Source organism: Triticum dicoccoides, chromosome 2A, assembly GCF_002162155.2.
Source record: "Triticum dicoccoides isolate Atlit2015 ecotype Zavitan chromosome 2A, WEW_v2.0, whole genome shotgun sequence".
In the NCBI taxonomy this organism is placed as follows: Eukaryota; Viridiplantae; Streptophyta; class Magnoliopsida; order Poales; family Poaceae; genus Triticum; species Triticum dicoccoides.
The window spans coordinates 146,367,757-146,426,163 of record NC_041382.1 but is presented as its reverse complement, the minus strand read 5'-3'; the positions used below and the strand labels follow the sequence as shown (position 1 = coordinate 146,426,163).

The window sequence follows — 58,407 nt, the reverse complement described above, 5'->3', positions numbered from 1 at the left end:
TACCTCTCCCGAGCCCGTCGCCATGGCGGAACGCTTCCCCGGAGACGAGGCGGCGGCCAACGGCTTCGGCCGCCGTTCGCTCCGCGAACAGGAGTCCTGGCTCCTGTTCCAGGTGAACATTCCGGCGCCGCCGGACATGCGCGTCGGGCCGACGGGGTGGAGACTCAGCGTCGGGGGAGTGCCCATTCCCCCGTTGCCCGACGCCGTGGCGAAGCCGAAGTACTTCGCCGAGGAAGTCGAGGTCGTGCGCGCCTCCCTCACCGACACCCAAAGATGGAGCCGGGGCTCGCGCCGGTGAAGAAGGAGCCGGCCGCGCCGGTGACGACGAAGCTCGACGACGACGACGCGGCCCTGGAATGGGCGCGCAGGGACTCCATAGCGATGGAGAAGGAGCGCCTGGAGAAGGCGAAGGAGCGCCAGTGCGCCGCCCTGCTTCGCTTCGCGGAGCGTCGACGCGGCCGCGACGAAGGCGGAGTCGTCGTCATCTACGACAACGACGACGACGACGACGATGCGCCGCCACCAGTCCGCCATGGCGACGCCGGGCAGGGGTCCAGCAGGGGCGTCCGCGTCATGGAGGAGAAGGCCGACGACGACGATAGCGGCGACGGCGGCGACTTCAGCCAGTTTTTCCTTTAGATTAGTTTATGTATATGTGCTATGTAATGAAAATCCACGAACTTCGCCGAAATGTGCCGAAATTTATCGTGTTTGGCCAAAATTTATCGTGTTTAAGCCGAACTTCACCGAATTTTTTTTTTATTTTAAAACGTGCCTGAAGGCGGCTCTGGGGCCGGCGGCTGGGGACCAACTCGTCCTATACCCAATTTTTACGCCGGCTCACCCTCAGGCGACGATTTTAGGCGCCCTCTGAAAGGCCAACGGCTGGAGATGCCCTAAGCACGAGCGAACCGTGCCCATGGAGTCAGCCGGCAGAGTTGGTGCTACACTGGATCGTATGATTGTGCTGCCAATGTGGCGATGAATGATCGGGCGCATGGACCATTTGCGCCGGTGTGGGCTGTACGGTGGCGCATCTCACTTGGGGTGTTCCGTGCAGGCGCACATGGCGGCTCGCGGCGAGCGGCATGGCATGATTCATCGGCGTGCGCAGGCCAGGCCAGGTCTGGCCGAGTTAAGGTGGTGGGGTAGTGAAGGCTCGCAGAATCAGGCGAGCGTGCAATGAATCGACTGTGCGCGGCAGCGGGAGCGGCGGCAGGGGTGCGAATCATGGCGTGGCGCGCGTTGCGGGCTACCTGGTACAGTGCCAGTAGGCAGTAGTGCCTCTGCTCCGCCTGCGGCGTGTGCGCGGAATAGTATAGTAGAGGTCTCTCCCTACAAGAAAACCACCAACGGAGACCCTTAAACAATTTTTCTCAATGAAGGTAGCTTCTACGCTTTAATAGGCCCTTCTAAAGAGGATCAGTTGAGAATCCTCAAATTTGGCATGTGTAGAGTCACTGGAACAGGTTTTGTGTTGCAATTTGATGAATGGAAAAAAAAGGAGCCTCAGGGTATGCCGTTGACTCAGATTTGGGTCCGTTTCTCGGGGGCGTCATCTGAACCACTGGATAATTTTTTGGTCACATGGAGCCTGGGATCCCTGCTTGGCAAGACGGAACAGGTGGATATGCCCTTCACACGCACTCATGGGGTGGCACGTTTGCTTGTTAGTGTGGCTAACATTGAGTTCTTGCCGGATATGGTAAGATGGACTCATGAGGGTATGGTGTACTTGTTGGATGTTGAGTATGAGGATCCAAACTTGTTTCAGGACTTTGAGAAGGTACAACATATGGATACTTCTGAGGGTGGAGGTGACTCCGGGAACCAGGAGGATAATGCACAGAACAATGGTGACAAGGCTAGAGGGCCTTCCACTTCGTCTAAAGCAGGAGAGCCGGTTAATGAGAAGTCTCCGGTTTCTGCTCCGACCAACATGTTGCAGCTTGGATCCTTGGGGGCGTTCTCCGCGCCTCCTCGTCTTTGGAGTGATCGAGTTGATTTGGACGACCCGGCGGAACATCTTCCGCCGGTGGTTGTGGGGTGTGAGTCTTTGTTTGTGCTGGATGGACATGCTGGAGTCGGTAGACAGGAGGCCGCCATTGCCTCCTCTTCACCGTTGTGTACGCTGGAGGTGGCGGCTGCTTTGGACGCCGTGGCGGGAGGTGGCGGGCAAATGGCCCGGCCCTCTTCTTCGCCTTCTTCATCTCCGCCGAAGGGGCCCAAGGAAGGATCGGTGGCCATGGGTTCCCGTGGGGGACCGGAGGACCTCGGAGGGGCATGCGGGCAGGAGGCCTGCGCACCCCTTTCTACCCCTCAGGCGATGGCCCCGCTGATGCCTCCGGTGGCGCCATCACCGGTGACGGCAACCCTGGTGGGAGGGTCGCCTGGGGCTGGCAGCCAGGGGCCCCGCTCGCCCTTCATTTCAGGTGCTACGGTCGCGCCCGTGGCTGGTGGGGCTCCCGTGGCGTCCCCGGGATCCGGGCATCGGCCGATGCCGTGGGAGGCTTCGGGGCCTCTTGGTGACTCTTCGGTTGTTCCAGTTCAGTTGAGCTCGGTTGGGGGTCGGGAAGGAGGCCTTACCCCAAACATGGCTACACGGGAGGAGGTCATTGTTTATGGAGGGATACCGGATCTTGTTTCTGAGGGGCGGCGGATGAGTAGTCATCTCCAGGAGCAGCCGGATGTGGATGACATGCAGCTAAGGTGCGCTATGCGGACGACCAAGCTTCATGACATTGAGGTCACTACTAGTATGTCAGTCAATACATCAAATTCCATTCTTCATTTTTCCAATGATGAGATTTCACAATGCAAATCAATTAGGGGTTTCACTAGGTAATAATGATAGTGAAATCACTAAATCAGTTAATGATATTCTTGATCTCGAAGCGGAGCGCGCTTTGGAAATGATTTGCAACATAGCAGTTGTTAAACCCATGAATGATGCTGAGATAGATGCGTTGGGTGTCAGAGCTGTTGATAGTTTTTGTGCGGATCTTGCCCCTTCACTTCCTGAGACAGAGGAAGTAGAGGGAGTCGGGTCCCCTAAGGCCTCGAGCCATGTTGATATTCCGGAGGTTACTTCCCTAGAGCGCGGTTCTGAGGACCGACTGGAGGATCAGAATAAGCCTAAGCGGAAATGGAAACAGAAGGTTTATCCAGTTTCGGCTGTGCGTTGAAGTGCTAGGATCCATACCTCTAAAAAAATTCATGATGAAATATGAGAGAATTTTTTTGGAATAGCAGAGGTCTTAAAGACTTGGCTAAAAGAAGGTTTCTAGCGGAAGCATCTATTGAATATTAGTTGGATTTTATTGCCCTGTCCGAGACTGGAAGGGATAATTTCACCCCCCCCCCCAATTTCTTAGCATGTTATTGGGGGGTATCGACTTCGACTGGCACTGCCTACCTCCGAGAGGAAGGTCAGGAGGGGTCCTACTCGGGGTTAAGTGTGACTCGTTGGAAGTTCGGAGTGTGGTCATGGGAGAGTTTGCGGTTAAGTTTCGGGTCAGATCAAAGGCCGATGGATTTAATTGGGCATTGGTGGCGGTATATGGTGCCGCACAGCCAGAACTCAAGCCAGATTTTTTGGCCGATCTTGTCCGCATCTGTGGTAGCGAACATCTCCCTAACCTCTTTGGGTGCGATTTCAACATTATTCAAAGGAAGGAGGAAAAGAAGAATGAGAATTTTGACGGTAGATGGCCGTTTATGTTCAATACTATAATCAAAAGCTTGGATCTTAGAGAGATCGAGCAATCTGGTAGGAAATTCACTTGGGGCAATTCGCTACCTAATCCGACTTTTGAGAAGCTGGACCGTGTCCTTGCTAGCGTCGAATGGAAACAGATGTTCCCCCTTGTAACAGTCCATGAAGGAAATATGCCCTAGAGGCAATAATAAAGTTATTATTTATTTCCTTATATCATGATAAATGTTTATTATTCATGCTAGAATTGTATTAACCGGAAACATAATACATGTGTGAATACATAGACAAACGGAGTGTCACTAGTATGCCTCTACTTGACTAGCTCATTGATCAAAGATGGTTATGTTTCCTAACCATAGACATGAGTTGTTATTTGATTAACGGGATCACATCATTAGGAGAATGATGTGATTGACTTGACCCATTCCGTTAGCTTAGCACTTGATCGTTTAGTTTGTTGCTATTGCTTTCTTCATGACTTATACATGTTCCTATGACTATGAGATTATGCAACTCCCGTTTACCGGAGGAACACTTTGTGTGCCACCAAACATCACAAGGTAACTGGGTGATTATAAAGGTGCTCTACAGGTGTCTCCGAAGGTACTTGTTGGGTTGGCGTATTTCGAGATTAGGATTTGTCACTCTGATTGTCGGAGAGGTATCTCTGGGCCCACTCGGTAATGCACATCACTATAAGCCTTGCAAGCATTGCAGCTAATGAGTTAGTTGCGGGTTTATGTATTACAGAACGAGTAAAGTGTTGGGGAACGTAGCAGAAATTCAAAATTTTCCTACGTGTCACCAAGATCTATCTATGGAGAGACTAGCAACGAGGGGAAGGAGAGTGCATCTACATACCATTGTAGATCGCTAAGCAGAAGCGTTCAAGTGAACGGGGTTGATGGAGTCGTACTCGTCGTGATTCAGATCACCGATGATCCTAGTGCCGAACGGACGGCACCTCCGCGTTCAACACACGTACAGCTCGACGATGTCTCCCACGCCTTGATCCAGCAAGGAGAGAGGGAGAGGTTGAGGAAGACTCCATCCAGCAGCAGCACAACGGCATGGTGGTGATGGAGGAGCGTGGCAATCCTGCAGGGCTTCGCCAAGCACCTACGGGAGAGGAGGAGGTGTCACGGGAGGGAGGGAGGTGCCAAGGGCTCAGGTATGGATGCCCTCCCTCCCCTCCACTATATATAGGGGCAGGGGAGAGGGGGGAGGCGCAGCCTTGCCCCTTCCTCCAAGGAAGGGGTGCGGCTAAGAGGGGGGGAGGAGTCCATCCTTCCCAAGGCACCTCGGAGGTGCCTTCCCCTTTTAGGACTCTCCCCTTTTTAGTATATCTTGGCGCATGGGCCTCTAGGGGCTGGTGCCCTTGGACAATGTAGGCCAAGGCGCACCCCCTACAGCTCATGTGGCCCCCCGGGGCAGGTGGCCCCACCCGGTGGGCCCCCGGGACCCTTCCGGTGGTCCCGGTACAATACCGATGACCCCGAAACTTGTCCCGATGGCCGAAACAGGACTTCCTATATATAAATCTTTACCTCCGGACCATTCCAGAACTCCTCGTGACGTCCGGGATCTCATCCGGGACTCCAAAAACATTCGGTAACCACATACAAACTTCCTTTATAACCCTAGCGTCGTCGAACCTTAAGTGTGTAGACCCTACGGGTTCGGGAGACATGCAGACATGCCGAGATGTTCTCCGGTCAATAACCAACAGCGGGATCTGGATACCCATGTTGTCTCCCACATGTTCCACGATGATCTCATCGGATGAACCACGATGTCAAGGACTCAATCGATCCCGTATACAATTCCCTTTGTCTAGCGGTATGGTACTTGCCCGAGATTCGATCGTCGGTATACCGATACCTTGTTCAATCTCGTTACCGGTAAGTCTCTTTACTCGTTCCGTAACACATCATCCCGTGATCAACCCCTTGGTCACATTGTGCACATTATGATGATGTCCTACCGAGTGGGCCCAGAGATACCTCTCCGTTTACACGGAGTGACAAATCCCAATCTCAATTCGTGCCAACCCAACAGACACTTTCAGAGATACCCGTAGTGTACCTTTATAGCCACCCAGTTACGTTGTGACGTTTGGCACACCCAAAGCACTCCTACGGTATCCGGGAGTTGCACAATCTCATGGTCTAAGGAAATGATACTTGACATTAGAAAAGCTTTAGCATACGAACTACATGATCTTGTGCTAGGCTTAGGATTGGGTCTTGTCCATCACATCATTCTCCTAATGATGTGATCCCGTTATCAACGACATCCAATGTCCATGGTCAGGAAACCGTAACCATCTATTGATTAATGAGCTAGTCAACTAGAGGCTTACTAGGGACATGGTGTTGTCTATGTATCCACACATGTATCTGAGTTTCCTATCAATACAATTCTAGCATGGATAATAAACGATTATCATGAACAAGGAAATATAATAATAATCAATTTATTATTGCCTCTAGGGCATATTTCCAACAGTCTCCCACTTGCACTAGAGTCAATAATCTAGTTCACATTGATATGTGATTAACACTCAAGGTCACATCCCCATGTGACTAACACCCAAAGAGTTTACTAGAGTCAATAATCTAGTTCACATTTACCATGTGATTAACACTCAATGAGTTCTGGGTTTGATCATGTTATGCTTGTGAGAGAGGTTATAGTCAACGGGTCTGAACCTTTCAGATCCGTGTGTGCTTTACAAATCTCTATGTCATCTCCTAGATGCAGCTACCACGTTCTATTTGGAGCTATTCCAAATAACTGTTCTACTTGGAGCTATTCTAAATTGTTGCTCCATTATACGTATCCGGTATCTCTACTCAGAGCTATCCGGATAGGTGTTAAGCTTGCATCGTCGTAACTCTTTACGTCGAACTCTTTATCACCTCCATAACCGAGAAAATTCCTTAGTCCACTAGTTACTAAGGATAACTTTGACCGCTGTCCTATGATCCATTCATGGATCACTCTTGTACCCCTTGACTGACTCATGGCAAGGCACACTTTCGGTGCGGTACACAGCATAGCATACTGTAGAGCCTACGTCTAAAGCATAGGGGACGACCTTCGTCCTTTCTCTCTTTTCTGCCATGGTCGAGCTTTAAGTCTTAACTTCGTACCTTACAACTCAGGCAAGAACTCCTTTTTTGACTGATCCATCTTGAACACCTTCAAGATCACGTCAAGGCATGTGCTCATTTGAAAGTACTATTAAGCGTTTTGATCTATCCTTATAGATCTTGATGCTCAAAGTTCAAGTAGCTTAATCCAGGTTTTCCATTGAAAACACTTTCCAAATAACCCTATATGCTTTCCAGAAATTCTACGTCATTTCTGATCATTAATATGTCAACAACATATACTCATCAGAAATTCTATAGTGCTCCCACTCACTTCTTTGGAAATACAAGTTTCTCATAAACTTTGTATACACCCAAAATCTTTGATCATCATCAAAGCATACATTCCAACTCCGAGATGCTCACTCCAGTCCTCAGAAGGATTGCTGGAGCTTTGCATACTTATTAGCATATTTCAGGATAGACAAAACCTTCCGGTTGTATCACATACAACCTTTCCTCAAGAATCGTCGAGGAAACAATGTTTTGACATCCTATCTGCAAGATTTCATAAATAATGCAGTAATTGCTAATATAATTCCAACAGACTCTTAGCATCGCTACGAGTGAGAAAGTCTCATCGTAGTCAACTCCTTGAACTTGTCGAAAAACATCTTAACGACAAGTCGAGCTTTCTCAATGGTGACACTTACCATCATTGTCTGTCTTCCTTTCAAAATCCATCTGCACTCAACAGCCTTACGACCATCGAGTTGTTCTGCCAAAGTCTACACTTTGTTTTCATACATGGATCCTCTCTCGGATTTTATGGCCTTGAGCCATTTATCGGAATCCGGGCCCACCATCGCTTCTCCATAGCTCGTAGGTTCATTGTTGTCTAGCAACATGACTTCAAGACATGATTATGTACCACTCTGAAGTAGTATGCATCCTTGTCATCCCACGAGGTTTGGTAGTGACTTGATCCGAAGTTTCATGATCATTATCATAAGCTTCCACTTCAGTTGGTGTACGTGCCACAGGAACAACTTCCTGTGCCCTGCTACACACTTGTTGAAGTGACGGTTCAATAACCTCATCAAGTCTCCACCATCCTCCCACTCAATTCTTTCGAGAGAAACTTTTCCTCGAGAAAGGACCCGATTCTAGAAACAATCCCTTATTGCTTTCGAATCTGAGACAGGAGATATACCCAACTGTTTTGGGTGTCCTATGAAGATGCATTTATCCGCTTTGGGTTCGAGCTTATCAGCCTGAAACCTTTCCACATAAGCATCGCAGCCCCAAACTTCTAAGAAATGACAGCTTAGGTTTCTCTAAACCATAATTCATACGGTGTCATCTCAACGGAATTACGTGGTGCCCTATTTAAAGTGAATGTGGTTGTCTCTAATGCCTAACCCATAAACTATAGTGGTACTTCGATAAGAGACATCATGGTATGCATCATATCCAATAGGGTGCAGTTATGATGTTCGGACACACCATCACACTATGGTGTTCCAGGCTGTATTAGTTGTGAAACAATTTCCACAATGTCTTAATTCTGTGCCAAACTCATAATTCAGACATTCATCTCTATGATCATATCATAGATATTTTATCCTCTTGTCACGACGATCTTTCAACTTCACCCTGAAATTACTTGAACCTTTCAATAATTCAGACTCATGATTCATCAAGTAAATGTACTCAACATCCACTCAAATTATCTGTGAAGTAAGAACATAACAATATTCACTACATGCCTCAGCACTCATTGGACTGTACACATCAAAATGTATTACTTCCAACAAGTTGCTATCTTGTTCCATCTTACTGAAAAACGAGGCTTTTCAGTCATCTTGCCCATGTGGTATGATTTGCATGTCCCAAGTGATTCAAAATCAAGTGAGTCAAAATGGTCCATTTGCATGGAGTTTCTTCATGCATATACACCAATAGACATGGTTCGCATGTCTCAAACTTTTCAAAAACGAGTGAGCCCAAAGATCCATCAATATGGAGCTTCTTCATGCGTTTTATACCGATATGACTTACGTGGCGGTGCCACAAGTAGGTGGTACTATCATTACTATCTTTTGGCATGAACATGTGTATCACTACGATCGAGATTTAATAAACCATTCATTTTAGGTGTAAGACCATTGAAGGTATTATTCAAATAAACAGAGTAACCATTATTCTCCTTAAATGAATAACCGTATTGCGACAGACATAATCCAATCATGTCTATGCTCAACGCAAACACCAAATAACAATTATTTAGGTTTAACACCAATCTCTTTGGTAGAGGGTGCGTGCGATGCTTGATCATATCAAGCTTGGAAAAACTTTCAACACATATCGTCAGCTCACCTTTAGCTAGTCTCCGTTTATTCCGTAGCCTTTTGTTTCGAGTTACTAACACTTAGCAACCGAACTGGTATCTAATACCCTGGTGCTACTAGGAGTACTAGCAAAGTACACATTAACACAATGTATATGCAATATACTTCTATCGACCTTGCCAGCCTTCTTATCTACCAAGTATCTAGGGTAATTCTGCTCTAGTGGTTGTTCCCCTTATTACAGAAGCACTTAGTCTCGGGTTTGGGTTTTACCTTGGGTTTCTTCACTAGAGCAGCAGCTGATTTGCCGTTTCATGAAGTATCCCTTCTTGCCCTTGCCCTTCTTGAAACTAGTGGTTTCACCAACCATCAACAATTGATGCTCCTTCTTGATTTCTACTTTCGCGGCGTCAAACATCGCGAATACCTCAAGGATCATCATATCTATCCCTGATATGTTATAGTTCATCACGAAGCTCTAACAGCTTGGTGGCAATGACTTTGGAGAACCATCACTGTCTTATCTGGAAGATCAACTCCCACTCGATTCAAATGATTGTTGTACTCAGACAATCTGAGCACAAGCTCAACAATTGAGCTTTTCTCCTTAGTTTGCAGGTTAAGAAAGTCATCGGAGGTCTTATACCTCTTGACATGGGCACGAGCCTGAAATCCCAATTTCAGCCCTCAAAACATCTCATATGTTTCGCGATGTTTCAAAAACGTCTTTGGTGCCTCAACTCTAAACCGTTTAACTGAACTATCACGTAGTTATCAAAACGTGTATGTCAGATGTTCGCAACAACCACAGACAACGTTCGAGGTTCAGCACACTGAGCGGTGCATTAAGGACATAAGCCTTCTATGAAGCAATGAGGACAATCCTCAGTTTACGGACCTAGTCCGCATAATTGCTACTATCAACTTTCAACTAATTTTTTCTCCAGGAACATATCTAAACAGTAGAACTATAGCGTGAGCTACGACATAATTTGCAAAAACCTTTTGACTATGTTCAGGATAATTAAGTTCATCTTATGAACTCCCACTCAGATAGACATCCCTCTAGTCATCTAAGTGATTACATGATCCGAGTCAAACTAGGCCGTGTCCGATCATCACGTGAGACGGACTAGTCATCATCGGTGAACATCTTCATGTTTATCGTATCTTCTATATGACTCATGTTCGACCTTTCGGTCTCCGTGTTCCGAGGCCATGTCTGTACATGCTGGGCTCGTCAAGTTAACCCTAAGTGTTTCGCGTGTGTAAATCTGTCTTACACCCGTTGTATGTGAACATTAGAATCTAACACCCGATCATCACGTGGTGCTTCGAAACACGAACTGTCGCAACGGTGCACAGTTAGGGGAGAACACTTCTTGAAATTGTTGTAAGGGATCATCTTATTTACTACCGTCGTTCTAAGCAAATAAGATGTATAAACATGATAAACATCACATGCAATCAAATAGTGACATGATATGGCCATCATCACTTTGCTCCTTTTGATCTCCATCTTCGGGGCTCCATGATCATCATCGTCACCGGCATGACACCATGATCTCCATCATCGTGTCTTCATGAAGTTGCCTCGCCAACTATTACTTCTACTACTATGGCTAACGGTTAGCAATAAAGTAAAGTAATTACATGACGTTTAAGTTGACACGCAGGTCACAAATAAATAAAGACAACTCCTATGGCTCCTGCCGGTTGTCATACTCACCGACATGCAAGTCGTGATTCCTATTACAAGAACATGATCAATCTCATACATCACATATATCATTCATCACATCCTTTTTGGCCATATCACATCACATAGCATACCCTGCAAAAACAAGTTAGACGTCCTCTAATTGTTGTTTGCATGTTTTACGTGGCTGCTATGGGTTTCTAGCAAGAACGTTTCTTACCTACGCATGAACCACAACGTGATATGCCAATTGCTATTTACCCTTCATAAGGACCCTTTTCATCGAATCCGATCCGACTAAAGTGGGAGAGACAGACACCCGCTAGCCACCTTATGCAACTAGTGCATGTTTGTCGATGGAACCGGTCTCACGTAAGCGTACGTGTAAGGTTGGTCCGGGCCGCTTCATCCCACGATGCCGCCGAATCAAGATAAGACTAGTAACGGCAAGCATATTGAACAATATCAACGCCCACAACTACTTTGTGTTCTACTCGTGCAAAGAATCTACGCAATAGACCTAGCTCATGATGCCACTGTTGGGGAACGTAGCAGAAATTCAAAATTTTCCTACGTGTCACCAAGATCTATCTATGGAGAGACTAGTAACGAGGGGAAGGAGAGTGCATCTACATACCATTGTAGATCGCTAAGCGGAAGCGTTCAAGTGAACAGGGTTGATGGAGTCGTACTCGTCGTGATTCAGATCACCGATGATCCTAGTGCCGAACGGACGGCACCTCCGCGTTCAACACACGTACAGCTCGACGATGTCTCCCACGCCTTGATCCAGCAAGGAGAGAGGGAGAGGTTGAGGAAGACTCCATCCAGCAGCAGCACAACGGCATGGTGGTGATGGAGGAGCGTGGCAATCCTGCAGGGCTTCGCCAAGCACCTACGGGAGAGGAGGAGGTGTCACGGGAGGGAGGGAGGTGCCAAGGGCTCAGGTATGGATGCCCTCCCTCCCCTCCACTATATATAGGGGCAGGGGAGAGGGGGGAGGCGCAGCCTTGCCCCTTCCTCCAAGGAAGGGGTGCGGCTAAGAGGGGGGGAGGAGTCCATCCTTCCCAAGGCACCTCGGAGGTGCCTTCCCCTTTTAGGACTCTCCCCTTTTTAGTATATCTTGGCGCATGGGCCTCTAGGGGCTGGTGCCCTTGGACAATGTAGGCCAAGGCGCACCCCCTACAGCTCATGTGGCCCCCCGGGGCAGGTGGCCCCACCCGGTGGGCCGCCGGGACCCTTCCGGTGGTCCCGGTACAATACCGATGACCCCGAAACTTGTCCCGATGGCCGAAACAGGACTTCCTATATATAAATCTTTACCTCCGGACCATTCCGGAACTCCTCGTGACGTCCGGGATCTCATCCGGGACTCCGAACAACATTCGGTAACCACATACAAACTTCCTTTATAACCCTAGCGTCATCGAACCTTAAGTGTGTAGACCCTACGGGTTCGGGAGACATGCAGACATGCCGAGATGTTCTCCGGTCAATAACCAACAGCGGGATCTGGATACCCATGTTGTCTCCCACATGTTCCACGATGATCTCATCGGATGAACCACGATGTCAAGGACTCAATCGATCCCGTATACAATTCCCTTTGTCTAGCGGTATGGTACTTGCCCGAGATTCGATCGTCGGTATACCGATACCTTGTTCAATCTCGTTACCGGTAAGTCTCTTTACTCGTTCCGTAACACATCATCCCGTGATCAACCCCTTGGTCACATTGTGCACATTATGATGATGTCCTACCGAGTGGGCCCAGAGATACCTCTCCGTTTACACGGAGTGACAAATCCCAATCTCGATTCGTGCCAACCCAACACACACTTTCAAAGATACCCGTAGTGTACCTTTATAGCCACCCAGTTACGTTGTGACGTTTGGCACACCCAAAGCACTCCTACGGTATCCGGGAGTTGCACAATCTCATGGTCTAAGGAAATGATACTTGACATTAGAAAAGCTTTAGCATACGAACTACATGATCTTGTGCTAGGCTTAGGATTGGGTCTTGTCCATCACATCATTCTCCTAATGATGTGATCCTGTTATCAACGACATCCAATGTCCATGGTCAGGAAACCGTAACCATCTATTGATTAACGAGCTAGTCAACTAGAGGCTTACTAGGGACATGGTGTTGTCTATGTATCCACACATGTATCTGAGTTTCCTATCAATACAATTCTAGCATGGATAATAAACGATTATCATGAACAAGGAAATATAATAATAATCAATTTATTATTGCCTCTAGGGCATATTTCCAACATAAAGAGACTTGCCGGTAATGAGATTGAACTAGGTATTGAGATACCGACGATCGAATCTCGGGCAAGTAACATACCGATGACAAAGGGAACAACGTATGTTGTTATGCGGTTTGACCGATAAAGATCTTCGTAGAATATGTGGGAACCAATATGAGCATCCAGATTCCGCTATTGGTTATTGACCGGAGACGTGTCTCGGTCATGTCTACATAGTTCTCGAACCCGTAGGGTCCGCACGCTTAAAGTTCGATGACGGTTATATTATGAGTTTATGTGTATTGATGTACCGAAGGTAGTTCGGAGTCCCGGATGAGATCGGGTACATGACGAGGAGTCTCGAAATGGTCGAGACGTAAAGATAGATATATTGGATGACTATATTCGGACATCGGAAAGGTTCCGAGTGATTCGGGTATTTTTTGGAGTACCCGAGAGTTACGGGAATTCGTCGGGGAGTATATGGGCCTTATTGGGCTTTAGGGGAAAGAGAGAGGAGAGGTTGGGCGCCCCCCAAGGCCTAGTCCGAATTGGACTAGGGGGAGGGGCTGCGCCCCCTCCTTCCTTCTCTTCTCTCTTCCCTTGCCTTGACTCCTACTCCTACTACTTGGAAGGGGGGAATCCTACTCCCGGTGGGAGTAGGACTCCTCTAGGGCGCGCCATAGGGGCCGGCCCTCTCCCCCTCCTCCACTCCTTTATATACATGGCCAGGGGCACCCCATAGACACAACAATTGATCTCTTAGCCGTGTGCGGTGCCCCCCTCCACCATAATCCACCTCGGTCATATCGTAGCGGTGCTTAGGCGAAGCCCTGTGTCGGTAGAACATCATCATCGTCACCACGCCGTCGTGCTGACGAAACTCTCCCTCAACACTCGGCTGGATCGGAGTTCGAGGGACGTCATCGAGTTGAACGTGTGCAGAACTCGGAGGTGCCGTGCGTTCGGTACTTGATCGGTCGGATCGTGAAGACGTACGACTACATCAACCGCGTTGTGCTAACGCTTCTGCTTTCGGTCTACGAGGGTACGTGGACAACACTCCCCTCTCTCGTTGCTATGCATCACCATGATCTTGCGTGTGCATAGGAAATTTTTGAAATTACTACGTTCCCCAACAGTGGCATCCAAGCCTGGTTTTATGCATTGATGTAATATGCACGAGTAGAACACAAGTGAGTTGTGGGCGATATAAGTCATACTGCTTACCAGCATGTCACACTTTGGTTCGGCGGTATTGTTGGATGAAGCGGCCCGGACCGACATTACGCGTACACTTACGCGAGACTGGTTCTACCGACGTGCTTTGCACACAAGTGGCTGGCGGGTGTCAGTTTCTCCAACTTTAGTTGAACCGAGTGTGGCTACGCCCGGTCCTTGCGAAGGATAAAACAACATCAAATTGACAAACTATCGTTGTGGTTTTGATGCGTAGGTAAGAACAGTTCTTGCTCAGCCCATAGCAGCCACGTAAAACTTGCAACAACAAAGTCGAGGACGTCTAACTTGTTTTTGCAGGGCATGTTGTGATGTGATATGGTCAAGACGTGATGAGATATATGTTGTTGTATGAGATGATCATGTTTTGTTGAAGTTATCGGCAACCGGCAAAAGCCTTATGGTTATCTCTCTATTGCATAAGATGCAAGCACCAAATAATTGCTTTACTTAATCTCTATGCGATAGCAATAGTTGCAAGAGCAATTGTTGGCGAGACAACCATGTGACGACACATTGATATAGATCAAGATGATGGAGATCATGGTGTCATGCCGGTGACGATGGAGATCATGATGATGCTTTGGAGATGGAGATCAAAGGCACAAGATGATGATGACCGTATCATGTCACATATTATGATTGCATGTGATGTTTATCTTTTATACATCTTATTTTGCTTAGTTCGGCGGTAGCTTTATAAGATAATCTCTCACTAAATTATCAAGGTATAAGTGTTCTCCCTGAGTATGCACCGTTGCGGAAGTTCTTCGTGCTGAGACACCACGTGATGATCGGGTGTGATAGGCTCTACGTTCAAATACAACGGGTGCAAAACAGTCGCACACGCGGAATACTCAGGTTAAACTTGACGAGCCTAGCATATAACAGATATGGCCTCGGAACACGGAGACCGAAAGGTCAAGCATGAATCATATAGTAGATATGATCAACATAGTGATGTTCACCATTGAAACTACTCCATCTCACGTGATGATCGGACATGGTTTAGTTGATATGGATCACGTGATCACTTAGAAGATTAGAGGGATGTCTGTCTAAGTGGGAGTTCTTAAGTAATATGATTAATTGAACTTTAATTTATCATGAACTTATTCCTGGTAGTATTAGCATATCTATGTTGTAGATCAATAGATCGCGATGTTGCTCCCATTTTATTGTGTTCCTAGAGAAAAATTATGTTGAAAAATGTTAGTAGCAATGATGCGGATTGGATCCGTGATCTGAGGATTATCCTCATTGCTGCACAGAAGAATTATGTCTTTGATGCACCGCTAGGTGACAGACCTATTGCAGGAGTAGAGGCAGACGTTATGAATGTTTGGCTAGCTCAATATGATGACTACTTGATAGGTTAGTGCACCATGCTTAACGGCTTAGAATCGGGACTTCAAAGACGTTTTGAATGTCATGGACCATATGAGATGTTCCAGGAGTTGAAGTTAATATTTCAAACAAATACCCGAGTTGAGAGATATGAAGTCTCCAGCAAGTTCTATAGCTAAAAAGATGGAGGAGAATAGCTCAAGCAGTGAGCATGTGCTCAGATTGTCTGGGTACTACAATCGCTTGAATCAAGTGGGAGTTCATCTTCCAGATAAGATAGTGATTTACAGAATTCTCTAGTCACCATCACCAAGTTAGTAGAACTTCGTGATGAACTATGATATGCAAGGGATAACGGAAACGATTCCCAAGCTCTTCATAATGCTGAAATCAACGAAGGTAGAAATCAAGAAAAATATCAAGTGTTGATGGTAGACAAGATCACTAGTTTCAAGAAAAGGGAAAAGGGAAGAAGGGGAACTTCAAGAAGAACGGCAAGCAAGTTGCTGCTCAAGTGAAGAAGCCCAAGTCTGGTCCTAAGCCTGAGACTAAGTGCTTCTACTGCAAAGGGACTGGTCACTGGAAGTGGAACTGCCCCAAGTATTTGGCGGATAAGAAGGATGGCAAAATGAACAAAGGTATATTTGATATACAGATTATTGATGTGTATTTTACTAGTGTTCGTAACAACCTCTCGGTATTTGATACCGGTTCAGTTGCTAAGAGTAGTAACTCGAAACGGGAGTTGCAGAATGAACAGAGACTAGTTAAGGGTGAAGTGACGATGTGTGTTGGAAGTGGTTCCAAGATTGATATGATCATCATCGCACACTCCCTATACTTTCGGGATTAGTGTTGAACCTAAATAAGTGTTATTTGGTGTTTGCGTTGAGCATGAATATGATTTGATCATGTTTATTGCAGTACGGTTATTCATTTAAGTAAGAGAATAAATTGTTGTTCTGTTTACATGAATAAAACCTTATATGGTTACACACCCAATGAAAATGGTTCGTTGGATCTCGATCGTAGTGATACACATATTCATTATATTGAAACCAAAAGATGCAAAGTTAATAATGATAGTGCAACTTATTTGTGGCACTACCGTTTAGGTCATATTGGTGTAAAGCGCATGAAGAAACTCCATGCTGATGGACTTTTGAAATAACTTGATTATGAATCACTTGATGCTTGCGAACCATGCCTCATGGGCAAGATGACTAAGAGTCTAAGACTCCATTCTCCGGAACAATGGAGCAAGCAATAGATTTGTTGGAAATCATACATACTGATGTATGTGGTCTGATGAATATTGAGGCTCGCGGCAGGTATCATTATTTTCTGATCTTCACAGATGATTTGAGTAGATATGAGTATATGTACTTGATGAAACACAAGTCTGAAACATTTGAAAAGTTCGAAGAATTTCAGAGTGAAGTGGAGAATCATCGTCACAAAAATAAAAGTTTCTACGATATGATCGCAGAAGGAAAATATTTGAGTTACGAGTTTGGCCTTCAGTTAAAACAATGTGAAATAGTTTCACTACTCACGCCACCTGGAACACCACAGTGTAATGGTGTGTCCGAACGTCGTAACCGTGCTTTATTAGATATGGTGCGATCTATGACGTCTCTTACTGATTTACCGCTATCGTTTTGGGGTTATGCATTAGAGACAGCTACATTCACGTTAAATAGGGCACCATCTAAATCCGTTGAGACGACACCGTATGAACTATGGTTTGGCAAGAAACCTAAGCTGTCGTTTCTTAAAGTCTGAGGTTGCAATGCTTATGTGAAAAGTTTCAACCTGATAAGCTCAAACCCAAATCGGAGAAGTGCGTCTTCATAGGATACCCAAAAGAAAATGTTGGGTACACCTTCTATCACAGATCTGAAGGCAAGATATTCGTTGCTGGGAATGGATCCTTTCTAGAGAAGGAGTTTCTCTTGAAAGAAGTGAGTGGGAGGAAAGTAGAACTTGATGAGGTAACTGTACCTGTTCCCTTATTGGAAAGTGGTTCATCACAGAAATATGTTCCTGTGACTACTACACCAAATAGTGAGGAAGCTAATGATGATGATCATGTAACTTCAGATCATGTTGCTACCGAACCTCGTAGGTAAACCAGAGTGAGATCTGCACTAGAGTGGTACGGTAATCCTGTTCTGGAGGTCATGTTACTTGACCATGATGAGCCTACGAACTATGAGGAAGCGATGATGAGCCCAGATTCCGCGAAATGGCTTGAGGCCATGAAATCTAAGATGAGATCCATGTATGAGAACAAAGTATGGACTTTGATTGACTTGCCCATTGATTAGCGAGCCATTGTGATTAAATGGATCTTCAAGAGGAAGACAGGCGCTGATAGTAGTGTTACTATCTACAAAGCTAGAATTGTCGCAAAAAGGTTTTCGACAAGTTCAAGGTGTTGACTACGATGAGAGTTTCTCACTCGTATCTATGCTTAAGTCTGTCCGAATCATGTTAGCAATTGCCGCATTTTATGAAATCTGGCAAATGGATAAACAAAACTGCATTCCTTAATGGATTTATTAAAGAAGAGTTGTATATGATGCAATCAGAAGGTTTTGTCAATCCTAAAGGTGCTAACAAAACATGCAAGCTCCAGCGATCCATCTATGGACTGGTGCAAGCATCTCGGAGTTGGAATATACGCTTTGATAAGTTGATCAAATCATATAGTTTTATACAGACTTGCGGTGAAGCCTGTATTTACAAGAAAGTGAGTGGGAGCACTACATCATTTTTGATAAGTATATGTGAATGACATATTGTTGATCGGAGATAATGTAGAATTATTCTGCAAAGCATAAATGAGTGTTTGAAAGGAGTTTTTTAGACCTCGGTGAAGCTGCTTACATATTGAGCATCAAGATCTATAGAGATAGATCAAGACGCTTGATAAGTTTTTCAATGAGTACATACCTTGACAAGATTTTGAAGTAGTTCAAAATGGAACAGTCAAAGAAAGAGTTCTTTCCTGTGTTACAAGGTGTGAAACTGAGTAAGACTCAAAGCCCGACCACGGCAGAAGATAGAAAGAGAATGAAAGTCATTCCCTATGCCTTGGCCATAGGTTCTATAAAATATGCCATGCTGTGTACCAGATCTATTGTATACCCTACACTGTTTTTGGCAAGGGAGTACAATAGTGATCTAGGAGTAGATCACTGGACAGCGGTCAAAATTATCCTTAGTGGAATAAGGATATGTTTCTCGATTATGAAGGTGACAAAAGGTTCCTCGTAAAGGGTTACGTCGATGCAAGTTTTGACACTGATCCAGATGACTCAAAAATCTCAATCTGGATACATATTGAAAGTGGGAGCAATTATCTAGAGTAGCTCCGTGCAGAGCATTGTTGACATAGAAATTTGCAAAATACTTACGGATCTGAATGTGGCAGACCCGTTGACTAAACTTCTCTCACAAGCAAAACATGATCACACCTTAGTACTCTTTGGGTGTTAATCACATAGCGATGTGAACTAGATTATTGACTCTAGTAAACCCTTTGGGTGTTGGTCACATGTTGATGTGAACTATGGGTGTTAATCACATGGTGATGTGAACTATTGGTATTAAATCACATGGCGGTGTGAACTAGATTATTGACTCTAGTGCAAGTGGGAGACTGAAGGAAATATGCCCTAGAGGCAATAATAAAGTTATATTTATTTCCTTATATCATGATAAATGTTTATGATTCATGCTAGAATTGTATTAAACGGAAATATAATACATGTGTGAATACATAGACAAACAGAGTGTCACTAGTATGCCTCTACTTGACTAGCTCGTTGATCAAAGAAGGTTATGTTTCCTAACCATAGACATGAGTTGTCATTTGATTAACGGGATCACATCATTAGGAGAATGATGTGATTGACTTGACCCATTCCGTTAGCTTAGCACTTGATCGTTCAGTTTGTTGCTATTGCTTTCTTCATGACTTATACATGTTCCTATGACTATGAGATTATGCAACTCCCGTTTACCGGAGGAACACTTTGTGTGCCACCAAACGTCACAACGTAACTGGGTGATTATAAAGGTGCTCTACAGGTGTCTCCGAAGGTACTTGTTGGGTTGGCGTATTTCGAGATTAGGATTTGTCACTCCGATTGTCGGAGAGGTATCTCTGGGCCCACTCGATAATTCACATCACTATAAGTTGTTGGAAATATGCCCTAGAGGCAATAATAAAATGATTATTATATTTCCTTGTTCATGATAATTGTCTATTATTCATGCTATAATTGTATTATCCGGAAATCGTAATACATGTGTGAATACATAGACCACAATGTGTCCCTAGTGAGCCTCTAGTTGACTAGCTCGTTGATCAACAGATAGTCATGATTTCCTGGCTATGGACATGGGGATGTCATTGATAACGGGATCACATCATTAGGAGAATGATGTGATGGACAAGACCCAAACCTAAGCATAGCACAAAGATCGTGTAGTTCGTTTGCTATAGCTTTTCTGGATGTCAAGTATCATTTCCTTAGACCATGAGATTGTGCAACTCCCGGATGCCGTAGGAGTGCCTTGGGTGTGCCAAACGTCACAACGTAACTGGGTGACTATAAAGGTACATTACAGGTATCTCCGAAAGTGTCTGTTGGGTTGGCACGAATCGAGACTGGGATTTGTCACTCCGTATGACGGAGAGGTATCTCTGGGCCCACTCGGTAATGCATCATCATAATGAGCTCAATGTGATCAAGTGGTTGATCACGGGATCATGCATTACGGTACGAGTAAAGTGACTTGCCGGTAACGAGATTGAACGAGGTATTGGGATATCGATGATCAAATCTCGGGCAAGTAACGTACCGATTGACAAAGGGAATTGTATATGGGGTTGCTTGAATCCTCGACATCGTGGTTCATCCGATAAGATCATCGAGGAGCATGTGGGAGCCAACATGGGTATCCAGATCCCGCTGTTGGTTATTGACCGGAGAGCCGTCTCGGTCATGTCTGCATGTCTCCTGAACTCGTAGGGTCTACACACTTAAGGTTCGGTGACGCTAGGGTTGTATGGATATGAGTATGCAGTAATCCGAAAGTTGTTCAGAGTTCCGGATGAGATCCCGGACGTCACGAAGAGTTCCGGAATGGTCCGGAGGTGAAGAATTATATATAGGAAGTGTTATTTCGGCCATCGGGAAAGTTTCGGGGTCACCGGTATTGTACCGGGACCACCGGATGGGTCCCGGGGGTCCACCGGGTGGGGCCACCCATCCCGGAGGGCCCCAAGGGCTGAAGTGGGGAGGGGAACCAGCCCTTAGTGGGCTGGTGCGCCCCCCTTGGGCCCCCCTCATGCGCCTAGGGTTGGGAACCCTAGGGGAGGGGGCGCCTCCACTTGCCTTGGGGGGTACTCCACCCCCTTGGCCGCCGCCCCCCTAGGGGGCCTATATAAAGGGGGGAGGGATGGCAGCCACACCTCAAGCCTTGGCGCCTCCCTCTCTCCTGCTACACCTCTCCCTCTCCCAAAAGCTCGGCGAAGCCCTGCTGCGGTGACTGCTGCATCCACCACCACGCCGTCGTGCTGCTGGATCTTCATCAACCTCTCCTTCCCCTTGCTGGATCAAGAAGATGGAGACTTCACGCTGACCGTACGTGTGTTGAACGCGGAGGTGCCATCCGTTCGGTGCTAGGATCTCCGGTGATTTGGATCACGACGAGTACGACTCCCTCATCCCCATTCTTTGAACGCTTCCGCTCGCGATCTACGAAGGTATGTAGATGCATCCGATCACTCGTTGCTAGATGAACTCATAGATGGATCTTGGTGAAAATGTAGGAATTTTTTTTGTTTTCTGCAACGTTCCCCAACAGTGGCATCATGAGCTAGGTCTATGCGTAGTTCTCTTTGTACGAGTAGAACATAATTTGTTGTGGGCGTAGATGTTGTCAACTTTCTTGCCGCTACTAGTCTTATTTTGCTTCAGTGGTATTGTGGGATGAAGCGGCCCGGACCAACCTTACACGTACGCTTATGTGAGACCGGTTCCACCGACTAACATGCACTTGTTGCATAAGGTGGCTGGCGGGTGTCTGTCTCTCCCACTTTAGTTGGAGCGGATTCGACGAAAAGGGTCCTTATGAAGGGTAAATAGAAGTTGACAAATCACGTTGTGGCTTTAACGTAGGTAAGAAAACGTTCTTGCTAGAACCCTCTTGCAGCCACGTAAAACTTGCAACAACAATTAGAGGACGTCTAACTTGTTTTTGCAGCAAGTGTTTTGTGATGTGATATGGCCAAAGTTGTGATGAATGATGAATGATATATGTGATGTATGAGATCATGTTCTTGTAATAGGAATCATGACTTGCATGTCGATGAGTATGACAACCGGCAGGAGGCATAGGAGTTGTCTTTATTTTTTGTATGACCTGCGTGTCATTGAGAAACACCATGTAAATTACTTTACTTTATTGCTAAACGTGTTAGCCATAGTAGTAGAAGTAATAGTTGGTGAGCAACTTCATGGAGACACGATGATGGAGATCATGATGATGGAGATCATGGTGTCATGTCGGTGACAAGATGATCATGGAGCCCCAAGATGGAGATCACAGGAGCTATATGATATTGGCCATATCATGTCACTATTATTTGATTGCATGAGATGTTTATCATGTTTTTGCATCTTGTTTACTTAGAACGACGGTAGTAAATAAGATGATCCCTCATAATAATTTCAAGAAAGTATTTCCCCTAACTGTGCGCCGTTGCGACAGTTCGTTGTTTCGAAGCACCACGTGATGATCGGGTGTGATAGATTCCAACGTTCACATACAACGGGTGTAAGACAGATTTACACATGCAAACACTTAGGTTGACTTGACGAGCCTAGCATGTACAGACATGGCCTCGGAACACAGAAGACCGAAAGGTCGAGCATGAGTCGTATAGAAGATACGATCAATAAGATGTTCATCGATGTTGACTAGTCCGTCTCACGTGATGATCGGACACGGTCTAGTCAACTCGGATCATGTTATACTTAGATGACTGGAGGGATGTCTATGTAAGTGGGAGTTCATTGAATAATTTGATTAGATGAACTTAATTATCATGAACTTAGTCTAAAATCTTTACAATATGTCTTGTAGATCAAATGGCCAACGTTGTCCTCAACTTCAACGCGTTCCTAGAGAAAACCAAGCTGAAAGACGATGGCAGCAACTATACGGACTGGGTCCGGAATGTAAGGATCATCCTCATAGCTGCCAAGAAAGATTATGTCCTAGAAGCACTGCTATGTGACGCACCCGTCCCACAGAACCAAGACGTTATGAATGCTTGGCAGACATGTGCTGATGATTACTCCCTCGTTCAGTGCGGCATGCTTTACAGCTTAGAACCGGGGCTCCAAAAGCGTTTTGAGCGACACGGAGCATATGAGATGTTCGAAGAGCTGAAAATGGTTTTCCAAGCTCATGCCCGGGTCGAGAGATATGAAGCCTCCGACAAGTTCTTCAGCTGTAAGATGGAGGAAAATAGTTATGTCAGTGAGCACATACTCACAATGTCTAGGTTACATAACCGCTTGACTCAGCTGGGAGTTAATCTCCCGGATGACACGGTCATTGACAAAATCCTCCAGTTGCTTCCACCAAGCTACAAGAGCTTTGTGATGAACTTCAATATGCAGGGGATGGAAAAGACCATTCCTGAAGTATTTGCAATGCTCAAATCAGCAGAGGTAGAAGTCAAAAAGGAACATCAAGTGTTGATGGTGAATAAAACCACTAAGTTCAAGAAAGGCAAGGGTAAGAAGAACTTCAAGAAGGACGGCAAGGGAGTTGCCGCGCCCGGTAAGCAAGCTACCGGGAAGAAGCCAAAGAATGGACCCAAGCCCGAGACTAAGTGTTTTTATTGCAAGGGAAGTGGTCACTGGAAGCGGAACTGCCCCAAATACTTAGCGAACAAGAAGGCCGGCATCACGAAAGGTATATGTGATATACATGTAATTGATGTGTACCTTACCAGTACTCGTAGTAGCTCCTGGGTATTTGATACCAGTGCGGTTGCTCACATTTGTAACTCAAAGCAGGAGCTGCGGAATAAGCGGAGACTGGCGAAGGACGAGGTGACGATGCGCGTCGAGAATGGTTCCAAGGTCGATGTGATCGCCGTCGGCACGCTACCTCTACATTTACCTACGGGATTAGTTTTAAACCTCAATAATTGTTATTTAGTGCCAGCTTTGAGCATGAACATTGTATCAGGATCTCGTTTAATACGAGATGGCTACTCATTTAAATCCGAGAATAATGGTTGTTCTATTTATATGAGAGATATGTTTTATGGTCATGCTCCGATGGTGAATGGTTTATTCTTAATGAATCTCGAGCGTAATGCTACACATGTTCATAGTGTGAATACCAAAAGATGTAAGGTTGATAATGATAGTCCCACATACTTGTGGCACTACCGCCTTGGTCACATAGGTGTCAAACGCATGAAGAAGCTCCATGCAGATGGACTTTTAGAGTCTCTTGATTATGAATCATTTGACACATGCGAACCATGCCTCATGGGTAAAATGACCAAGACTCCGTTCTCAGGAACAATGGAGCGAGCAACCAACTTATTGGAAATCATACATACTGATGTGTGCGGTCCAATGAGCATTGAGGCTCACGGTGGCTATCATTATATTCTCACCCTCACTGATGACTTGAGTAGATATGGGTATGTCTACTTAATGAAACATAAGTCTGAGACCTTTGAAAAGTTCAAGGAATTTCAGAGTGAGGTTGAGAATCAACGTGACAGGAAAATCAAGTTCTTGCGATCAGATCGTGGGGGAGAATACTTGAGTCACGAATTTGGCACACACTTAAGAAAATGTGGAATAGTTTCACAACTCACGCCGCCTGGAACACCTCAGCGTAATGGTGTGTCCGAACGTCGTAATCGCACTCTATTAGATATGGTGCAATCTATGATGTCTCTTACCGATTTACCGCTATCATTTTTGGGCTATGCTTTAGAGACCGCCGCATTCACTTTAAATAGGGCACTGTCGAAATCCGTTGAGACGACACCGTATGAATTATGGTTTGGGAAGAAACCTAAGCTGTCGTTTCTAAAAGTTTGGGGATGTGATGCTTATGTCAAGAAACTTCAACCTGAAAAGCTCGAACCCAAGTCGGAAAAATGCGTCTTCATAGGATACCCTAAAGAAACTATTGGGTATACCTTCTACCTCAGATCTGAAGGCAAGATCTTTGTTGCCAAGAATGGATCCTTTCTAGAGAAGGAGTTTCTCTCGAAAGAAGTAAGTGGGAGGAAAGTGGAGCTTGATGAAGTACTGCCTCTTGAAGCAGAGAGTAGCGCAGCTCAGGTAAATGTTCCTTGGTGCCTGCACCAATTCGAGAGGAAGTTAATGATGATGATCAAGATACTTCTGATCAAGCTCTTACTGAACTTCGAAGGTCCACAAGGACACGTTCCGCACCAGAGTGGTACGGCAACCCTGTCTTGGAAATCATGTTGTTAGACAACGGTGAACCTTCGAACTATGAAGAAGTGATGGCGGGCCCGGATTCCGACAAATGGCTGGAAGCCATGAAATCCGAGATAGGATCCATGTATGAAAACGAAGTATGGACTTTGACTGACTTGCCCGATGATCGGCGAGCCATAGAAAATAAATGGATCTTTAAGAAGAAGACAGACGCGGATGGTAATGTGACCATCTATAAAGCTCGGCTTGTCGCTAAGGGTTCTCGACAAGTTCAAGGGGTTGACTACGATGAGACTTTCTCACCTGTAGTGAAGCTGAAGTCCGTCCGAATCATGTTAGCAATTGCCGCATTCTATGATTATGAGATATGGCAAATGGACGTCAAAACGGCATTCCTTAATGGTTTCCTTAAGGAAGAATTGTATATGATGCAGCCGGAAGGTTTTGTCAATCCTAAGAATGCTGACAAGGTGTGCAAGCTCCAACGCTCGATTTATGGGCTGGTGCAAGCATCTCGGAGTTGGAACATTCGCTTTGATGAGATGATCAAAGCGTTTGGGTTTATGAAGACTTATGGAGAAGCCTGCGTTTACAAGAAAGTGAGTGGGAGCTCTGTAGCATTTCTCATATTATATGTAGATGACATACTTTTGATGGGAAATGATATAGAGCTTTTGGACAGCATTAAGGCCTACTTGAATAAGAGTTTTGCAATGAAGGACCTTGGAGAAGCTGCTTATATATTAGGCATCAAGATCTATAGAGATAGATCAAGACGCCTCATAGGTCTTTCACAAAGCACATACCTTGATAAGATATTGAAGAAGTTCAATATGGATCAGTCTAAGAAGGGGTTCTTGCCTGTGTTGCAAGGTGTGAAATTGAGCTCAGCTCAATGTCCGACCACGGCAGAAGATATAGAAGAGATGAGTGTCATCCCCTATGCCTCAGGCATAGGGTCTATTATGTATGCCATGCTGTGTACCAGACCTGATGTAAACCTTGCCGTAAGTTTGGTAGGTAGGTACCAAAGTAATCCCGACAAGGAACACTGGACAGCGGTCAAGAATATCCTGAAGTACCTGAAAAGGACTAAGGAAATGTTTCTCGTTTATGAGGTGACGAAGAGCTCGTCGTAAAGGGTTACATCGACGCTAGCTTCGACACAGATCTGGATGACTCTAAGTCACAAACCAGATACGTGTATATTTTGAATGGTCGGGCAGTAAGCTGGTGTAGTTGCAAGCAAAGCGTTGTGGCGGGATCTACATGTGAAGCCGAGTACATGGCAGCCTCGGAGGCAGCACATGAAGCAGTCTAGGTGAAGGAGTTCATTACCAACATAGGAGTCAAACCCAATGCGTCGGGCCCGATGACTCTCTTCTATGACAACACTGGAGCTATTGCCCTTGCCAAGGAGCCCAGGTTTCACAGGAAGACCAGGCATATCAAACGTCGCTTCAACTCCATTCGTGAAAGTGTTCAAAATGGAGACATAGAGATTTGTAAAGTACATACGGACCTGGATGTAGCAGATCCGTTGACTAAACCTCTCCCTAGAGCAAAACATGATCAACACCAGAATTCCATGGGTGTTCGATTCATCACAATGTAACTAGATGATTGACTCTAGTGCAAGTGGGAGACTGTTGGAAATATGCCCTAGAGGCAATAATAAAATGATTATTATATTTCCTTGTTCATGATAATTGTCTATTATTCATGCTATAATTGTATTATCCGGAAATCGTAATACATGTGTGAATACATAGACCACAATGTGTCCCTAGTGAGCCTCTAGTTGACTAGCTCGTTGATCAACAGATAGTCATGATTTCCTGGCTATGGACATGGGGATGTCATTGATAACGGGATCACATCATTAGGAGAATGATGTGATGGACAAGACCCAAACCTAAGCATAGCACAAAGATCGTGTAGTTCGTTTGGTGTAGCTTTTCTGGATGTCAAGTATCATTTCCTTAGACCATGAGATTGTGCAACTCCCGGATGCCGTAGGAGTGCCTTGGGTGTGCCAAACGTCACAACGTAACTGGGTGACTATAAAGGTACATTACAGGTATCTCTGAAAGTGTCTGTTGGGTTGGCACGAATCGAGACTGGGATTTGTCACTCCGTATGACGGAGAGGTATCTCTGGGCCCACTCAGTAATGCATCATCATAATGAGCTCAATGTGATCAAGTGGTTGATCACGGGATCATGCATTACGGTACGAGTAAAGTGACTTGCCGGTAACGAGATTGAACGAGGCATTGGGATACCGACGATCAAATCTCGGGCAAGTAACGTACCGATTGACAAAGGGAAATGTATACGGGGTTGCTTGAATCCTCGACATCATGGTTCATCCGATAAGATCATCGAGGAGCATGTGGGAGCCAACATGGGTATCCAGATCCCGCTGTTGGTTATTAACCGGAGAGCCGTCTCGGTCATGTCTACATGTCTCCCGAACCCGTAGGGTCTACACACTTAAGGTTCGGTGACGCTAGGGTTGTATGGATATGAGTATGCAGTAATCTGAAAGTTGTTCGGAGCCCCGAATGAGATCCCGGACGTCACGAAGAGTTCCGGAATGGTCTGGAGGTGAAGAATTATATATAGGAAGTGTTATTTCGGCCATCGGGAAAGTTTCGGGGTCACCGGTATTGTACCAGGACCACCGGATGGGTCCCGGGGGTCCACCGGGTGGGGCCACCCATCCCGGAGGGCCCCAAGGGCTGAAGTGGGGAGGGGAACCAGCCCTTAGTGGGCTGGTGCGCCCCCCTTGGGCCCCCCCATGCGCCTAGGGTTGGGAGCCCTAGGGGAGGGGGCGCCTCCACTTGCCTTGGGGGGTACTCCACCCCCTTGGCCGCCGCCCCCCTAGGGGGCCTATGTAAAGGGGGGGAGGGATGGCAGCCACACCTCAAGCCTTGACGCCTCCCTCTTCCCTGCTACACCTCTCCCTCTCCCAGAAGCTCGGCGAAGCCCTGCTGCGGTGACTGATGCATCCACCACCACGCCGTCATGCTGCTGGATTTTCATCAACCTCTCCTTCCCCTTACTGGATCAAGAAGGAGGAGACGTCATGCTGACCGTACGTGTGTTGAACGTGGAGGTGCCGTCCGTTTGGCGCTAGGATCTCCGGTGATTTGGATCACGACGAGTACGACTCCCTCATCCCCGTTCTTTGAACGCTTCCGCTCGCGATCTACAAAGGTATGTAGATGCATCCGATCACTCGTTGCTAGATGAACTCATAGATGGATCTTGGTGAAAACGTAGGAATTTTTTTTGTTTTCTGCAACGTTCCCCAACATAAGCCTTGCAAGCATTGCAGCTAATGAGTTAGTTGCGGGATTATGTATTACAGAGCGAGTAAATAGACTTGCCGGTAACGAGATTGAACTAGGTATTGAGATACCGACGATCGAATCTCGGGCAAGTAACATACCGATGACAAAGGGAACAACGTATGTTGTTATGCGGTTTGACCGATAAAGATCTTCGTAGAATATGTGGGAACCAATATGAGCATCCAGGTTCCGCTATTGGTTATTGACCGGAGACGTGTCTCGGTCATGTCTACATAGTTCTCGAACCCGTAGGGTCCGCACGCTTAAAGTTCGATGACGGTTATATTATGAGTTTATGTGTATTGATGTACCGAAGGTAGTTCGGAATCCCGGATGAGATCGGGAACATGACGAGGAGTCTCGAAATGGTCGAGACGTAAAGATCGATATATTGGACGACTATATTCGGACATCGGAAAGGTTCCGAGTGATTCGGGTATTTTTCGGAGTACCGGAGAGTTATGGGAATTCGCCGGGGAGTATATGGGCCTCATTGGGATTTAGGGGAAAGAGAGAGGAGAGGTTGGGCTCCTCCCAAGGCCTAGTCCGAATTGGACTAGGGGGAGGGGCTGCGCCCCCTCCTTCCTTCTCTTCTCTCTTCCCTTGCCTTGACTCCTACTCCTACTACTTGGAAGGGGGGAATCCTACTCCCGGTGGGAGTAGGACTCCTCCAGGGCGCGCCATAGGGGCCGGCCCTCTCCCCCCTCCTCCACTCCTTTATATACGTGGCCAGGGGGCACCCCATAGACACAACAATTGATCTCTTGATCTCTTAGCCGTGTGCGGTGCCCCCCTCCACCATAATCCACCTCGGTCATATCGTAGCGGTGCTTAGGCGAAGCCCTGCGTCGGTAGAACATCATCATCGTCACCACGCCGTCGTGCTAACAAAACTCTCCCTCAACACTCGGCTGGATCGGAGTTCGAGGGACGTCATCGAGTTGAACGTGTGCAGAACTCGAAGGTGCCGTGCATTCGGTAATTGATCGGTCGGATCGTGAAGACGTACGACTACATCAACCGCGTTGTGCTAACGCTTCTGCTTTCGGTCTACGAGGGTACATGGACAACACTCTCCCCTCTCGTTGCTATGCATCACCATGATCTTGCGTGTGCGTAGGAAAATTTTGAAATTACTACGTTCCCCAACAGTCCAGGCGTTATCACACACAATTTCAGACCACACCCCATTGCTTGTTGACTCTAGCGATCCTACCCATGTGGGCAATAAGGACACCTTTTGTTTCGAATTATCGTGGTTTGATAGAGAAGGGTTCCTTGATTTGATTGCTAGAGAATGGGCAAAAAAATCAGGAGGAAGGTCTCCTGTTGAAAGGTGGCAGAGTAAGATTAGGCATCTGCGAAGATTCCTTCGTGGATGGGCTAAACATACGCATGTGATTTATAAGGCTGAGAAGAAAAGGCTTCCCTTTCTTATTCAATCCCTAGATTTAAAAACCGAGTCCGCTATCTTAGATACCTGAGAGCTGGAATCTAAGGTGGAGGCGGAGTTGAGACTGAGAGAACTTCTTCGGGAGGAGGAATTGAAGTGGGCATTGGAAGCTAAGGTTCGCAAAATCATCCAAGGGGATGATAACACTCAGTTCTTCCATATGATTGCAAATGGAAAACACCGCAAGAAGAGGACATTTCAGCTAGAGCAGGACGAGGGGACGATTTTAGGACAAGAGAATCTGAAAGTGTATATCACCAATTACTATAAGCAGCTGTTTGGGCCTCCGGAGGATAACTTTGTGTCCTTAGATGAGTCCAGGGTTGAGGATGTTCCTCAACTTGCGTCAGACGAGAATGAGATTTTGACTGCCCCATTTACGGAGAAAGAGGTGTTTGAGGCAATTTCACAAATGATAAACAATAAGGCTCCAGGGCCGGATGGTTTTCCGACGGAGTTTTATAAAAAATGCTGGCATATTATCAAAGGGGACTTGTTTCCGATGTTCCATGATCTATTCTCTGGACAGCTTCAGTTGTTTCAACTTAATTTTGGAACGATAACTCTACTCCCTAAGAAAACAGAGGCCGTTCATATTGAGCAGTTCAGGCCTATCTATCTTCTTAATGTCAGTTTCAAAATTTTCACCAAGGTTGGGACTAATAGGCTTACGCAAATTGCGCACTCTATGGTGCAGCCGTCCCAAACGGCTTTCATGCCGGATAGAAACATCCTAGAAGGGGTTGTCATCCTGCATGAAACGCTCCATAAAATCCACACAAAAAAACTGGGCGGAGTTGTTTTCAAAGTGGACTTTGAGAAAGCATACGATAAGGTCAAATGATCCTTCCTTCAACAGGCTTTGCATATGAAAGGTTTTGATCAGGCCTGGAGACACCAGGTAGACTCTTTTACGCAAAAATGGAGTGTTGGAATTAAAGTGAATGATGATATATGTCACTATTTCCAAACACACAAAGGGGTGAGGCAAGGAGATCCGATGTCACATATCCTCTTCAACATAGTGGTCGATATGTTGACAATTCTCATAGGAAGGGCTAAGGATGCGGGTAAGGTAGGTGGCCTTGTCCCGCACTTAGTTGATGGAGGTGTATCCATTCTACAGTATGCCGATGATACTATCACCTTCATGGAGCACGATTTAGCAAAAGCGCGAAACATGAAGTTAGTGTTATGCTTATTCGAACAATTGACCGGGTTAAAGATTAATTTCCATAAGAGCGAACTGTTCTGTTTCGGGAGAGCTAATGATGACCAAGATGCGTACAAACAATTGTTCGGATGTGAATTGGGGGCTTTACCTTTCACGTATCTAGGTATACCAATTCATGATCGTAAGCTGACCAATAGAGAAGGACTGGTCGTGCCTCTCCGAAAGGAAAGAAAACACGTTTTGTTTTTTCTTGTTCTGCGTTCAGAAAGGAAAAAAATGCATTTTTTTCGTTCCACGAGAGGCACAGGTTTACTTCTCGTGGAGGCACGAATTTGCTTCTGTGAGAGGCACGGTCATGCTTCTCGAAAAAACAAATGCTTTCTTCTTTTTTGTTCCGCGAGTGACACGTATTTACTTCTCGTGGAGGCACGGATTTGCTTCCGCGAGAGGCACGGTCATGCCTCTCGGAAAGAGAAAAAACATGTTTTCCTTTTTTTTCCGTTCGGCGAGAGGTACGGATTTGCTTTCGCGAAAGGCACAGTCGTGCCTCTCGGAAAAGAAAAAACATATGTTTTTTGTTCCATGGTAGGCACGGATTTGCTTCAGTGGGTGGCACGGTCATGCCTCTCGGAAAGAAAAAAAACACGTTTTTCTTCGTTCCGCAAGAGGCACGGTTTTACTTCTCGTGAAGGCACATATTCGCTTCCGCGAGAGGTACGATCGTGCCTCTTAGAAGGGAAAAATGTATCTTTTTCTTGTTTCACAAAAGGCACGGATTTACTTCTCGTGATTTGATCCGATCTTTTCATGAAAAAAGTTCGTCAAATCTATCAACACAGATCTAATTTTTAACATCTCGACATGAAGAATCCAACGATGAAAACAATTCGAGATTTGTACCCACGGTTTAAGAGATAAAATGTTTTAAATAAACAAATCTACGAAAAAATGAAAACTCGTTGCGAAAAGTGACGCACATAAAGCACGTCACTTGTTGTGACCTGACAAGATGGGAGTGTTCCTTGTAAGGAGTACTCCGCGCGTACTTTCTAATGGTATGAGTTTTGGACTATACAACTCATTTTATGTTGGTCAAATTATATATCAAGTGATATGCATAATAAGCCTTATAAACCAAAAAGAAAGCAATACATTGCAACTGGCGAGAAAACATATACTAATAACAACAACGGGGACACATTACACAATGAACAACCGGAAAAAAGAAGACCATACTTCAAACTCATGCGGGCTGCATTCAAATCCAAAGTTTGGTTTTCCCTGGGTTTTTCTTTCGACGGCATCACACATCAGAGCTCTCCCATCCTCTTGGCGCATTCCACGCTGCAGTCCAGCGTCTCCTCCACACCATACTTGAACCTGAATCCCAGATCCACAAGCTTGCTCGAATCACCCTTCACCCTCACCCCCTCTCCCGCCACCCTACACCACCATCACCACCACAGAAAAACAAGCACAAATTGATCAACCAAGCCACAGATAATAATATCCGAGAACATAGAGAAGGAAGACTAGGTCGATCGATTGCATATACATACTTCTTGAGCAGTATCTTGTGCTCCGGGTAGCGGGCGGCGAAACGGGCGAGGTAGTCCTCCATGTTGGGGTACCCGACGGCGCAGAGGAAGCGGCCGGCCACGGACGGCTGGTCCATGCAGAAGAGGTGCGCCTCGCAGACGTCCTCGATGTGCACCAGCGGCACGGAGCCGCAGAGCGCCTGCATGAACTTGAGGGAGTTGTGGTGCATCTCGTTGCCGGTGAGCGGCGCCACCACCACGGGGATGCTGCTCCACAGGATGGGCTGGATGGTGTCGCCGCCGACGAGCCCGCACGCCAGCGTCACCACCTCGAACGCCCTGCCCTCCGACTTGTCGTTGTACCCCAGCAGCTCCTCCTCCGACAGCCGCTTGGACGACACGTACGCCTGCGTACACGCCAACACGTCGCCGTTAGTTGCTGGTACACCCAGCTGATATGGATCGGCTGTCCGAGAGAGTGTGGATACTTACGTCGAGGTGAACGTTGCTGTAACCGTAGGAGAGGTTGAGCGGCGACCAGCAGGACTCGTTCATGCTGTCCTTGTACCCGTCGCCGTCCTCCTTGAGCGGCGAGGCGGCCGTGACGGAGGCCGTGTGGATGACGCGCCGCACCGTCTTGGACCGCTCGCACTGCTGCAGGATGATGCGCGTCGCGTCCACGATCGCTTCCGTTATGTTCTTGTACTGCATGCATATTAACGATGAACACTTTCTTTGTTAACTTATATGTATAAACAGATATGCAACTGTACTGTGCTAAAAAAGTTATATATGTGAAAAAAAAGGTGTTAGTATTCAGTAAAATTGATGTACTAACCGCACAACAGTCCCAAGTTGACTATCCTTTGGTATGTGACATATAAAGTATGATTGATTTGATGCCAACAGTTGGCATGTCAATATTCTGCAGATGCCAAACGTTGGCTAATAATTGGTTAGCTACCAACTTTTCTTGCCAACCTACAAAAAATTATCAACCTTTGGCAACTTTTATTTTATGCAAAATGTTAGTTTACCAAATATTGGCAGTTCCAAACGTTGTCATCAAACCAACTATGGCCATATATTGGACATGCAGTCGTTGATGTAGCAACGGCACACATCACGCAGTGAACCGCTGGTCGGCATGGTCGCAATCTAGAGTGCTTGTCAGGGCATGTACAATGGTTGATAAGATAGTCTTATCTTAAGTCTTGCATGTGATTTAGAGATGACAAATTTTTTTGTCTACAATGGGTCATCTCTTAGCCTTATCTTCAATAACTAGTAATTTCTAAAAATGTGGTGAGACATATTGTGCTAAGAGATCACCTCTTGTCTTCTCTTAAATAAGAGAAGACAAGCCTTTTTTATGTGTTCTCTCTCCCCCACCTCATCATCTATCCTATGTGGCACTCCTAAGACAGCACCATTGTACATGCCCTCAAACGCATGCACGAAGAAGAGTCCAACACATGGAGCGCCGGAATTCCAATCACGCCCAATCAAACCGCTCGAGCACTCGACTACGCATGCAGTTTCTAGATCGACTTCTAGTGCCAGCAATAGCCAAGGTCGGTCCGTGTCCGGAGTTTCTCTAATCCGGGTATCTTATCCCGTGCAAAGCTCGGTCATCTGTTGGCCAGAGTCAGCTCAAAAAGAAAAAAAAAATCCCGCTTCAAGCGTGGCCGTAGTGCAGAAATGGAGACCACCGAGCGAGTGGACGAGATCGCCCCATGGTGACCATGCGGTTGTGGCTACGGCCGGGATCTCCCCGCCGCTGATGTAACCCACGTTATGGCCGGCGATCTCGTCGCGCCCACGGATGGAATTACTCCCTCCGGTTCTTTTAAGTTCGCATATAAGATTTGTATAAAATCAAGGTTCGTAAAGTTTGATCAACTTTATAAAAGAAACACCAACATTCATAATATGAAATCAATATCAGTAGATGTCTCATAACTTAAATTTTCATATTGTATAGCTTTAACATGGTAAATGTTAGTACTTTTTGTATAAATATGATCAAATTTTATAAAATTTGATTTTAGATAATTTTTATATACAGAGTAAAAGGGACCGGACGGAGGAGTATTAAGAAGTACCGATCGAGGGTCTATCCTGCCAGCGAGCGTGAAGACAAAAGAGAAAGTCAGCGCGAGGCCATTATATTGGCCGAAAGCCGCCGCCACCGCCTACGATAACAGGGGACAGACCGCGAGTTAAGAACTCCGCACGCCGTCCCTCGCCGGCTATCTGCACTCCAATCAATTTCGTGGTGGAAGTTTGAGTCGATCGCATCGGCACATACCCGGAGTAATAGTACGTACGTAGTTTATTCTAGTAGTACGAGAAAAATATGCACCGATGTACTAGCTCCTACGTAGTGGTTAAGCGTCACAAAATATTCAGGCACCGGCAGATCGAGCTGTGAGCTCCATCAAGAGGCGGGTGACCAGCCAGATTTTGAGCTCGAGTTTGTCCGATCGTCTTGCGTTACCTTGGTGCTGCTGGAGTCGTGCAGCAGCGGGGTGGCGACGAGGAAGACGAACTCGCAGCCCTGGATGGCCGGCTCGAAGGAGGCGGCGTCGTAGATGTCCGCCTCGAACAGCACCAGCCGCTCCGCCGCGCCGGGGAGCGATCTCAGCAGCCCTGTCTTCTTCTCATCCCCTGCCACGAACGCATTCACCAACGGTTCCGTACGACGATTAGCCTTCTTGCAGCTACAAGGACTTGCGGCCATGGATATTCGGTCTACTCCAGAGTTCCATGCAAAGAATATACTAGGGCTACATGCTAGCTGAACTTACGGAGGGATCTCAAGGTGGCGTGGACGACGCAGCCTCGCTCCAGAAGCTTGCGGACGAGCCAGGCCGCGATGTAGCCGGCGGCTCCGGTGACGCACACCCTGCTCATCTTCCTCACAGCAAGCTTCTCGGACTCTCGGTCTCCCGTGTTCTCTTCTCCTCCGGTCAAGGGAATCGACTCAACTGACTGTGTCGTCCATGGCCCTCTCTGCCGCTTTAAGTAAGGTCACGCCGGCCCGAGACTTCCGTTTCCTCTGCTGGAAAACCGCGTCACGACGCGATGGTTTCGGAGGGCGACTGCCCACCTGCTCTGCTCTGCTATAGCTAACAGACAAATTGTGGTAGTATAAGAATAGCTATTTCCGGATGATGTGTACTACGAGGCACACCGGCGGGTTGCCGAGGTCCAAGGCTTTGTAAAGTCGAACAGCAGTTTCTCGTCCATTGCTGATGTGACGAGATCATGCATGTAAATGCAAGCACATCAGCAGTGGTGTCAGCACGGAGCAAGGTTGTGTTTGGATTATAGATGGGCTTTGACTCGTACTATAAGACAATAACTTCTGATTAATCTCTTAGCCTATTTAAGACAATAATCCCTCATTAATCTCTAATGTCTATTTAGGTGCATGGTAAGAGGTGAGAAATTTAGTACCATACTGCTTCAGTAGTAAGAGTGAGACCTCTTTATAAGGGCTACTCTACCACATGTTATTGGAAGCTTCAGAAGAAAAGCTGTATATGTGCGCTCCTCCTCCGTCGCTCGCTTCGTCACACTGCGGGTTGCGGGAATGAGTGTAGAAAGGTATTGGATGCAACTCAATTGTATTCATCGGAGTTGGTTACAATATATACAACTTGTTTTGCGTGACAAGCCAACTAACCCTACCATATCTCTAGGAGTCAAGCTATACAAGGCTAGAGATCATAGGAAGATCAATTGGAGATAATTACAGATATGTCACGCTCAACCCCCCCTCCCGCGCAGTCGATGCGTCGATGTCGGCGATGCAAAGACTGGAATGAAACTCCTGGAATACAACGGTTGGCAACCCCTTGGTCATAATGTCAGCAAACTGTTGGGTAGTCGGGACGTGAAGGACACGTAGCTGACTCAACCGGACCTTCTCGCGGACGAATTGCACATCTTGTTCGATGTGTTTGGTGCGCTTATACTGCACCGGATTGGTCGCGAGATAGGTGGCCGAAACATTATCACAAAAAATCACCGTATCCTTCGGGATAGGAACCCGAAGTTCACCAAGTAGGTGACACAGCCAACAAGTCTCAACGACGACGTTGGCAACAACGCGGTACTCGGCCTCGGCACTCGAGTGGGAGACAGTGGGCTGCTGATTAGAGGACCATGAGACAAGCAAGTCGCCTAAGAAGACACAGTAGCCCGGCGTGGATCGTCGAGTGTCAGGACAACCAGCCCAGTCCGCATCCGTATAGGCTAGAAGCTCGCTGGAGGCGGAAGCACGTAGACGAAGACCATAAGTTGACGTGCCAAGGATGTACCGAAGAATACGCTAACCAGAGACCAATGAACATCACGAGGCGAGTGCATATGCAAGCAAACTTGCTGCACCTTCTGGTGAGCGTAAGGTACTGAAGTGTGCCAACGATACTGCGGTAGAGAGCAGCATCAATGGCAGGCTGTCCAGCTGAGGCAGAAAGCTTCGGCTTGGCCTCGGCGGGTGTAGTAGCCGACACGATCCAACATGTCAAGAGCATACTGCCCTTGATGAAGAAAAAACCTGAAGCATCACGTCGCACATTCATACCGAGAAAGAAGTGCAACGCGCCCAAGTCCTTCAGGCGAAACTCGGAGCCAAGACGACCAGTGATGTCGCGAAGCATGTCCTCTCGTGATGCAGTGTAACGCCCCGAGACCGATGCACCAGGTGTCTTCCAGTTATTCGCTGTTGTTGCCATGTCATTTGCTTGCGTGTTGCATCTTGCCTTGTCATCATGTGCATTGCATCATCATGTTTTCAAAACTTGGATCCGTTCGGGTCTCCAAGTTCTTTCCGTTGTCCGTTCTGAGCCCAGACACACTTACACGCGCTTGCGGCACCTCCGAAATAGTATTTTATAAGTGGCCGGAAAGTGTTCTCGGAATAGGGTGAAAGTTGGCGTGCGGTCTTATTATAGTATAGGTAGACCGCCTATCAAATTTCATCGAGTTCAGAGTCCATTTGATGCCCCAACGGATAACTATAGCGACAGTATAGCCGGTCTATCATCGGACGTTGCCGGTCTCCAGAAACAGCCGCCGGGCTGCATTCCTCCTCTTTCCTTGCAGACCACCTCCTCTCTACACAACCCACTATCCCCACCGGCAGCCCACCTATCCCTTCTCGCGTCCGGAGCCGTCCGATGGTGATCGCACGGTCCGAAAACCCCTCCTAACCCCTCAAACCCTAGCCCTAGCTATAAAAGGAAGCCCCCCTTCCATTTTTGGCAGCAGACAACTCCTTCCTCGAAATCCGTGAGCTGCCAGCCTCCTACAACCTTCTCCTCGTTTTCCATGCCGGCCTAACCCGCCTCCGCCACTTGGCGCCGCCTGAGCGGCCAGCGCCGCCGCAACCGCCGCCCTCCACCAACGGGAGGCTGCCACGCGCGCCGCGGCCTTCACCCCGCCACCCGGGCCCGCAAAAGCCCATCTGCGGCCCGCCCCGGGCCGATCTGGGCCCGAGGCGCCCGTGTCGCGCCACCATCGTTCGCCGTCCTCCTGCCCCGAGCGGGATCGAGGAGAGGAACTCCATGTCGAGCTTCAGGCGCCGCCCGTCCCCGTCCTCACCGGCGGCCTTGCCAGAGTCATCACCGGAGACCTCCCAGGCCGGACCCCGCCGCCCTGCTCCTACTTCCCCTGCCTGTCTCCTTCTCCTCCCTCCTCTCACATCTCCCTCTCTCCCATTCTACAGGAGCCGCCGCTGCAATTGATGAGCGCGAGCCGAGCTCGTCGTCGCCGATCCTGCTCCGGCCAGATCCGGGCATGGCTCCCCGGATCTGAACCCCCTGCGCCCGTTCCCGTCCGCCAAGTCCATCGCCTCGCCGCCCCTTCGCCCGCTCGTCGGAGCTCTGCTCCAGGCGCCGCCCGCAGCTCGCTGCATCAAAAGGAGAACGAGCGCACGAGTAGCGCTCGCGTTGACCGTGCCCTGGCCCAGCGGTCTCGCTCGGCCTGCCTCCACCAACTGGGCCTCAGCCCATGGTGAGCCACCGCTGCGCCCCCTTCCACTGTTGGGCTAGTTAGATTCGGCCCAGTCCTTGTTTTTTCCTGCCGAACGAATTTAGCTATTATCCGCAGGATTGCAGTTTTACAGAAAAGTCCCTAGTTTTCATGCATATAATTACCCATGAACCGTGCATCATATTAAAATGTTTTATATATGTAACTTGCTTAAAATTTTGCCTAATTTCATAATATGCCACTTTAAGCCATGTTTAAAATGTTTTTTGTGTTTATTTTGTATAATGCCATGTTAAAATGATTTATTTCATAACAAATAACCGCAACTCCATTTTAAATAAATTATATATGTAAATGGGGTAGAAAAATGCATAGATTAACACGGTGCACTTTGTTTTACTGTTTAACAACAATAAAATCAGCTTTAGGATAGAACAGAACAAACTCTAAAATATGCGCATGAGGATTTTCCGGACTTATTGTTTGTTGTTCCAGCCACATTTAAACTTGCCTAGATAGGTAGTTTTCATATGCTTCACCCCTTGCCATGTTTAATAACATTTAATATTGTTGGGTACATAAACGAGAGAGAACTAAATAATTGATGTGGTGTTTCGTCAATACGTAACTTGTTGCATATTGAGCTCCACTTAATTTATAGTTTTGGTTGTTGCACTTTGCCATGTCATGCCTTTTTAAACCGGACATGCGTCATACTTGATTATGCATCATGCCATGTTTATGCTTGTTGGTTTACCATGTTGCTTGCTTCTTTCCGGGTTGCTTCTCTCGTTAGCTTCGGTTTTGTTCTGGAGTTGTGAGGATCCGTTCGACTACGTTCGTTTGTCTTCTTCATGGACTCGTTCTTCTTCCTTGCGGGATCTCAGGCAAGATGACCATACCCTTGAAATCACTTCTATCTTTGCTTGCTAGTTGTTCGTTCTATCGCTATGTCGCGCCACCTACCACTTGTTATATCATGCCTCCCGTATTGCCATGTCAAGCCTCTAACCCACCTTCCTAGCAAACCGTTGTTTGGCTATGTTACCGCTTTTGCTCAGCCCCTCTTATAGCGTTGCTAGTTGCAAGTGAAGTTGAAGTTTGTTCCATGTTGGAACATGGATATGTTGGGATATCACATTATCTCTTATTTAATTAATGCATCTATATACTTGGTAAAGGGTGGAAGGCTCGGCCTTATGCCTGGTGTTTTGTTCCACTCTTGCCGCCCTAGTTTCCGTCATACCGATGTTATGTTCCTTGATTTTGCGTTCCTTACGCGGTTGGGTGTTATGGGAACCCCTTGACAGTTCACTTTGAATAAAACTCCTCCAGCAAGGCCCAACCTTGGTTTTACCATTTGCATACCTACCACCATATACCTTTCCCTTGGGTTCTGCAGACTTAAGGGTCATCTTTATTTTAACCCCCCCGGGCCAGTGCTCCTCCGAGTGTTGGTTCGAAACGGGCAACCTGCAGGGCCACCTCGAGGCAACTTGAGGGTTGGGTTTACTCGTAGTTTGACCTATCCGGTGTGCCCTGAGAACGAGATACGTGTGACTCCTATCGGGATTTGTCGGTGCATCGCGCGGCTTTGCTGGTCTTGTTTTACCATTGTCGAAATGTCTTGTAACCGGGATTCCGATACTGATCGGGTCTTTTCGGGAGAAGGAATATCCTTCATTGATCGTGAGAGCTTGTGATGGGCTAAGTTGGGACACCCCTGCAGGGTATAAACTTTCGAGAGTCGTGCCCGCGGTTATGTGACATATGGGAATTTGTTAATGTCCAGTTGTAAAGAACTTGACACTTGACTTAATTAAAATGCATCAACCGCGTGTGTAGCCGTGATGGTCTCTTCTCAGCGGAGTCCGGGAAGTGAACACGGTCTTGTGTTATGCTTGAATGTAAGTAGTTTTAGGATCACTTCTTGATCACATCTAGCTTCTCGACCGTTGCGTTGCTTCTCTTCTCGCTCTTATTTGCGTATGTTAGCCACCATATTTGCTTAGCGCTTGCTGTAGCTCCACCTCATTACCTTATCCTACCCATAAGCTTAAATAGTCTTGATCTCGCGGGTGTGAGATTGCTGAGTCCTCATGACTCACAGATACTTCCAAACAGTTGCAAGTGCGGATGATACCAGTGCAGGTGACGCAACCGAGCTCAAGTGGGAGCTCGATGAAGACCTTGGTCATTACTACGTTTCGTTTCCTGATGATCAGTAGTGGAGCCCAATTGGGACGATCGGTGATCTAGCATTTGGGGTTTATCTTCCCTTTTGTTTGGATTTGTCTGTAGTCAGTCTTTGAGTGTATTTGGATGATGTATGAATTATTTATGTATTGTGTGAAGTGGCGATTGTAAGCCAACTCTTTATCCCTTTCTTATTCAGTACATGGGATTGTGTGAAGATTACCCCTCTTGCGACAAAACTACCATGCGACTATGCCTCTAAGTCGTGCCCTGACACATGGGAGATATAGCCGCATTGTGGGTGTTACATGCAGTGATGACAATATCATCAACATATAGAAGGAGCATTGCAACATGAATGGCTCGATGTAGCACGAATAACGACGTGTCGGATGCGGTGCTGTGAAAACCGAGAGCAGTGAGGAATGCCGCAATGCATTGGTACCACGCACGAGGGGCCTGTTTCAGGTCATAGAGAGATCGGGATAATAGGTAGACGTCATTCGGTCATTGTGGGTCGACGAAGCCAGCGGGCTGCTGATAGAGAACACGCTCCTGGAGATGATCGTACAAAAAAGCATTGTTGATGTCAAGCTGATGTACATGCCATCATCAAGAAGCAGCGAGCTGGAGGGTTTGACGACAGGAGAAAAGGTCTCCGAGAAGTCAGCACCGGCACGCTAAGCAAACCCGTGAACGACCCAACGAGCCTTGTACTTGTCGAGGGAGCCATCCGGGAGGAGTTTATGTCGAAAAACCTACTTGCCGGAGATGATGTTGGCGCCGCGAGGACGAGGGACCAAAGTCCAAGTCCGGTTGACGACAAGGGTGTCGTACGTGGCGCGCATGGCAGTGAGCCAGTGCGGATTACTCAACGCAGAGCGCACCATGTGCGGTACCGGAGAGATCTTCGTGACACTGAGGTTGTGGTAGCGCAGGTTCGGCTGTTGGATCCCATCCTTGGCATGCATCACCATAGAATGACGAGGCGACAGAGGAGGTGGAAGGGACCACGACGGCGAGGAACCACGAAAATGGGCATAACCGGCGAGGGTGACGACTCGGGTGAGGCCGCGGGAGGCGGCGACGAAGAAACCGTGGGGCCGGTTGAAGAAGCCTTCAAAGGGTCGTTCGAGGACTCGGCCGAAGAGAAGGCCAAAGGCCCGACCGAAGGTGCCGAGGACCCGATCGAGCGGCCCACCGAGGCAGCCGGGTGGGGCTATGAGGGCCCGGGCGAGTGGCCCACCGAGGCGGCCGAGTGGGGCGACGAGGGCGCCGAGAGGCCGGCTCCTCGTGAGCCGGCGAAGAGGGGCCCAGCGCCGCCCGAGTTGATGAAGGCGAGGCCGGCGCCTCCTGAGCCGACGAAGACGAGGTCGGCTCCTCCTAAGCCGGCGAGGAGACATGGGAGGGCACCGGCGTCGGGGTCCCTGCCGAGGACGGGGAGGTCGAGTGAGCAGCTGGGTGGGCCGCATGTAGAGGCGGCGGGTGGAGCTCAAGGGCGCCATGAGGTCATCGAGAGGGTGCATCCGGAGACGGCGACGCGATCGAAGATGCCCGTTGAAAGGGAAAGTGAACCTCATCAAAATAAATGTGCCGCGAGACGAACACATGATGGGACACCGGGTCGTAGCAGCGAAAACCTTTGGTGTTAGGTTGATACCCAAGGAAAACACAGGCAAGAGATCGAGGCGCGAGTTTATGTGGTGCAGTGGCATTGATATTGGGATAACACAAGCATCGAAAGACATGAAGATCGTCATAGGATGGAGGAGACCCAAAGAGGAGGTGATGAGGTGTATAGTGCCACCGCGGTTTGCATGACCGAATGTTGAGGAGAAGTGTGGCGGTAGCTAGAGCATCTGGCCAAAATCATGCATGCATGTGTGCATGGAAAAGCAAAGCGTGAACACTCTCATTAAGTGTGCGAAGAACACGGCCGACACGGCCGTTTTGCTGTGATGTGTAAGGACAGGTGAGACGAAAAATAGTGCCATGGTTGAATAAAAGGTTGCGAATGGAGAGATCATCAAATTCTTTTCCGTTGTCCGTTTGGAGGTGAGCAATGGTGCGATGAAAGTGTGTAGCAATATAAGCATAAAAAGAACGAAGAGTCGAAGCTACATCTGATTTGCGGCATAACGGAAAAGTCCAAGTGAAATGAGAGAAATCATCTAAAATCATGAGATAATATGATAAACCCAAATTGCTAGGTACCGGAGAGGTCCAAACATCACAGTGAATAACATCAAAGGGAAAAGTGGCAATTTAGGAGGATGATGTAAATGACAAACGAACATGTTTTCCTATGCGGCAGGCATGACAAGTATGAGCCTCCGATTTATTACAAGAAAAGGGAAAAGTGCGCAAAATTTTGTGAAGAGCATCGGCGCCGGGGTGACCAAGACGAGCGTGCCAGAGAGAGACACCGGCGTGGAGAGCAACCAGGCTGCCGCTTATGGATGGACCATGTGACACTCCAAAAAAAATTTTGATTTGGTTTTTATAAAAATCTTTATTTGATTTGGAGGAGGCTATTTAAAATTTTTGGAAGCTATTTAAATTTTTTCTTAAACCCTCTCCCTCTGAAAACTTTTATGACAAATATTTTGGTACTCTTCTCAACCTTGATTTTTGGTCTTGAGAGATTTTCATTTTTGTCTTGACTCTACTCTAGTTATTTTTGAAATTTCTTCTATTAAGAAGAAACACTAGGGATTATGGGTTTATTCTTTTCCCACTCAAAATTTCCTCTTTTGCCATGTCACATTCTGACATAGCATTCCAAAACCCATCCCTGCCTTGGATCAAGTCAAGACTCCCATCTCCAGCAAGTTTCAAACCATTTTTGATTTTTATTCCATTCATTTAATCCTCAAAACTATTTCTGCCATTATTTATGGACCTAGGTGATTTACAAAGGAAGTACCAAATTTCTTTTGAGTTTTGATCCCAAACCAACTCCTCTGACTAGTCCTTAGTACCCTCAACCTAGATCCACCAAGATCCACTTGTCGTCAGTTCAAATATTTCAAAATTTTCCCTCTGCAAGTTTGGACCAGAAATGCCATTTTTGGTGAAATTCATATTTTTCTTTTTCCAAAAATTCTGAGATAATTCATGCAGCTTCCAGATACACCAAGAGGCCACCTCACCAAAGATCAGCTCCAGAAAAATTTCCCACATGCCAAAATCATTTCATCGAGCACCTGGCATGCACTGTTGCTGTTCAAATTCAGAAAGTTCAGAAAGTTCAGTGTTTCTGTTTCACCGTCAGTGCCGTTTTCTTCAGAACACGACATCGATCTCGCCAGTAACTGCAGTGGCGCCTTGCTCCTTGTTCCCCCTCCTTATCCAGAGCGCCGCACACTCGTTTGTTTGGGCACCATCGTCGGTAGTGACATGTCTCACCGACGCCAGCAGCTTCTGCGGTGGTAGAGCCACCCATGGCGGACAGCAGGGATCAGCACCACCTTTCGGCGCCATCTAGCACTGCCCAAGCCACCCGTAGCCTCCGCGTGGCTGTCCGCTTGCCTGTGCACGCTGCGGCACCGTCACCGTGGCCTGAGTAGCACAAAGCGTGCTCTCTGCCGCCGCCGAGTCTCGTGAGCCGTTCCGTCGAGAATGTGGAGTACCACCCAAGGCAGGCCAAGCTTAGCAGTTGAACGGAACCAGTGGACCATCGTGGTGATGCCTAGCTCCCTAAACCACTTGATCGACCTCTGCCTCGCCGTAATCATCACCGGCGTTATCCCGTTCTCGGCCACCGCCTCGGATCGGCTATAAAAGGAGCCCCCGAGCTCGTTCTCGACCCAGCGCCACACCTCCACCTCACCAGAGCCTCACCTAGCAACTAGGAGGACCCCGATGAGGTCACCTTCTCCGACTCCGGCCGCCCCGATCCGCCTCGGGCTCCGGCTTGATTCACTCAGGTGAGGCCATTCCCGCCTCCCTAACTGCGTCAGCAACCCTCTAGTGCACCCAGTACCCTAACCCGAGCCTCAATTTGATCTTTGCAGCTCTCCCCGGCGAGATCCACCAACGCCTGAACCACCGTCCGCTGGAGTTGGGACCGCCGTCGACGTGGTGCTCGCCGATGCTCAACTCCACCACCCACATGTGCGGAAGAACACGGTGAACACGTTGGTACCTTCCGATCCCCCTGCCTCGCCGTGGATCGCCGCCGCCGACCGCCGCGGCCCTCGGGCGCCAGCGCTCTATTTTAGTTTTCAAACCCGACGGGTGGGACCTCCCCGTCAGCTTTTTTCTCTTTTTCAAAACGTTTTCTGAAAACGCCTTCGGGCAAAATACGTCTCCCCCCTGGACTGACGTATTCCAAACTGAAAAGTTTTCTATTTTTGTAAAGTGAACCCTGGAAACTTTCTGTTTCATTACAGAAAGGTCCCTGGACTAAAACTCTTATAACTTTTAAACAAAAGATGATTTTAACTTGAAACTTTTTCTGTCTAGTTTTTTGTCATATTTATTTGAAAAATATTTGGGATACTTTTTGTGCACGCACGGTATTTATGTAGTGTCCGATTTTTCTTTAATACATAGATACCAGAAGGGGTAAAGGAGACGCGTACTTCACCGAGCTAGACTCCGACTTCTCCGAACCAGGCAAGCATGCTTGAACCTTTGATATGATGAGTGTTTTGCATGTTTGCTCGAGTAGTTTTATCATGGCATGTTTATATAAGCATTTGTGAATGTTATGTGCATGCAAGACAAGCTGCAGGTGAGCTTCGAAGTTGATGTGTTCTTATGATGATAAGATAACACGATCATGTGGTGACATGATGGGTTGCAGGCTGGTAGTGTTGAAGCATGCCAGCTTTATGCCAACCATGAACTCCAGTTTTAACATGGGTCAAGTCTCGATCCCGTTCGTTTCCCCTTCGTGCTGCCACATGTTTTCAGCAAAGAGTGCGGTTTAGTAAGTTGCAAACCTCTTTCCTGGTACACACCAAACAGAGGGACCGCGATGAGGGTTCCATGGCCTTGGATTAAAGCCAGTCATCCGGTCAGGGGGCATGGGTGTTTCCGTTTGGGACCGAGAGGGGGGCACCCCTTAGAGCGCACGATATAAATTTGATCCCATGCTATTCGAGGTTGTGGCCTCCCCGTCTTATGGTTTTTCTTGAACGTTACCGAGGGTTATTCCTGGCAACAGAATGTGGAATGGGTGTGTACTAGTTAGACGTGTTTCTTCTAAAACACCGTAAACGGAACTAGTCCTTGTGACTACCGAAATCCGTTGGCTGTGGTAAATAGTACAAACTCTGCAGAGTCAAAATCATCCGAGTATCCATGTCCACGAGCAAGGACTTGAACCTCATCTCTGTGTCAGTGTCAGTCTCAGAGGCAAATCTCAGTGTCAACCCCAGTGGCAGTCTCCGGAGAATAGATATAAAACCGAGAGTGGTAAACTCGGTTGAAGGTTCTTCATGTGAATGGACTAACCAGTTTATTATTATATGCTGAGTATTTCCTTGTGATGATTTGAATTCATGAGCTACTTAAATTCAAATGATAAACTATAAGCCCTTTCTGTGATGTTGCTCAGATGTCCGACTGTGGCATTATTGTTACTTACTTTTGATATAAGCCCTTTATGTGATGTCGCTCAGACGTCCGACTATGGCATTATTTTCACTTACTTTTGATATAAGCCCTTTATGTGATGTCGCTCAGACGTCCGATTGTGGCATTATTGTTATTTACTTTTGATATAAGCCCTTTATGTGGTGTCGCTCATACGTCCGACTGTGGCATCATTGTTATTTATTTTCATTATAAGCCCTCTCTGAGGTGTAGCCTAGATGCCCGACTGTGGCACGTCCTGTTATTTACTTTTCAATATAAGCCCTTTATGTGGTATCGCCTCGACGCCCGACTGCGGCATGTTAAATTTGTTTTCACCTTTCGAGGCGTCGCTTCAGACACCCGATCGGTCTTCAGTTATTTTTATTGGGATTTCGGGAGGACTACCGCCTGATTTACTCATATTTATCGTGCAGTGCAAATCTATTATTTGATTGTGCATACTAACCTGCTCATGTGCATCATGTTTACATTTGTTATATCTTATGTCCGAACTGTCTTGCGAGTACATTCAAAGTACTCACCTGGCTTGTTGATTTGGCCAGATGTTGACGAAGGTGATCTTATGGATGAAGAGTTCGATAGCGAGTCCGACGCCTAGAGGAGTCCCAGTCAGTCACGTGTGACCCTGGAGTTGTTCACTTGTATTATACACGCTTCCGCCACCCGAATAAAAATCATCAAGCCTCACTCCGACGCTTGATGAGCTGTAAGATTTCAGAGTCATGTCACCCACTTCACTGTGACATATCCACCACCACCTTTATTACGAGTCAGTAGTTATGCCACCCTACCCTTGTGCCATATCCGCCTTTATGTATAATATAGGCGTGCTTGTAATAAATTGTTGAGCATCCTCAGCTCAACCATGTATAATATTAGTACTGCTGGATTTCTGTATCAAGATTTTGTCTGCCAGTAAGAAGAATTCTTCTGTACTGGTCAACACAAAGGTCAGCTTTTCAATAAATGTTTTATTGGAAAGGCGGTCCTGACAAACTTGGTATCAGAGCCAGGCTGACTGTAGGAAGCCACTAGGTGCGACAGCTAATCGGTTATTAGCTTACTTTATTATTCTGCATATTGTAGCAATTTTTTGTTGGTCATCATAAATTTATGAATTTCTATTCGGGATTTTGTCTACTTTTGTAGATGGCGAGCAACGATTGTGAGTCACATGTGTTCGCCAATGTTCCTGAGGGGTTTATCAAGCTCCTCATCTCCATCACCAAGATCGCGATCGGGCCATCAGTCCGTCCGGAGTACACACTCTACCGACACAAGCTCAGCGACAGTTTGTCTATGTACCAGGCCTCAGTGCAGTTCAAGGGAGGGCGCGCCGAGTTCCGCCGCTTCCGATTCATCGGGAGGGCCATGCCTGCGGAGAGGCATGCCATGCAGATGGCTGCCCGTGAGGCCATAGCCCGCCTCCGGGATGTTCTTCCTTCGATGAAGACTCGTCGCTACCGCTACCTCCCCTGCCACGTGCCATACACTTGCCACTATGCATTCGCTTGCGCCAGGGGAGAAAGAGATGAGGCTATTGAGATGCTTGTTGAGTACCTCAAGGCACTAGAGGTAGCTTTCGACAACCTCGTGGACGACCTCGTAGCTGCTCGCATGGATTCCATCCATGGCTGCTCCGCCAACAGGAGGGAGCTTCTCCATATGGCACCACCACTGACGTTCGTCTGGTCCTCAGCATCATATACACCGGCCATCTTAGCCACCGCTCGCCGCCTGCCTACCACTAAGGAGTTTGACCAGGTCATTGCTCCTACTCCCGTCAGAGCTGCACCACCTACCGCGCCGGCAGCAGCTCCTCAGCCCAGTACTTCGCGCCTTGAGCCTATTAGCAAGGAAGAGATTGAGTCTCCAGCACCACTGGGTCTTACCCTCGGCAGGCCAAAGGAAGTCTTCACCATCTCCGACTGAGTACGCCTAGCAGCAGTGTGATGTGCCAGCTTGTATGATATGTTTATATGTACATAGGTTTGGTGAGAAGTAGCTTGTTTGCGCATCATGTAGGATCTTGGAGAAGTGCACTAGCCTAAATAACATGTCAGGAATGTTTACGCACATCCTGAGTGATGTATTGTATAATTACGGCTTGCATGTAAGATATGTACGGAGCGGTCCTTCTCCATGCGCGATCAAGTGTTTTCTTGAAAAATATTGGGGTTCTTAAAATTTCCGCCTTTTACTTTTTTTTATTTTTATGACACAATTTCCTCATGAGTTTGCAAAATTACCCCAGAGTGAAAAATGCCTCGTCCCTGGACTCGTTCCATGCCAAACCCGCCGGAAGAAAACTATGGTGCCCAGACAAGTAACAACTTCACACAGGGACAGTCAAGTCAGCAAGGCAGTGAGGCAGCATTTACTCAAGTATGCCACCTTTATGAGCAAAGCCAGCAGCAGCACCAGGAAATGATGAAACATGTTATCAATATGGGGAATCATCATGAGCCGTATCAGCAGCACTCTAAATTGTCTGAATTACAGAAGACGCGTCCCCCAACGTTCTCTCACACTCATAAACCTCTTGAGGCTGATGATTGGCTTCGAGACATTGAGAGGAAGCTGATTATTGCATAGTGTTCAAACCGTGATAAGGTACTTTATGCACCTCACTATCTCACGGGAGCAGCCGCGTCATGGTGGGAGAATTTCCTACACATGCACCCCAATGAAAACAGTATCACATGGGAAGATTTTAAAGAAGGATTTTGTGGGGCGCACATTCCCAGAAGCATTATGAAGATCAAGAAAAGGGAATTTGACGACCTCAAGTAGAGAAGCATGACAGTGACTGACTACAATAGTCAGTCTACCCTATTATCTCGTTATGCCAATGAAGAACGTATGATAGAGAACAAAAAGATGGAGAAGTTTTTGGATGGTCTGGCACCAACACTTAAATGCCAGCTGGTCGTACACACCTTTCCAGACTTCAAAACGCTTGTGGATAAGGCCATTACATTGGAAAATGAGCACCACAACTTGCAGGAATTTCGCAAGCGGAAAAGGGACCAGGTTACTCATGCTCGCAACAACCGGCACAAGACCGACCCTCAGAAGATTGGAGCAAACTGACCCACAACCAATGTTCCGCGGCCAATCAAAAATTTCCATGCAAGGGACAAGGATTTTACGTATCACCCAGGCGTCACTTGCTACGCTTGTGGAGAGGAAGGACACTATGCTAAACAGTGCCCAAAGCCAAGAAACTCGGCCCCAAAACCGAACAACAATGGGAACAATTCAGCACCCAAGCGCAACAACTTCAACCCCAACAACAATCACAAGAAGGGCCACCTGAACCATGTGACCAAGGAGGAAGCACAGAATGCCCCGGATATTGTACTCGGTACGTTCACTGTCAACACAATACCTGCCACAGTTTTGTTTGATTCTGGAGCTTCTCACTCGTTCATTTCTAAGAGTTTTGCTTTGCAACATGATTTTTCGATGCTCCCTTTGGAAAAATCCATGATCATCAAGTCCCCTGGGAATAAGCAAATCACTCAGAGTTACTGTCAAGGTGTGGTTATTGAGCTCAGAGGACTAAAGTTTCAAGCAAACCTCATTGTATTGGAAAATAAAGGACTGGAGGTTATCCTAGGAATGGATTGGTTAACCACCAACAAGGGATTTATCGATTGCTTTAATCGGACTGTAATCCTCACTCATCATCACGAGAAGACAATAAAGGTCACAGCCCAAGAAAGACCAGGATCACAACAACCAAGATTGAACAAGGTGGACACCTCAGAGTTAAGCAAAGTTCCAGTGGTGTGTGAGTTCCCTGACGTTTTTCCCGAAGAACTACCCGGCATGCCGCCAGACTGGGAAATAGAGTTCAGCATTGAACTAGCACCTTGAGCCGCCCCCATCTACAAGAAACCCTATAGGATGGCACCCTCCGAGTTGGTAGAATTAAAGAAGCAAATAAAAGAATTACTGGACAAAGGATTTATACGAGCTAGCTCCTCACCTTGGGGTTCACCAGTATTATTTGCCCAGAAAAAGGATGGGACACTGAGATTATGCATAGACTATCGAGCACTCAATATGGTCACCGTCAAAAATAAATATCCGATGCCACGGATAAATGATTTATTTGACCAACTTGCACAAGCCAAAGTTTTCTCAAAAATTGATTTAAGGTCAGGATATCATCAACTAAAAGTCCGGACAGAAAATATCCCTAAGACAACATTCACCTCCAGATACGGACTATATGAGTTTACAGTAATGCCGTTTGGACTAACAAACGCCCCTGCATATTTTGTCCATCTCATGAACCAAGTGTTTATGAAATTTATGGACAAATTTGTCATGGTGTTCATTGACGATATTCTGGTATACTCTAAGACACCAGAAGAGCATGCAGAACATCTCAGGATTGTACTGGGAGAATTAAGGAAACACCAACTATATGCCAAATTCAGCAAATGTGAATTTTGGTTAAGACAGGTTGGTTTTCTAGGCCACGTATTGACACAAGAAGGTGTTGCCGTGGACCCAGAAAAAGTCAAGGCCGTACTTGGCTGGAAACCACCAGCCAACGTAACAGATGTCCGCAGTTTTCTGGGAATGGCTGGATACTACCAAAGGTTCATTGAGGGATTCTCCACCATAGCAAAACCAATGACACAGTTACTCAAGAAAGATAAGAAATTTGTGTGGACTGAAGCTTGCGAGAAGAGTTTCCAAGAACTCAAGAAGAAATTAACAACCGCACCAGTGTTAGTTATACCAGACATACACAAAAGTTTTGAAGTGTATTGTGACGCATCCCGGAAAGGCCTCGGATGTGTGTTGATGCAAGAAGGCAAGGTTGTCGCATATGCTTCAAGACAACTTCGAAAGCATGAAGAAAATTATCCCACTCATGACTTAGAATTGGCAGCAGTCATTCATGCACTCAAAGAGTGGAGACATTTCTTGCTTGGAAATCATTGTGAAATATATACGGACCATAAAAGTCTCAAATATATTTTCACACAGCCAGAGCTCAATTTACGGCAACGGCGCTGGTTGGAATTGGTGAAAGATTATGATGTGGGCATCCACTACCATCCAGGAAAGGCAAACGTAGTGGCAGATGCTCTTAGTCGAAACCCCAGCTCGGACAACAATCATCTACAAGACTTGAGACCTGAATTTCAATAGGAGTTCGCCAAACTCAACTTGATGATGGTCACGGAAGGCACTGTGTCAAATTTGGAATTACAACCCACCCTTGTGGAGCAGGTTAAGAAAGCTCAGCATGGACATCCCAGCATCGAAGGCATAAAAAGACAAGTGAGTATGGGCAAAGCCTCAGAATTCGTCGTAGACGATGAGGGAATATTATGGTACGGAGACAGACTTTGCATGCCAAATATAGAGGGCCTCAAACAGCAAATCCTAACCGAAGCCCACACCGCTCCATATTCGATCCACCCTGGAGGAACCAAAATGTATAAGGACATTCAGGAAAGATTTTGGTGGCATGGTATGAAGAGGGATATAGCCACCTTCATTGCATGTTGCGATTCTTCAACGCATAAAAGAGGAGCACCAAAAACCAGCCAGATTACTACAGCCAAACAGGATACCTGAGTGGAAATGGGACGAAATTGGGATGGATTTCATTGTCGGACTACCTCGGTCACAATGCGGAAATCATGCCATATGGGTCATCACCGATAGACTAACCAAGGTGGCACATTTCATCCCAGTAAAGACAACCCAAACCACTCAGAAGCTTGCCAAGATTTATCTCTCCCGTATATTTTGTCTGCATGGAGTTCCAAAGAATATAATATCCGACAGAGGCACTTAGTTCGTCTCGAAATTCTGGGATCATTTACAACAAGCTCTGGGAACTCAGTTAGCATTCAGTACAGCCTACCACCCCAGACTGATGGACAAATTGAACGCGTGAACCAAATTCTAGAGGACATGCTGAGAGCATGTGTCCTCACCTATGGAACCAGTTGGGAAGAAAGCTTGCCATATGCCGAGTTCGCATACAACAACAGTTACCAATCCAGCCTACAAATGGCACCTTTTGAAGCCTTGTACGGACGGAGGTGTCGTACCCCATTAAATTGGTCAGAAACAGGAGACAGCCGTATCTTCGACCCAGACATGCTCAAGGAAGCTGAAGAGAAAGTTAGACTCATCAGGGACCGACTCAAGGCAGCGCAAAGCCGACAAAAGAGTTATTACGATCAGAAGCACCGTGAAGTCAGCTTTGAACCCGGTGCATATGTGTACCTACGAGTATCCCCTATGAGGGGCCTGCAACGGTTCAAGGTGAAGGGAAAGCTAGCACCAAGATTTATTGGACCCTTCTGTGTGGTTGCACGGAGAGGCACCATAGCCTACCAGCTAGACCTACCCAAGGAGCTGTCAGACGTCCACGACGTGTTCCACGTCTCACAGTTGAGGAAATGTGTAAGCAACCCAGAGAAACAAGTGTCACATGAGAACATTGACGTGCAACCAGACCTCACCTACAGGGAACGTCCAATAAAGATATTAGAGGAGTCTAAAAGGAGGACCCGTCAGAAAACAATCAAGTTCTTCAAGGTTCAATGGAGCAATCACACCGAGGATGAAGCGACATGGGAAAGAGAGGACTCTCTCCAGGCAGGATACCCACACCTATTTGAGGATCAGCTGAAATCTCGGGGACGAGATTTTTCCTAAGGGGGTAGGTGTTGTGACACTCCAATTTTTTTTGATTTGGTTTTTATAAAAATCTTTATTTGATTTGGAGGAGGCTATTAAAAATTTTTGGAAGCTATTTAAATTTTTTCTTAAACCCTCTCCCTCTCAAAACTTTTATGACAAATATTTTGGTACTCTTCTCAACCTTGATTTTTGGTCTTGAGAGCTTTTCATTTTTGTCTTGACTCTACTCTAGTTATTTTTGAAATTTCTTCTATTAAGAAGAAACCCTAGGGATTATGGGTTTATTCTTTTCCCACTCAAAATTTCCTCTTTTGCCATGTCACATTTTGACATAGCATTCCAAAACCCATCCCTGCCTTGGATCAAGTCAAGACTCCCATCTCCAGCAAGTTTCAAACCATTTTTGATTTTTATTCCATTTATTTAATCCTCAAAACTATTTCTGCCATTATTTATGGACCTAGGCGATTTACAAAGGAAGTACCAAATTTCTTTTGAGTTTTGATCCCAAACCAACTCCTCTGACTAGTCCTTAGTACCCTCAACCTAGATCCACCAAGATCCACTTGTCCTCAGTTCAAATATTTCAAAATTTTCCCTCTGCAAGTTTGGACCAGAAATGCCATTTTTGGTGAAATTCATATTTTTCTTTTTCCAAAAATTCTGAGATAATTCATGCAGCTTCCAGATACACCAAGAGGCCACCTCACCAAAGATCAGCTCCAGAAAAATTTCCCACATGCCAAAATCATTTCATCGAGCACCTGGCATGCACTTTTGCTATTCAAATTCAGAAAGTTCAGAAAGTTCAGTGTTTCTGTTTCGCCGTCAGTGTCGTTTTCTTAAGAACACGGCGTCAATCTCGCCAGTAACTGCAGTGGCGCCTTGCTCCCTGTTCCCCCTCCTTATCCAGAGCGCCGCACACTCGTTTGTTCGGGCACCATCGTCGGTGGTGATGTGTCTCGCCGACGCTGGCAGCTTCTGCGGTGGCAGAGCCACCCGTGGCGGCCAGCAGGGATCAGCACCACCTTTCGGCGCCGTCCAGCACCACCCAAGCCACCCGTAGTTTCCGCGTGGCTGTCTGCTTGCCTGTGCACGCTACGGCACCGTCACCGTGGCCTGAGCAGCACAGAGCATGCTCTCTTCCGCCGACGAGTCTCGCGAGCCGTTCCGTCGAGAACGTGGAGTACCACACAAGGTAGGCCAAGCTTAGCACTTGAACGGAACCTGTGGACCATCGCGGTGATGCCTAGCTCCCTAAACCACTTGACCGACCTCTGCCTCGCCGTAATCATCGCCGGCGTTATCCCGTTCTCGGCCACCGCCTCGGATCGGCTATAAAAGGAGGCCCCGAGCTCGTTCTCAACCCAGCGCCACACCTCCACCTCACCAGAGCCCTGCCTAGCCACTAGGAGGACCCCGAGGAGGTCACTTTCTTCGACTCCGGCCGCCCCGATCCGCCTCGGGCTCCGGCTTGATTCACTCAGGTGAGGCCATTGCCGCCTCCCTAACCGCGTCAGCAACCCTCTAGTGCACCCAGTACCCTAACCCGAGCCTCAATTTGATCTTTGCAGCTCTCCCCGGCGAGATCCACCAACGCCCGAACTACCGTCCGCCGGAGTTGGGGCCGCCGTCGACGTGGTGCTCACCGACGCTCAACTCCACCACCCACAGGTGCGGAAGAACACGGTGAACACGTTGGTACCTTCCGATCCCCCTGCCTCGCCGTGGATCGCCGCCGGCGACCGCCGCGGCCCTCGGGCGCCAGCGCTCTGTTTTAGTTTTCAAACCCGACGGGTGGGACCTCCCCGTCAACTTTTTTCTCTTTTTCGAAACATTTTCTGAAAACGCCTTCAGGCAAAATACGTCTCCCCCCTGAACTGACGTATTCTAAACTGAAACATTTTCTGTTTCTATAAAGTGAACCGTGGAAACTTTCTGTTTCATTACAGAAAGGTCCCTGGACTAAAACTCTTATAACTTTTAAACAAAAGATGATTTTAACTTGAAACATTTTCTGTCATCTCTATTTTTCTGTCTAGTTTTTTGTCATATTTATTTGAAAAATATTTGGGATACTTTTTGTGCACGCACGGTATTTATGTAGTGTCTGATTTTTCTTTAACACGTAGATATCAGAAGGGGTAAAGGAGACGCGTACTTCACCGAGCTAGACTCCGACTTCTCTGAACCAAGCAAGCATGTTTGAACCTTTGATATAATGAGTGTTTTGCATGTTTGCTCGAGTAGTTTCCTCATGGCATGTTTATATAAGCATTTGTGAATGTTATGTGCATGCAAGACAAGCTGCAGGTGAGCTTCGAAGTTGATGTGTTCTTATGATGATAAGATAACACGATCATGTGGTGACATGATGGGTTGCAGGCTGGTAGTGTTGAAGCATGCCAGCTTTATGCCAACCATGAACTCTAGTTTTAACGTGGGTCAAGTCTCGATCCCGTTCGTTTCCCCTTCGTGCTGCCACATGTTTTGTGCAAAGAGTGTGGTTTAGTAAGTTGCAAACCTCTTTCCTGGTACACACCAAACAGAGGGACTGCGATGAGGGTTCCATGGCCCTGGATTAAAGCCAGTCATCCGGTCAGGGGGCATGGGTGTCTCCGGTTGGGACCGAGAGGGGGGCACCCCTTAGAGCGCGCGATATAAATTTGATCCCATGCTATTCGAGGTTATGGCCTCCCCGTCTTAAGGTTTTTCTTGAACGTTGCCGAGGGTGATTCCTGGCAACGGAATGTGGAATGGGTGTGTACTGGTTAGACGTGTTTCTTCTAAAACACCGTAAACAGAACTAGTCCTTGTGACTACCGAAATCCGTTGGCTATGGTAAAGAGTACAAACTCTGCAGAGTCAAAATCATCCGAGTATCCATGTCCACGAGCAAGGACTTGAACCTCATCTCTGTGTCAGTGTCAGTCTCAGTGGCAAATCTCAGTGTCAACCCCAGTGGCAGTCTCCGGAGAATAGATATAAAACCAAGAGTGGTAAACTCGGTTGAAGGTTATTCATGTGAATGGACTAACCACTTATTATTATATGCTGAGTATTTCCTTGTGATGATTTGAATTCATGAGCTACTTAAATTCGAATGATAAACTATAAGCCCTTTATGTGATGTTGCTCAGATGTCCGACTGTGGCATTATTGTTACTTACTTTTGATATAAGCCCTTTATGTGACGTCGCTCAGACGTCCGACTGTGGCATTATTGTTACTAACTTTTGATATAAGCCCTTTATGTGATGTCGCTCAGACGTCCGATTGTGGCATTATTGTTATTTACTTTTGATATAAGCCCTTTATGTGATGTCGCTCATACGTCCGACTGTGGCATCATTGTTATTTATTTTCATTATAAGCCCTCTCTGAGGTGTAGCCTAGATGCCCGACTGTGGCACGTCCTGTTATTTACTTTTCAATATAAGCCCTTTATGTGGTATCGCCTCGACGCCCGACTGCGGCATGTTAAATTTGTTTTCACCTTTCGAGGCGTCGCTTCAGACACCCGATCGGTCTTCAGTTATTTTTATTGGGATTTCGGGAGGACTACCGCCTGATTTCCTCTTATTTATCGTGCAGTGCAAATCTATTATTTGATTGTGCATACTAACCTGCTCATGTGCATCATGTTTACATTTGTTATATCTTATGTCCGAACTGTCTTGCGAGTACATTCAAAGTACTCACCTGGCTTGTTGATTTGGCCAGATGTTGACGAAGGTGATCTTATGGATGAAGAGTTCGATAGCGAGTCCGACGCCTAGAGGAGTCCCAGTCAGTCACGTGTGACCCTGGAGTTGTTCACTTGTATTATACACGCTTCCGCCACCCGAATAAAAATCATCAAGCCTCACTCCGACGCTTGATGAGCTGTAAGATTTCAGAGTCATGTCACCCACTTCACTGTGACATATCCACCACCACCTTTATTACGAGTCAGTAGTTATGCCACCCTACCCTTGTGCCATATCCGCCTTTATGTATAATATAGGCGTGCTTGTAATAAATTGTTGAGCATCCTCAGCTCAACCATGTATAATATTAGTACTGCTGGATTTCTGTATCAAGATTTTGTCTGCCAGTAAGAAGAATTCTTCTGTACTGGTCAACACAAAGGTCAGCTTTTCAACAAATGTTTTATTGGAAAGGCGGTCCTGACAGACCACACGGGTAGAGGTCACCGGGTGAAACATAACGGTGCAGAACCTTCTGGGAGTGGGCATCCTTAACGGAGAAACAAAGAGCGTCAAACTCAAGAGTGACCGGATGTTCACGAGTAAGAGTACGAATATAGCATACGTTTTTTTAAGGATGGAGAAACAAGCACATTATGAAGAGGTAATGATGAAGAAGAAAGAGGGAGGGAAGATGCGCCATGGTGAGTGATGGGAAGAGTGGTGCCATCACCGATGACGATGCGAGAAAAGAAAGGATAGGGAGAGGCACGGGAGAGGATACCGGGATTTGAAGCCATGTGAGAGCTATAACCGGTTGTAACACCCTCGATGCGGCTATATCTCCCACGTGTCGAAGCACGACTTAGAGGCTTAACCGCATTGAAAGCAATGTCGCAAGTGAGGTTATCTTCACACAACCCATGTAATACATAAGGGAAAGAGATACATAGTTGGCTTACAATCGCCACTTCACACAATTACATGAATAAAGCATTACATCATACAGATACAATCAAGGTCCGACTACGGAACCAAAATAAAAGAAGAACCCCAAATGCGACAAAGGTCCCCGATCGACCCCAACTGGGCTCCAATACTGATCAACTAAAACGAAACAACACAAAGGGCAAGATCTTCTTCGAGCTCCTCCTGAGCTTGGTTGCGTCATTTGCACAGACTCATCGGCACCTGCAAGCTGGTTTTGGAAGTATCTGTGAGCCACGGGGACTCAGCAATCTCGCACCCGCGAGATCAAGACTATTTAAGCTTATAGGAAGGATGGAGTAATGAGGTGGAGCTGCAGCAAGCGACTAGCATATATGGTGGCTAACATACGCAAATGAGAGCGAGAAGAGAAGGCAAAGCACGGTCGATAAGAGTATGATCAAGAAGTGATCCTATAGCAACCTACGTCAAGCATAACTCCAACACCGTGTTCACTTCCCGGACTCCGCCGGAAAGA

The 58,407-nt window shown here is 46.9% G+C and overlaps 1 protein-coding gene across 1 annotated transcript; it reads right to left on the bottom strand.

Annotated features, from left to right (window-relative positions):
* Positions 1–32,514: 32,514 nt before the first annotated feature.
* Positions 32,515–35,876, bottom strand: LOC119353887 (putative anthocyanidin reductase). The gene is made up of 5 exons (XM_037620586.1): positions 35,571–35,876; positions 35,261–35,430; positions 33,253–33,465; positions 32,782–33,167; positions 32,515–32,665 (listed from the first exon to the last, which is right to left on the bottom strand). Exons 1-5 carry the CDS (start codon positions 35,674–35,676, stop codon positions 32,533–32,535), a joined length of 1,008 nt encoding a protein of 335 aa, XP_037476483.1. The 5' UTR covers positions 35,677–35,876; the 3' UTR covers positions 32,515–32,532.
* Between the last annotated feature and the right edge of the window lie 22,531 nt (positions 35,877–58,407).

Bases quoted from the DNA above. Each gene is read 5' to 3' on its own strand.
- LOC119353887 (XM_037620586.1), bottom strand. From the start codon at position 35,676: ATGAGCAGGGTGTGCGTCACCGGAGCCGCCGGCTACATCGCGGCCTGG. The intron at 33,168-33,252 runs GTAAGTATCCAC...GCGTGTACGCAG, and splicing joins ACAGCAACGTTCACCTCGAC to GCGTACGTGTCGTCCAAGCG. The intron at 32,666-32,781 runs GTATGTATATGC...ATGGTGGTGTAG, and splicing joins CACAAGATACTGCTCAAGAA to GGTGGCGGGAGAGGGGGTGA.